General features: G+C 38.8%; 1 protein-coding gene and 1 long non-coding RNA gene across 2 annotated transcripts; one reads left to right on the forward strand and one right to left on the reverse strand.

The window, feature by feature from the left end:
* Positions 1 to 3,157: 3,157 nt before the first annotated feature.
* LOC110964604 (solute carrier family 4 member 11-like) lies at positions 3,158 to 34,805 on the forward strand. Its single transcript, XM_051954889.1, has 20 exons — positions 3,158 to 3,263; positions 16,843 to 16,893; positions 17,709 to 17,792; positions 17,930 to 17,973; positions 18,275 to 18,494; positions 18,613 to 18,694; positions 18,937 to 19,060; positions 20,106 to 20,315; positions 22,170 to 22,254; positions 22,336 to 22,461; positions 24,624 to 24,737; positions 26,072 to 26,204; positions 26,524 to 26,597; positions 27,121 to 27,400; positions 28,886 to 28,992; positions 29,290 to 29,455; positions 29,643 to 29,816; positions 31,930 to 32,125; positions 32,874 to 33,043; positions 34,042 to 34,805. Exons 1-20 carry the CDS (start codon positions 3,203 to 3,205, stop codon positions 34,106 to 34,108), a joined length of 2,568 nt encoding a protein of 855 aa, XP_051810849.1. The 5' UTR covers positions 3,158 to 3,202; the 3' UTR covers positions 34,109 to 34,805.
* On the reverse strand, positions 29,668 to 45,610 carry LOC127535903 (uncharacterized). The gene is made up of 6 exons (XR_007944785.1): positions 45,439 to 45,610; positions 40,394 to 40,479; positions 38,735 to 38,845; positions 36,227 to 36,356; positions 31,960 to 32,130; positions 29,668 to 29,807 (listed from the first exon to the last, which is right to left on the reverse strand). It is a non-coding gene; the product is annotated as an uncharacterized LOC127535903 (long non-coding RNA).
* Between the last annotated feature and the right edge of the window lie 12,142 nt (positions 45,611 to 57,752).

Here is a 57,752-nt window from a genome sequence, read left to right on the forward strand (position 1 = left end):
TAAAGACTTGGTTACATTTGTGACTGTGTGTGTTGTTTGTGCACGTGTATTTGCATGTGCGCATGATGAAAATGTTTTTATTTTTTAGCCAGGCTCTGTGTGCACACAAATAAGAAACCTTGATAAGAATGACAATAAAATACAAAATGTAATTAAAACATAAAAGTACCTGCAAGATAATAAAATCTTTTGAGCATTTATGACAAAGGTTTACACTCAAAGACAACAACAAAGTCATGCAAGAAATTTAAAAAAACAGTAAGGGTTTTATGAATGACTTAAATATGGAGTTCATAGTTTCCTGAGGATTAATTCTACCCACTCTGACGACCCCATGATTAGTTTTTCTTGAAGGACTACTGCTTACAGCCTTACTCGTTTCAACTTCAGTGAGATGCTGAATCAATATTTCAGCCAAAGCCTTCCTCAGGGGTCAAAAGGCTAGAAAACTGCTGTATTTTCATACATCACCAGGCATTCAGCTGTAATTAGGTGATTCAGTTCTCGACTGACCATCTCAACACATCGTCACACTGATGAAGGGGTCAGGGCTTTCCTGTTGGTGTATACACTGCGTCTGGAGTGCAAAACATTGTTACCTATATAGCTATTTCCGGCGTCGGTGGAGCTGAAGGAAGGTAAAGACAGAGAGACAATGCTAGCTAACATTTAAAATTACACAGAAACCGAGATTTAACTCTAAACTGTTAATCTCTGTGTCGAGCTGACTGTTGCTCTTAAATGAAATGACACAAAGTAAACAGTATACTGTGGACAATATGAAGCCATGATGTGATCACAACCACTGTATAAATCAAGTATTGTAAAGGTGACATCTATGGACTCCCTTTGATGCCCCCTTCTGGCTTTACATCTAATTTTAGTCTTATGAGCAACACGTTTAATAAAGGTTTCTATAGCATCTCCTGGCAAGCGTTTGCATATCAGTGCATCTATTACTGATCCACAACTTAAATTAGATGTGCAAATTTGAGGACCAGAACAATTTTATGAAAGACAGAAATCTTGTCTGCCTGACTTTGATGGATTTAGGAGCAAATGCAAGCTACCCTTTTCACTTATATTAGCTACTTAATTATTCTGTAGCTACTTTATTCTTCTTGCTAGGGTTTTTTACTGAAGTCAAATTGGATAATTTGTAATATCAATTGGGCCATGAAAAAAAAGATTTAATAACTTGGTGTGAAAGACTTCTTTGAAATCAATTTAAATAATGTTGCCCTTTTTAACAAAAAGAGTATACTCAAGCATTCAGGTAATCAGTGTTGGTTCACTCTTTTGGCACTCAGTAAAACCTGTGTTTCCACACTTAAGGGTGAGAGGAAGAAAAACAGAGGAGGAAGTAAGAATCCACAAAAACAGAAAAAAACAAGAAACAATTCTAATTAGGAAAAAAATTCCACTATCACAATTTCTTGCAGGAAAGAATTTTAGAAGAGTAGAACAGAGGCGTTGAGCAATGGGAATTCATTCAGTCTCACACAATAAGTGACAGATTACACATAAAGGTAGATGATTGCTCCAAATTTGGGTTCCATCGCTTTGGGGTCGTGGTGCTAAATACCAAGAGATCTTTTCCTCTGGTGCACTGCTTTGTCTTAGTTTTGACTTTTGAAAAAAATAAAATAAAATTTAGCTCTCACACGCCCTCAGGTATTAATTGATGTGCAATCCCTTTTAAGGAGTAATGGAGTGGGTTGTAGGGCTGCCTCATGGCTGGGTTACAGTCTCTCAGGCAAAGTTCCAAAGATGTGCTGTCGACATCGACGGCGATAACAGCGCACATTTTCAGACATCCCTCTAGTGACACTAATCATGCTGCAGCGGGTTATAAAGGTGAAAAATGCTGCAGATAGTTTTTAAAAGGAGAGCTAGATAGAGAAGATAAAAGTCTGTCTCTGCTCTTACAGACACTCGCAGCAAAACTTAAGTGTAAATATCCGATCATTAGCTTTGTTACAGGTAATGAACTGCAGTGGTACTTCCTACCTAACGTGACGAGAGGTGTGTGTGTGTGTGTGTGTGTGTGTGTGTGTGTGGGGGTGTTTCTGAAGCTATCTGCATCTGGCATGCAGTCCACATAGACCATAAATCCCACTCTGAGGTGCCAGTATACTTTATTTGAAGTGCTTTTGGAAACAACCCTCCTCCACAGTTTTATGCCACTAGAGTTTGGAAACTGCACTCAACAAATTCTGTAACTTTAAAAGACTGATAATCCAACATTTACATCCTCTGGCCAGGTGTATGGAGACGAATAAGCTGCCTGGGTTTGTCTCTTAAGACCTCTCTTGTGTACAAATGAATGCACCGTGAAATGCCTTCCTGAAAATGTGCACACTTATTCTCACATTTAGCGAGGAATATGTGCCTCGTTCCTCTCTGTGACTGTCTGCTTTTCTCCTCCCAAAGTGTGCAGAAGTCAAACAACCTGCTGTAAAAGTTCTTGCTGAGTATAACCCAGCCCATTAGGATATGCTGAAGACTGTGACTGCTGACTGCACACACATTCTTTAACTGCTTGAATGAGTTCACTAGAGCAGTTTCTGAAACATGCGATGCAGCACTGTTCTGTATATAAAGTATATGTATACTGCATTTATAATTGTATTGGAAAATTGATTAACCAGAGAAAAGCAGCACTTCAGTGTCCAGACACCTACACAGAAAACAGTCTTTAAGTAGAGTTAATACAAGCCTAGAGATTCTTGAGCAAGGTGGTTTGAAAAGCTGCATTAATACTACAGTGAGTTATAAATCTAAACAATGAGAGATATGAAGGTGGCATTCATGGTTTAACATGACAATAAAATGGTAAACATCTAATGGGTCAGTCGCAATATAATATCAACAGCTCCCAGCATGCGTTAAAAGACGTTTCCTCCCCTGTCGCTTGTCTTCCCCCTTTTCTTTATCCCGACTTTCCCCGAAGCCCTCCTTCACCTTCCACATTACCTTTTGTATCTGAAGTCAGCTCCTCCTGTGATTGGCAGAGAGGACGCTAAGGTGTTATTCATTGGTACTGACCCCGTCCCTTCTACCTGTGGGCCTGCATGCAACAGCACTCCTGCTGCAGCGCTCACACATGAGTCACTCTGTCCACTGTTAGCTCTGCATAGTTTTCATTTCTATGTCCAAAAATATCTCAGATTTTTGTCCGCTTTGAAACAAATCCGGCTCGATGAAGACCAAAAAGGAAGTCCAGGACATGCAGGGAGTCACGGTGAATCGTTTTGCTGAAGGTAAGACTCGTCAGACTGTATTTATAAAGCAGATTATAGTCAAAATATTATCTCTAAATGATTATTCATCGTTTGCTTTGTCCAAGCAACAGATTGCATCAAACCAGGAAGAGTTTGCTTTGTCGTAATAAACTTCTACTAAAACCACTTTATATTGCTTTGACATTGGCACGCTGGTGTGTCAGAATCCTTTAAAATGTATTTATAAATGTTTTTTGACCCAAACATTATTACTGGGAAGTAAAATCTGACAAATGTGTCGTGAAATACTTGATCTGAACTCTACATTGTGTCTTTGTTTGCATGCCTTTTTATTGTGATTGTTTGGAATGTATGAAAGTAATCAGCAGCAGAATAATATTATAGATTTGGTTGTTAAACACAGCATCTGCATTGAAACTTAAGTCTAATTGTTGAAACACGACTAGAATTTCTGAGCATGTTTAAAGTCGCACACATATCAGGCAAACGCATACAGTTGCATAGAATTCAATCGCAATTTTTTTTTGACCAAAAACAATTTTACACCTTCAAAATTCCAGCTAGAATAAAACAGGGACATAAACAGCCACAGGCAGCATCTATTTTTTTTAAGTGTGAAAATGAAATAAAACTCAGTGTGGTACACTGTGTGGTCACATAACAGAATCGGTAAATGTTTCCTTTGTTTTTTTCATCCTGGCTTTTTGATATGTATAATCACACAGCACTGCCTGTCCATGTGTGTCTATATTTAATGTTTGACTGTAACAATGGATCACTGCAAGCTTTCACATGCACTCTGTTACACATTTATAGCTTGAAGCCAGTAAAATATTGTCAACAAATTCATTCAGTAGCTCTCATATGTCACCCAGTACTGAATTATGAAACCACTGAAACTACTGTTGATAATGGGCCTTTCTGCACATGTTAATTGAATATTTATCATGAAGAAGCATTCTGTTCGCTTCTTTTATTACCGACAAACGTAAAAATGATGTGCGCTTTGTGTTTTCCTCTGATTGTGCCCCTCAGGTGTTCGCATGTGAGTGTTTATCCCAGTTATGCCCCGCAGGCGCTTGTGGAGTTTGATTAATGTTTCACGGTAGACTGAGACAGACTCACTGCTTTACTGTGTTCTTGCAGTGAACTCCTTGACCACAGAATGTTAGTTTATTAAAGCAGTATTTCACTGATACATATCTTAATGCACAAGTTGACCATTATGGTCTTTTAACCTTCTAACTGGCAAATAAGCTTAGTTAGCTCAGATCTGAATAGCCAGCAGCTGAGGATACTTACTGATGAGTGTTTTTTTGTTTGTCTGTTTTCCTTCAGGGCCATATGGTTTGATTGGCTTTAATAACTTAATACAGACAAATATAGTAATAAAAATAACAATATAGCAACAATATAATAATAATGATAATAACAACAGCAATAATAATAATAGTGTTTGAATTTATACATTTCTGTTATTTTTTATTATCATCATCATCACTACTATTATTATTATTGTTGTTGTTGTTGTTGTTGCTATTGTCATTAATAGCCCATGGTAGGTTGGTAGGTTGGTGTATTTTCTACTATCAAATAAAATATTTAAAAAGTATACAAAATCCATCCATCCTCTATACACCGCTTTATCCTCACTGGGGTCGCGGGGGTGTATATACTATATATTTTCAATGTTAACAACAGGGCGCAGAATTTGTCATGGTGTTTACTTATTTTAAAAGTCAAATACTGCTGAGTCTCAGGACAGAAGTGGTTAAAACAAACTGCAAAAAACTACCTTCAAATTTTGTCTGCAAGGATATTAATCATATTTTATTTTGAAATTTATTGATTTGAAATGGCCATGCATGCTATATTTGAATAATGAAATACACACACACACACACACACACACACACACACACACACACACACACACACATATAAATTAGAATTTCATTAAACGGTCAGTTGTTTCACGTTGTGGCAGGTGTTGCTTTTGAACATCAGACTCTGCTGCCATCTCGTGGCAAACAAGGGAACTTCTACACACATCTTTACACTTTTTGGATTATTTTTTTCTCTATTATTTTTAAATTAATTTTGCAAAGTTACAATTACATTTTGGCTAAATTCAGGGGTAATTGCTGCCAAAGCTGCCAGCAAACCCAGCGTCCCGGTTCTCTTGCACTTACCGTCAACATGTAATCATTTTTCCTGTCAGGAGATTTTGCTTTATTTTGTTTGCATCCACCCACCCGAGCAAAACTCAAGCTGCCTCGTATGAAATAAAAACTTTACTGAGCGCCCAAGGCGTTCCCCGTAACTACCTTTGATGTCAATTAAAACGAGCCCGTAAAGTTTTATGATGCTTGTAACGTCAAGAAAAATAACAAGCAGTTATAATGAGAGTAATTACATCATGCAATTTGGGATTCACTGGAAGAAATCCACAACAAGAAAGTCACCAGCTTGTACAAGGACTGTTTGTTTTGAATGCAAAATGATTTCCCTGCAGAGCTCCACTTCCTCCTGAACAGGTTATGTCTTTCTTTTTCTTTCTAGTTGGTGCTTTATATTATCATTCCGCCCTGGCAACAAAATGTGCCTCCCCAATTGTCAGATGAAAACAAACAGAAAAGAGACGGGTTTGTTCCTTCAGGCAAAACTGAGCATTCCCCTGGACCTAAATTTAATCAGTAACATAACAGTTTGCAGAAGCGAGTGATAGTCATGTCGCATTACCTCCATCAGTCTGGCTTTATTCAGCTAAATACACACGACAGTCGCTTTAAGTTTGCTTTATTAGTTTTATGGTACCTCACGGTGTACACCAGCCGGTCTGTTCAGTGAATTTCAGTTAAAAATGCCATTATGTGTAAATTAATTATTATTTTTATCACTACTGAATGATAAGATATGTAGAAATAGAAAAATTATGATTTTTGAACCATTCTTATGTGACTATTATTTTATATTTGCTTCAGATCACAAGGATCTAAATTTTTCTGACATTTTAGTGTAAAGGAGAACAAGTATTAGAAAAATCTTTTGATGTAATGAACTGTCCTTTTAAAAATTATATTAGAAACAACCAGAGATTAAAGTAAATGCAATTTCAACAACACTATGACTCAGTTTAACATTTATTTGTGTGCATTGTGCATTACAACTGATCACAGTGATTGTACAATGGCACAACATATTTAGTCACAGGTATGTGTAACTTAAACACATAGTCCTGGAATTAAAAAATAAATCAAACTTATCAAGATATAGAATTTTTTGAAGTCCATTTTCCACATCTGGAAAGTAATTGTAAACACTCTGCACACCTTTAAATCTTAAGCAGCAGCTGTTTTATACAGACAGTTAAGAAAGTAAAGTTGTCACCTGCCTTGTTTATGTATAAATGTATATGTAAAATATACATAAAAAAACTACATACATAACATGGATGCATCCATTAGAAATAATATTCCACTCAACCAAACACTTTTGTAGTGAATCTGATGACCAACACTGAATTTCACAGTATTTACTGCAGCAAGTTTTCATTTAGCAACTGTTTTTTTTTTCCTAGGGCAACAATGTTTAAAGTAGCATTTTACAGATTTATTCTTGCTTCGTATTTGCTCCTGAAACTTGACATCTTTTAGCCTGCACAAGTGCATCAGTATCAGGCATCATGTCCTGAGTAACAGCCAGCTTCAGCATGTCAGTTAAGTGCTTATGTGTGAGCTTTGTGTGCAGTTTTGTTTTATGAATGTTCATTACTGAGAAAACTTGCTCGCAAAGACAGGTCTTCCCAAACGTGCACAACATTTCTGCAGCCAGTGCTGTTAATTTAGGGTAGCCTGGAAGGAGATGCTGATCAAATGTTTCCAAGCAAATCCATTATTTCAAGTTGCATGACAGAGGCAGAAGCTTCGACTGTGAATGGTGAGCGAAAAACTCGAATTCTGTCTCGAGTTCGCTAAAGACCTGCAATCGTTTCTCAAACTCCCACAGCAATCCGTCATCTTGTCTTTGTACTGGCTCATGTCAGCATTGACGCTGGCTGCGAATACATCTCTAAAACAGGGGAATGAGCAGCGTCACCGCTTGCAAGCTGCGTCTCTGACAATGTGAGCTTCAACTTGAATGCACATATGCTGTCATAACACTGGGTCATCTTTTTTTTTGCGCCCTTGGAACATTTTGTTTAGATTATTCAAGTACTCTGTAACATCAACGACGCTGAAGTTAGCTTCCGATTCGGCAGCTTCCGATTCGGCACTTAAGGGAAAAGTTAAGGGGAAATGAAATGAACGTGTGGTGCGACAGTTTATCCACTCATTATCTGTTTTTTTCGACACTTCTTGATGTGTAAACATTTTAGACATTTGGGTAAGACATTAACTATGCCTGACAAGAGCTATTGTATTTGTAAAATTAGTATTTTATTTGTGAAAACGTTTAAGGGGATATTTCACCGTTTTTGCTTTTTAACCAGTCCTTATTAGACCAGGTCCAGATTGAAAACCACTGTACCTACACTCCTCAAATCTGGACTGAATTATTCTACAGAGCCGGCAGATTCATAAAAACACAGTCTCTGATTTGTGAAAACTTTATTCTATTTGTGAAAATGCAATAAAGGCACATTTTACTGTTTTTTCAACATATAGACCACATTAGACCAGGTCTAGGTCGAGAACCTATACTTAACCTTATATTTATTCTTATTATTATCATTATTATTGTTGTTGTTGGTTTTGTTTACAAAGACAAAACTTGACATAAAAAGAGTTAACACTCCCAAAAGTTAGAAGGACAAAATTTGCATCCAAAACCAAGGTACCTGTAATCACATATCAAAGGAAGAAGAATGAGAAAACATAAAAAATGCATTCTTGTATCATTGTTACATTATCTGTAGAGGCCATTGTTCTGACTAATTGTAATAAATAAGTTGCGCAACCCCATCCCAGATGACAAATAGCATTGAAAAGTGCCTTAATTGCATTTTCACAAACAGAATAAAATTTTCACAAATCAGAGACTATGTTTTTATGAATCTACAGGCTCTGTAGAATAATTCAGTCCAGATTTGAAGGTCTAGGTGTAGCGGTTCTCGACCTGGACCTGGTCTAATGTGGTCTGGATGAGAAAAAAACAGTAAAATGTGCCTTTATTGCATTTTCACAAATAGAATAAAGTTTTCACAAATCAGACACTGTGTTTTTATGAATCTAAAGGCTCTGTAGAATAATTCAGTCCAGATTTGAGGAGTGTAGGTACAGTGGTTTTCAATCTGGACCTGGTCTAATAAGGACTGGTTATAAAGCAAAAACGGTGAAATATCCCCTTAAACGTTTTCACAAATAAAATACTAATTTTACAAATACAATAGCTCTTGTCAGGCATAGTTAATGTCTTACCAAAATGTCTAAAATGTTTACACATCAAGAAGTGTCGAAAAAAACAGATAATCAGTGGATAAACTGTCGCACCGCACGTTCATTTCATTTCCCCTTAACTTTTCCCTTAAGTGCCGAATCGGAAGCTGCCGAATCGGAAGCTAACTTCAGCGTCGTGTAACATCAACTATAAAAGCAAGGTCCCGCAGCCATTGTGAGCTTTGTAATTCCACAACTGGTTTACCTTTTTCCTTCGTGAACTCTCTGATGTTCCACGAAGATCGAAGAAGCACTTTAGCACAGCACCTCGCCTTAGCCACCTTACTTCAGTGTGGTACGGCAGGCCATGGGTGATGTTACTGTCACTGAGAAGGCAGTCAAACTGAAGACGGTTCGGACCTCTGGCTCGGACGAAATCAACAGTTCGACACCACCTCCACGACGTGATCCATTTTTAACGACTTACAGCGCAACGCCTCCTGATGCAAAATACAGTGGAATGTCCAAAAACAACTCCCTCCATTTGCGGCTTTGACTTTGTCTTTTAACTTTGCACAAACACCGCCTTTTCCCCGATCACAGATGGTGCACCGTCTGTAGCCTGGCTGACAATGCGGGACCAGTCCATTCCCGACCCTGTCCGGCACCAACGACAGCGCAGAAAATGTCCCGCTGTTACAGTGTCTAACATCGGCGCCGACTCAAGAAACCCTCTGTGACATTCAAAGTCTCGTCAACTCCACGAATGAATATCGCCACTGAGCGACGTCTGTAATATCAGTGCTCTCATCTGTTGCAACAGAAAATGCCAGAAATGACTCCACTGTGCCTTACGATTTCTGCAGCCTTCGTGCAAGTTTTAAACGAACTCCCCTCAGAGTACGCTTTGATGCTAATGCTGTTTTGCTAGCAATCAGGGAGCTGGCATTCACTGCAGCATTGCTGACCTCACGGCTCCGGGTGAAAACAGATTACCGTTTCCTCGAAGCCGTCAACAATTCATTTATGTTCTGTCTTCTCAGTTCTCTTGCAAGCTGTTGTACCTTTTTGCGAGTCTCATAGTGGCGCCGAAGATTAATTCCTTGCTTGCATACACATCAAGCACACAGGTTTGTAATTCACCTTAGTGAACGAATAGGAAGTGTATTGCGGCCATCTGCCTGCGAGTGCCGAGTCACGGTGCTGCGTCATGTTGTCTGCTCCGAATAAGACAGAGCGCCCCCAGCAGACAACGTGGAAACTGCAGTTTGATCAAACAAATGCAGTAGTATTGTCGGTCATAATTGTTTGAATATTTTTGATATTGTGGATGTATTCCACGGGCCGGGTCGGACCCCCTGGCGGTCCGGTACCGGTCCGCGGACCGTATGTGTGACCCCTCCGCACACAGGTTGAGAATATTACTAGTAATATTCTTGAGAATATTACTAAGCAATATTACTAAGTAATACTAAGTGATATTACTAAGTAATAGAACTGAGAAGACAAAAGATAAGGATCTTAAGCGCTTATTCTAAGGTTTTCCACTTATTTCTCTCTGAACTGATCACTAAGTATCATCAAGTCACAACGCAAGACAAAGTTACGACACATTTAAATTAATATTTCCTCCATATCTGAGAATCGTGATCACCTGTGGAGGAACTTTACATCTTTGCCAGCTTTTCTAAGCAGGACAGTCAGTTCACAGTCTAACCGCTGGGGGTTTGAGAGTCTTTAGTTTGAGCCTTCAGCCTCATGTTTACTGCTGTTGCCAGGGCTGTTTGCATTTGTTATTGAATGTGATTTCTTACTGCAGCCTATCCAGTGTTCCACGATCCTCACACATCTGGCTTTGGAGATTGGAAAATTTAAGAGGATTTCACGCAAGTCATTTCAAATCAAAAGGAAATAGATTACTAAAACAGCAAGTGGCCTTTGACTTCTGAGTCTTTACCCTGAGAACAATGGGAGCAGTTATACTGCAGTTAAAGTAATCTGTGGAGTTGTTGACCTCTTGTGCCACCGCAGATCGGTAGTTTTAACAGTGTGTGGCTCTTTCTTAGAGCCTTGACGCTCATGAACGTGCTGTGAAATACACAGTGGAGCAGAGAGGTTTCATGTTATTCTGTGTATTGACAAATGGTGGCAGTAATGTGTCTAGGAATGGAGGAAGGTATGAACTGTAATGGTGTCAATGTAGTGTAGAAAGTGGACTGTAGTTTCATTATTTTAAAGATGTTGTACGTAAATATAACATACCAGATTTCATCAACTGTGAATCGTGTAATTTTGTATGTTTCCAAAAAATCTACACAGTAAATTTCAAGTGTTGTGTTGGTTTGTGTTTGGATTTGAAAACATAGTGCACATTAACAAACTTGCACTGACCTCAATTTTACAGTACAATCTAATAACTATCAAGCCTGGTGTCAGTGAGCAAGCTGAAAGCAACATAACAGAAACAGGAAACTGTCAAAAAGGAAAAAAAACAACATCGAAACATCCACCTCCAGAGGGTTTAAATCCGACAACTTCCTGAAGTTAATTATTTGAACTGATCTGACTGATTTCTGAGCTGAAATTACAAAATTAGAAGATAAAGTACCAAAAGTGTCCCCGCCCAAACCAAACATATCACTTCTTGTATTTATTTCACACAGTATATGCCAATTCATAGGCACAAGGACCCAGCAGAAACAAACACTTCCTTCTCACCCTCATAGTTTCTCTTTCTGCCCTCCCACTTCCTCTACCGAACCCATGCGCTTCTGGAGGAGGTGCAGGGAGGTGATTTTACCTCACTATGAGTGTGTGTGGGTGTGTGTGTGTCTAACACATTGAGAGAGAATCACTAGTGAGTGCAGGGGAGCAGGGCAAAGAAAAAGATGATGGGTTTGACCCTTGGAGAGCATCTTACCTGAATAAAACCTGGAGAGCATGAAGGCAAAAAGGTCCTCCATTTTTGTGCCATCCTGGTAAGTTTTACAGGGTGGAGTGGGGGTGAGAAGGTCTCTTATGTTGCAACCTGAGCCACTGTGTCCAAACACGTGGAGAAATCTTCTTGAAACTATGTGTGTGTGTGGTGGTGTGTGTCGTGTGATGGGAGGATTCATAAAACTGTTTAAAAGTTTGGTTCATTGCATATCCTGTTTAGAGTTAAGATGACTTCTTAACCCTACGATTTTCTTGTATTTGTTTCTTTTTTGTTTACTCTTCACACTGACATGAAGCAGAATATGAGAGAGATGCTTTCATTGGCAGGACAGCTGGAGAGCCTAAAGCAAAGTGCATGGGTCAATATTTACAATATGGCAATAAATAGTACACTGGATTTTCATGAAAGGTTTTAATGACAGACCTGCTAAATATTTCCCGATTTTTGATTTAACCCTGTTATAATGTTACACATAAAGGAAAAGTCCATCCAAGTCCAAGAAAAGTACATTGAATTAATTGAAACATATGCTTATTGGACGAAAGCTTACTCTGCACAAAGTGGGGAAGTCTACAGGGTTATGCTACTGTATTGTACTGTCCATTGTGCAGTAATTCAGCTGTCAGGGTTTGGTGCACTTTACATTTTAACACTGGATGTCTAGCATGTCAGATATGCAGTGTTAAAAAAATGGTAATTAAAATGAATAATTAATACAGTCAGTTGACTAATTCTGTGTTTCATGCTAGGAATTTTTTTACTATTCGATAAAAATGTGTCTATTTACTGCCATTAACGGGTTTAAAAGCCCTACTTGAATTTTCTCAGGTCAAGGCTTAAGGGAGATTATCTGGCAGAAAAATGTCTAATATTCTAATTCTGGCAAATTTCAAAGTTTTCCACTCTCATTTAAGGCATTCTCTGGTTGACGTTGATGATAGTGTCATTTCACTGACAATTCAAATTGTTATTATTAATTAGAATTAGCTTAGAACTGTTTCAAACCTATGATATCTCCACTCTCCACATTTCTGTATCCTGAAGATTAGTGCAATTTGTCACATAAACTATAGCGTAAAAAAACAAACAAAAAAAACAAACTGTGATGTGCACTTTGGCTTGTAAAGTATAACTGGTGTGACTGTGGTTACTGTTGGCCCAGTGGGCCCATATTCCACTGTGCTGGATAAGCAAATATTAGGTTTCCTTGTTATTAGCCTTTAAGGTGTTGAAGCGGAATGAGCTGCAGTTCCTCCTTCCTGCTATTTGCTTGTAACAAAGCATATAAATGTGTACATTGTGACCTACAGTGTACACACCATTCATGGTACAGCTGCCGGCAGCCACCGTGCTCAAATTAAATCTTGATAAGGTTGATTTAGCTTTACCAGAAGTTACAAGCGACAAAGAGATTTTCTTACCCTAGCACATTATAATATGTCACTTTGCAAAGCGCAAAACTAAACAGCTGACCTTCATATTTGAAAGAAAAAAAAACTCTTCACATATATCAGCACTGTGTCCGTCCTGCCGTGAGAGTTTGACCTTGTCCGATTCATAACAGAGTTCTCAGCTTTGCAGCTCTGTGCACTTGCTTCCAGAGACCCAACAAGGATTCTTCTGTTTCCTGTTGCTCAAGGACATCATCTGCCCACAGATAGCAGGGTGACAGGCTTAAATAAAACATGACTTTAAGTTTGCCTTTTGTATCCAATGAGATGGACTAATTACTGACATCAAATCATGGCATTAACAGAGTGGTGCTTTGGTGTCTCAGATTTAAAGAGCTGAACGATACAAAACAATTTTAGATGTAAAAATACTGACAGAAAAGGATTAGTGAACCAGCGGTTGCTACAAGGACATGCAAACAAGAGGCAGCAGCTCTCTACGAGGCTGCACACAGCAACCAGGTGCAAACATTAGCATGCTAATATCATCATGATGACGCTAGCACGCTGATTTGGGTTATCATGTTCACAATGTAGTTTACTGTGTTCACAGTAATTTTTGCATTAGTTATAAACTACTAAATTAAAACTGAGTGAAAACGGTGCAAGAAAATATTTACACTGCGAGTCAAAAGTTTGGACTTACCTTCTCATTCAGTGGTTTTTATTTAATTATTTTATACATTGCAGATTAATACTGAAGACATCAAAACTATAAATAAGTACATGTGGAATTATGTTGTAAACAAAAAAGTTTTCTTCTTCAGTATTAGTCTACAATGTAGGAAATTATACAAATAAATAAAAAGCATTGAATGAGAAGGTGTGTCCAAACTTTTGATTGATAGCTTACATATAATTTATAAGATTTAAAAATATATAAAAGAGATTTTGTGAATGAAATAAAAGTGGATTTACCTTTGATGCACACATTTCCATTTATAAATCAGATCATTTAAATGATGTGTGAATGATATTTGGACTACTTGTGAATTTTACAAACGTATTTCAATCAAACAATGCTCAAAAACGATCAGAGTACAGTATATGAGAGATTTGTTTTTTCCTGAAAATTTGAAGAAATTAAGGTCCACGAGCGTACAAGCAAAAATGTCGACACCAGTTTTGTGCTGAATTTGTGCACATAATTTTACAAATATGTATTAGTTTACTGTGTCAAAATATTTAGATGCAATTTTTTTTTTTTTTTTTTTTAAAAACCTTACAAATCAAGTGTCTATCTACCTAACAACAAGAAATACCAGCCTCATAGTAGCACTACAGAGGAGAGGTTGGTGATGACTAAACCTGCCTGAACACTGTCAGGGGCTCAGAAAACAAAGTATTTTGAGGAGTGTGCCCCTTGAGGAAAACTCAAGGCTTAACTTACACTCCTGCCACTGTAAATGCCACCAGACTGCACCACAAGCTTGAAGCTATACCAGCCGAATTACAGCAAACCGACAACCGACTGGTTTGCTAAAAGACTGTAAAATATTCTGTCTGGTAGATATTTACTGTAGGACTCTGTGGAGAAGACAAATATTTCTGACACTGCTTGTCCTGTCATTTTTTCCTTTTGAAGCGCAAATGTCATTCATATCTTAACACAAACTTAATGCTCGAAGTGATCAGATAGTGTGTTGTCATTACTGCTCATTCCAGTCTGCTCTTGATCACACTGCTGATAATATGTTGTTGAGAGTATTACGATAAACCTGACCTCTGTCTTTAGGAGACAGGACTTAAAAGGTCTCCATCATCCTCGTCACACCCAGCTGAGGTGCAAACAGCTCATTGCCTGAGCTTTGAGGCACCCTGTTGTCTGTGCAGACTCCTGTGAAGCAGAGGAGGCCTGGGAATGTTCTGTTTAATCTGCTTTGAGATATAGCCTTGCTTGGAAGCCCTCGGTACCAAAACGCTGCCTCAGGCAAAGAAAAGCTCGTCTGTACAGCTGCAGCAGCGCTTCACAGATACACGATCGCCTATACAAACATCAGACACAGCTGGCATCAGATTTTTGCTTTAACAGAGAGTGAAAGGATCTGTTTTCAGCTTCTCAGCACATGTCATTTTTATTATCCTCTTCAATATTTACATAACTGACATCCACTCCTTAATCTTTAGTATAGCATAACGCCTTTTTAAAGGTCTTTAAAGTCTGATTGTGTCACAGTGAACATAATGATTCAGTGGGCTCAGATGCTATGGATAATTAGCTGGATTTTTTAAATTTAATAATCAAACCTCTGTCTAGAAACAATCTGTCATTATGTACAGTGGGAGCAGCTGAATGGGTTGCACTCTGGTAAGACACTAGCGCATACCGACTCTTTTATTTTTTTTTGTCACTTATGAAGTGAGAGCTGCTGTTGTGCTGTGCAGAACCGCTGGGGTCAAAGTGTCAGATCACATGGAATCCAGTTTCACACAGCTTTATCACCATGCGTCTGTTAGTTTAACGGTGTCAAACATCTCTGTGGTCACATGGCACAATTCTGTGGCAACAATAAGGCGGAAAAAGTTTTCAAAGTTCATCCGACATTGCTCAAAATGAAAATGATATATATTCTAGACTCAGTACATATGAACTGAAATATTTCAAGCTTTTATTTGTTTCAGCTTTGATGATAATGCTTTGCAGCTCACAAAACGGAAACGTGGTGACTCTGGATGCCCTGGATCCAGACTCAACCTGCTGCTCATGAACCTGTCCTACATTATTGAATCTGAATTTCTTGAGCATCCTCTCAAATCTGCGGTCATCCCTTTTGGTTGTGGACCTTTTCCTATGAAACTTTTTAATTCCAGTCAACTTTCTGTTAATATGCTTTCATACAGCACTGAACAGTCCTTTCAACAGTGTACTTTTGATTGTTATCCTTGTTGTGGAGGGTGTCAGTGATTGTTTTCTGGACAGCTGTCAGGTCAGCAGTCTTCCCAGTGACTGTGGCTGTGTATACTTGTGTATGCTTGTGTGGTTGTCTCTAGAGGTCCTTGATTTACATGTCTGTGGCCACCTGTGAAATATTGTTATATTTTGAGATTGATTTGAGGGAGTTTCATGAGCTGTAAGCTGTTGTCGTCAAATTTAAAACAAAGGCGTGAAATATTTCAGTTTATGTGCACTGAGTATAGAATATATCTAATTTTCACTTCGAGCAATATCTGATGAAAAATCCTTTTCCTTCGTATTCTAATTAAATGAGATCAATTTGACTTTAGGAAAGAGAAGTCCATGCGTGAAAGAACTCTCAGAAGTAAGAACTTTATGTGGATTCGCTTATGTTAGATTTAATCATTGGAACTTATATATAGTCTAGCAATGCTGAAATCAGAGTGTAAAGGATGTTATATTTACAGGCTTTTCCAGCGGGTTAATTTGTCACTAACACTATCTTCAGCATTGTGGGCAGCTCCAAAAAGTCCTAAAAACACATTTCATTAACTGACTGACAGGGTTAGCAGATTGAAGTCATGAAAATAGTGGAATTTAGGAGCCGAGTATTTCAACTGAGATAAAGAAAGTGAACGCTGGACTTGCTGGATTGGCTAAAATCTTAACAAATTTGCTTAATGTCATATATATGAAGCTGTCATAATATGTTTCCCATATCAGTTTTATAATATTTTATGAAATGGATATATTTTAGGCAAAAGTGTGAGTTTTCTTTATTCCATATGACTCCAACCTTTCCATAAAGTAGCTAAAGTGCTGCTTGAAGCCAGGCAGCACAGACAATAATGAAAACCTTCAATAGAAAATACTTTGAGCTTGAAATTGAGCATGAAGTTTTGTAAACACCATCTTTGTGTTTCCTCTCCCACAGAGGCTCCCGGCTCTGGGAGGTCTAAGAATGGATATGTTTTCCAAGAGATGGGTGCGTAACTGCAGCAACACACATTACATTTACTGAGATTGCTTTTCTCAGCAGAGTCCTGCTCTTTTATGAACGTGATATGATCTACACTCTACCAAAGATTCAGGTTCTTTCCTTCTGGATCTAAATATGTTGCCTCAGTTATTTATGCTAATACCAATTCTTCTCGCTACTCACTGATGACCCATTTCACATGCTGGTGAGCACAGTCAGTCCCTTCGCTGTGTGTTGAGAGGTTAATTAATGGGTAAATAACGAGGCAGATGATCTCTGAGTCAATGATGGGAATAGGGACTAATCATAGCTCAAAGCTTTGCTCATGAAGGGTTAAGGTTAATTATCTAATTCTGAGGCAGTTTCTTTCTTCCTCCATAAAACCCTCAATCGAGGAGCCATATTTATCTTCTATACAATGAAGGAATTTACGAGGGGCTGCTGTTGTTATATTGCTGCATGTCTGGTTTAAGGGGGATTTTTTATGGGCTCTCTCTCTTTCTCTACCTCTCGCTGTGTGCTTGTCAACAGATGGCAGAGTGGTAGGAGGGCAAAATAAATTGTCCCTAACGGCAGACATTGTTAATGTGGCTCCCACAGCATCTTAACCTTGATACAAAGAGCAGTTTTATCTCGGTGTGACTTATCATAATAAAGCAGCAAGTGAGGCTGCGTAATGGCCTTTATTATTACTTCTTGTTTGATGTGATTCACTCAACTGTAAAGAGAATTTACTTTTGACTTTGACTTGCACATTTCCTGTGTTGAAATGACTCAACTATATGTCTATGTATGGACTGAGACTTGGTTGATATCCACAGAGCTGCAGAATGGGGAGCAGGAGGATTCGCCTGCCACCAACAAGGAGAACATCTATGACAACGAGAACCCGATCAGCGTTTCAGGTGTGTGTTCAAAGTTAGATTTTATACTTGGACATGTTTAGTCTGTGGTGGGATTTGTTGTGAACATAAACCAGACAAAACAAATGCCTGCATTAGTGAAGTAAAATTAAAGACAAATTGTTTTTTTTACGTTGTAGATGCCGAAGGACCTGGATGTGGGCTTTTAAACACAACGAGAAAAGTAAGACTTACTTCTTCAATGACCATTTAGTATTTTGTTGTAATCATTACCACTGGAAAAAAAAATCACTGAATGCACATCCCTTCCAAACATCTTATTTTAAAAGTTGCACTGCACCACCAGATGAACACCCCTCATTTCTTCAACATAACTGAGATCTGTGCTAAATCTGAGAGCATCAAAAGTCAGCGATGAGGATGAATTTACTCGCTGCTATGTGATGTACAGTAAGAAAAATCAGATGGTGAACTTTTAACCTTTCATCAATCAATCAGCTTTCTTTTGTTCTTGCTCTCACCAGTATGTGAAGCCCATGAACTTCCAGGAGGAGGTGCGCGCCCACAGAGATCTGGATGGCTTCTTGGCTCAGGCGAGCATCCTTTTGGACGAGAAAGCTGCCACTCTGGACGAGGTTCTGAGGCGAATGATAACTCATGTCGTGGAAGATGGCCACGGGAGCTGCAATGTGGAGGAGCTCATGAACTCTCTGTTCACAGATGCAGGAGGGAAAGACATTGATGGTGAATAAAACATGATAAAATAAAGCAGTCTGATACACTTGATGAATAGTTTGCTGAAAAATTTCCATTATGCTGTTTTGCTTTGACCGTTCATTTATATCATTGTATGATTCCACAGTTCACCTTCTGTCAGAAACCATCCAGGGTGTGACAGCTACGTCTACAGGCATTCATTACCAGCAATCCTGGCTTTGTATTCTGTGAGTTCATCTGCAGTTTTGAATTCTTCTCACTAACTAACTGATCTGTGGAAATATCTGCCAAAGGCTTCTTAGTAGTTGCTGAGTTCACTTGACTGAACAGGAACAATACACAACAACATTTTTGCTGACAAAACAATTTTGTGCTTTTGAAAGTGGCACTCCAATTTACATCTGCCAATACAGACTGCTTCACAATCAATCATTTATACATCGCTAATCCAAAATTGCTATTAATACAGCTCCAGTGTGAGGAGCCTGCAGAGGCGTCATGTATGCATCACCCGCCTGGAGAGGCCGCAAAACTGGGGGGTCAACTGCTGCGAGGCTCGCTACGTCATCCTCATCCTCGCTCCGCCCAGAACGGTAAAACCAAATTCTTTGTTCCTATGTTTAAAAACTTGAACAATTAATTATGGCTGACATATTTGCTGAATAATCAATCCCCAGAATCCATTCATATTTTTCTTTTGTTGCTTCCAGCTTCTTTAATGTAAACATTTGGTGAAAACAATTTTTCACAACTTCTGACATCCTATAAACCAAAAAAGTACTTAATAGCTTAATCTGCATCAACAATCACTGTAATCAGATGTACTAAATTGATCCTCTGTCCCCTTGTTTCTCATACTTTGTGTAACACCAAACAAAAATGCTGCCAAATTTTAAGAAATTATTAATCTGTGGGATGTATAAACTAAAAGTGTCATTAGTTATTCAAGATTCTAATATAAAGTACCTCTCCGGTCATTGGTTCAACCCTTAAAACTCATCGCTGTCTGTCAAAGTTACATTTGTCGATACAGCTGATTTTGTTTTTCTTCCATAAAAATAGTCCCTTGCTGCCTTAAAATAGCTTTGATGGAACTCCCTTTCTAAATCTAGACCTCCACACACACACACACACACACACACACACACACACACACACACACACCCACTGCAGCTGGAGTGCGCCAGCAATTCTGTTTTAAATGATATACTTCTTGCTACACAATGGGAATCTGTAATATTGGACGAATTCAGTCATACATGTTTGAACTGGAAACCGATTCTGATAAAGAGTAATGATACAGAAAACCCCACAAGGTGACAGAATTGGTTCCTGAAGTTTGCTACATATGAAACATTGGAAGTCTGAATCTGTGCTGTCAAAACGGCCATCAGTACACTTCAGTTTTAAGGTGGAAATGCTCTACCATGGCTTTCACTGGTTATTTTGCTAAGAATTTCTTATAGTTTATAAAAACACTACATGGACACATTAACAAGGTAAAAATCTTGATTTTCACTGGGGATCATCTTTAAAGAATCCAGTGACCAGCAACTGTGATCTTTCATAGAAAGTTGGTGAAATAATCTTAATTTGCATTTGAAAGCCCCCTTTTCTTTATCTCATCATGTTTTTCAGAAAAGCACCAAGACGCCCATTGAACTGGGTAGAACGTTTGCTACGATGTTCTCCGACATTTCCTTCAGACAGAAGCTTCTGGAGACCAGGACCCAGGAGGAGTTCAAACAGGAGCTGGTCTACCAGCGACAACAACTGTCCATAATCAACGAGAAAGCAGTCGTAGAGGAAGCGGAGGACTCAGATCCACGTAAAGGAAAAACACTCAAGGTGTGAAATAAGAGCAAAAACGATGTAAAACAGACAGTGCTATGTGGGTTATGTGCAGAATTTCCTGAAATGATAAGTGGCCAGATGACTAACATGGCTAATGTGCAGTATAACTGTATAAGAGTGAACAATGGGTGCCAAAAAGCATTAACCTAGAAAAGCTAACATACAGGAACATAAATCTACATAACAAAGCATACTCGCTTATAAAAACAACATTTACATTCTCTACCGACTGTTTGGTGTCTCCAGATGTGGAGACCACCCTCAGGTTTCCCCCCACTATCAGGCATATAAAGATGTGGTGCAGTAAAGTAAAGTAGTTGAGCCAGATTATCTGAGAATCCTGTTTCCACACTCTATTAGCCAGGCCAGAGGAATGAGAAGCAGCTGGGCAACAGACTGAAAAAGCTGCCAAGTCTTCCATGGAGCTGGCAGCAGAATGTGTGCAGCTCCATGTAATGATGAAGTACTTCATTATGTCCACTTTTTAAATTAAGAGGAAATGTGTGTGTTCAGCAGGGGTTTGGAGAAGAGAGAACACCCAAACACTGCTGGGAGAGAAAGCATGTATTTGGGTTGTAAAAGTCTTAACTTAATAACAGGTTGTGGTTACACCTGATGCCTGGACTGAATTCAAAACAGCATTTAAGTGCAGTGCCTGTTGTTGCAAAGGCAGACTTTTAACTTATTCCTGCAATTCCAAAAAAAAAAAAAAAAAAAGTCTGACCATGACAGGTTAAGAATGCTGGATCCACAAACAAAAGTCAAAGCTCCCCCCAATACTATTTTTTCTATTGTTTACAGCTTGATTGCCAACCTGAGGTTTGCTGTAGTGATTACTGTACAGAGTTGTAAAATTCTTTCACGTACTTCTGTAGGCCACTGTGCAGCGTTTTGGCGTTTTTATAAATTGATGGATACACGCCAATCAGTTTTCACATGTCAGGCCACTGACATGAGATTTCTAGGGGGTATCTTGTGGTGTCTGGCACCTGGTCATTGGTTGCAGATTCTTTTGGCCCCAAGAAATCCAAGGGATATGAAAGGTGGGGTCTCTGTGGATCAGGCTTGTTCTGGTGCGTCTCACTGATGCTCGATTAGACTGGGATCTAGGGAGTTTTGGAGGTCTGGTTAACGTCTTGGTATCTTTGTTGTGTACCTCAAATTGTTCTTGAGCAGTTCTTGCAGCATGGCGGGGCACGTTGTCTTGCTGGGAATGTGTAGTCAATGAGGATCAATGCTAGAACAAAGCTTAAATGGGTGTTAAAGTATCAGCCTCATGAATATCATAGCCCAAGGTTTCCCAGCAGATCATTGCATTGCAAGTTGCTGATTTTGATTAGCACAAATTTAATCCACTTTAAAAATATTATGTTTGACATTTGTACTACCACGGCTTTTAGTGATGCATGACCGGAATAGTTTACGGAGCCTTTTAAAAAATGAGCAGTTTTGATTTGAATGGTTTGTTGATACTTTGCAAATTTTTAGTTAGGTTTTTAGTTCACATTACAATTGAACACATCTGATCTGCTATTACCCTGGATAAAGCTTATGCAGTGAGGACCAAGCTGTTGCCTGGCCTTTCACTGGCTCTGTGATTATAGGTGAACCTGTGACTAACCATCCTGCTGTTCTGGGATTGTCCTGTTCCTTTGATGATAATTGGCCCATACCATTTTTAAGAAAATTTCAGTGACTGTCACATAGAAAAGAAAAGAAGTCAAATCTTTAATGTCCAACAAGTCATAGCACAAGAGTTAGAGTATGTGACTACATATCGTTCCCTGAACTTCATATTGGCTGATGTCTCCATGGCTCCCTGACTGTGTTCTGCTTTGTTCTTCACAGTGTACAGACTTCTTCAAAGCTGGTAAAGGTGTTTATGATGACCTCCGTCGCAGACTGCCTCTGTACCCCTCAGATTTCACAGATGGTATTATTAATATCCATTTTGCAGATTTGTTTCCACTATAAGTCATTATGTCCTTAATAACCCTTTGAATAATCCTTCAAGGAATAACTGGGAAGGACCGCTGTCTGCTGAAATACACCACCACTGCTATTTTCCTCTACATTGCCATTCTACTGCCTGCTATTGCCTTCGGCTCACTGAATGATGAAAGCACAAGAGGAGAAATAGGTATTACATGTCTTGATCTCAAACATCCTCTTCCAAGTTGATATACAGCAGCAGTGCCTATAAGAAGTATTCACACCACTTGGAAGTTTTTCCCTTTTATTGCTTTTCAACATTAAATTATAGTGAATTTAATTTAACTTCTTTGGTTTTTCAAAAATAAATTACAAAAAAAGACTCATTCATATCAAAGTGAAAACAGTTTTACACAAGGTAATGTCAGTTCATGAAAAATATAAAATGTAAAATAAGTGATTGTGTAAGTATTTACCCCCTTTAAAGTGTCTCATCTAATTCTACACAGGTCCAGCCAAGTCACACAATTAATAAAATTGAGATCATCTAAGTGCTGTGACTGTAGTTTAAAAACACCTGTAACTGGAGTCACTGGTGAATCCATGCCTGACTTCAACTACACCATGAAGGCAAAAAAAAACAAAAACACTTCAAGCAACTCAGTGAAAAAGTGACTAAAAACTATTAGTCATTGACTGGATATAAGAATTTTTTATAGCCACTGGATAGCCCTAGGAGTACAGTTAAATTAACCATCAAGAAATGGGAGTGTAATGGCACATGTGTCAGTCTTCCTAGAACACGTCATCTTCAAAAACTGAGTAACTCTACAATAAAAAGACTAGTGAGGGAGGCCCGATGACTCCCCAGAAAGTGTTCCAAGCTTCAGGAGCTGAGGTGGACAGACTGTACATACAAATACTGTTGCCTGTTCTTCACAAGTCAAGCTTTATGGTAGAGTGGCTGAGACAAAGCCACTGCTGAAAACACCTCACAATAAATTTAACAAAAGTTTTCAAGAAAGTATCTGGGAGACTCTAAGTTCCTAAAAGGAGATTTTTCAATCTGATGAGACTAGAATTGAGCGTTTAAACCATCAGACTAGACAAGATGTTTGACTGACATCAAAAACCGCACATCATCACAAATACACCATCCCCACAAAGGGGATGTGTCTCAACAGCAGATCCTGGAAAGCTCAAAAGCTAGAGGGTAAAATGAATGCTACAATTCATAAAGAAATCCAGGTGGATGACCTAATGCAGTCTGACTTAGAAGAAAATATATATTTCAGCAAGACAATGACCGGAAGAATGCAGCCAAAACTACACAGGAATGATTTAAAGACAACAAGGTAAATGTTCAGGACCAGCTGATTCAAAGCCTGGACCTCAGTCCAGTTGAGAACTTGTGGCTGGTCCAGTCCTGATTGGATAATGAGTAGCAGCTGCGGGACCTGCATCAGTTGCTCATCACTGTTCATAAAGGCCAGCACTGCCTGCTGTGGAGCGCTGGATCGTTCCGCTCATTGGTGTCCTTGTAGTGCGACACCCTGAAAGACTGAGCCGACGGAGCAGCCTTCTTTTTCCTCGCCAATCACCGGACAATGGACGTGGTCCCCAGCCGTCTCTGGCCACCGCAGCCGTGCTCCCCAGGAGAAGAGCACCAGCGCGAGCCTTTCCCACCCCCGACTGCTCCAATCTGCCGGGCCCGCTCTCTAAAGAAGCGGCGGCGTCGACCTGGCTGCAGTTGCGGCGCTCCCCCAGGTGCAGGGCGCTGGCGTGCACCTTCCCCCCTCGCCTGCCTCCCCCTTTTCTCACCGGTTGTGAGTTCAGCCATAGTTGACTTCTGTTATTTTTTGTGATTTTTTTATTTTTTTTTTTTTTGTAAATAAAACCCTGTTTCTGCCGGCCTGCCTCGTGTCCGCTCTGTGCGCCTCTCATTTGGGGTTGATTTTCTCACTCCCCAAAACAGCTGGACTTGCAAATTTTTGTTCTCAATCCCTCTGCAACCTGACAGAGCTTGACCCGTTTTGCAAAAAAGTATGGCGTAAATTTTCAGTATCTAGATGTGCAAAGCGGACTGAAACCTCTACACACAGGCTTGTTGTAATTGCTGTACTAAATACTGGCTTGAAGGGGTTAGGTAATGATGCAATCATTTAGTTTACATTCAAATTTAATTGATTGACAATACTTTGTAGAAATCCTTTCTTGTAAATTCTTGTTAAAATACCAAATTATAATGCCCATGAGGGAAAAACTTCCAAGTCGTTTAAATACGTTAAATGTGCTAGAGATTTTTTTTTAAACTGTGTCATGCAGACTTGTGTCAACAAACTTTTATCAACAATTTTCGTTTGTCCACAGATGTCCAGAAGACTATTGTTGGCCAGAGCATTGGAGGAGTGATCTACTCAATGTTTGCTGGTTCACCACTTGTCATTCCACTGACCACTGCACCGCTGGCAATCTTCATAAGCGGTGTGTACTATTAATTAAATAAAAAAGAAACAGAAGCCACATTTTTTAAAATTGATTTATACTTTATCAACCAAAATATGTTGTATATAGCGGTTATATTAAAGTATATCAGTTGCCCAATGCACACAGATGAGTAAATATCATGCAGTAAATGCAGCGCTATTTCCTGACAATGATATATTTGATGATATCACAAAATGTGTCACGATTTCATTTAGAAAATCGCTATTGATACTGATATTGATTGCACATGTTTTTTATCAGACAACTTATTGAGTTCTTGATGACCTCTCAGTTGTGAACATAAACCATGCTTCATTATCGTACAATGTTCTATCTGTGTGCTCAGTGATTTAGACATATTGAGCTTTGGAACTGCCATTTCATGAAAGTGTTGTCTTGATGGGGTTGCGTATTTCATCTCCAGATTCGTGGCTAACAAAAATTGTTGGATTCACGTCTTTGCAAATGAAATGTGCAACAAAAAGCCAGTCGAAGCTGAAGAACAGGCCACATTTGACATCTTCAAGTTAGCAAGAGAAGCAATTCTAGATGTATTTTAAAGGACCAGGCTTGTCATGTTTCCTGAGAATTTTTCTTTTCCCATAATCCAAAGCATGTCTATACTACTGATTCCAGAGAGGGAAGTGTATATTACCCTCACAGTCTTTTTTGTTTCCGGTGGTTTCTGATATCTACTGGCACTGTTTGGATGTTTAGGAAGAATGTGTGCAGGAAATTAGGAATTTCAAGATAAAGTTGTACCTTTAAAATGATAACCTAGATCGATGTTTTGACTTTGATCTGTCAATTCAGACCATTCAACCCCTAATTCAAGCACGGTGCATCTAATTAGGTGACATCTAACACCCACACGAGGACAGCCTGACAGGTCTCTTTTTGTCACCTTTGGTTTGAATGTAAGGTCATAGCTGTCACTTGAAAAGGCCAAACCACAGAGACATAATGAACAAACTCTGTAGGTCTGAGAAGCTTCAAATCAGGTTATTCGTTTTACATCATATTTACCATGTAGTTCAGTCTTCCTGCTCTTTTCATCACCATCTCCAGTCACTACAGGCAGCTGTTTACAGCACGAAACTCCTGATGAACCTCAGTGTACACAACATGCTAAACATCAAATGGGCACTGACAATTTACAGCAAAGCGGAATGAGAATTTACACACTAAAAGTAGAATATTTTCCCAAACAGCTCATTAAACAATATGTGTTTCCGAGCAGTTGAGTAGTGAAGCCGCAGTGAAAACAGACAAATATGTATGAGGTTGTACCTGTGTGTGTGCCTTGTATAATGTGTATGTATAATTTATAGTTATCAGGGGTATCTGTGATGACTACGACCTCGACTTTGATGCTTTCTACGCCTGCATTGGTTTATGGAACAGTTTGTTCCTCATCCTCGGAGGCTTATTCAATGTCAGCCTGCTGATGAAACTCTTCAAACGGTGAATGCACGACAAGACTCTTGCACATCATTTGCTGCCTACTACATACATCAGACAGAACACCCATGCTTGTAATATATGTAACGAAACCCTGAATTGTGTTCGTTGTGGATGCATTGAGGTGAAATCACTGATAAGAAAAGCCACATCTGTTATGACTTCCTGTTTTCAGCCTTAATCCTTAATATTGTTTAATGTACCTATCTTGGTCATTATTTAGCCTTGAATGGACTGTTAAGTCTGTGTGCGAACAAAAAACACCGCTTTGATAAAACATGAATGATCACGCCATGCTGCTTTTATTTCCCTTATCTTCCAGTTCAACAGAAGAAGTCATTGCATTGTTCATCTCCATAGCATTTGTCGGGGACGCGGTGAAAGGCACTGTCAAAAGTGAGTCCAGACAAGGTCAGACTGCATTATACATGTAGTGAATGCTTCTGTTATAAGTGATGCAGCCCAGCAAATACACAGAACCATAATGGAGGCCTTAGAGGAAAAGCAAGCATAAAATCAAACAAGCCTGTCTGTGTGCTGTGTGAAACAGACATGGTGTTCACATAATGTAGCCTCCCACAATGATTCTGTTTCATCCTTTCATTAAGAGTTTATCACAAGTCAGGAAATACACAGATGAGCATATGGCCTTATGCCAAATTGCACGAAATTCATCAATGCTTGAATGCACTTGAATGATTGAGAATATACCAAGAATGACAAAGTAAATGGGAATTATGTATACAAGTTGGTGCGTTGGTGAGATACAAAATGGACCTTGGGGTATTTTTTTTCCAAGTCTTGACAAGAAGGTTTCCTTAAATGTGTCGGTGTTTAAAAGACAAAACAGTCATGTTTAGTCTTCAAGTTTATCCTCAGTGTCATGCCCTTCTTCCTTCCTTTGTCCTATCCTTTCTAGTTTTTCAGCACTACTACCAGGGGCCCATACTGGCGACCACAAACAGCACGGTGGTGCTTCAGCAGATTAATGAGATTCTAGAGATGGCAAACAACCAGACACAAAACATGCCCGAGCATCATAATGAGACTGTGTCGCTGTCGGGACAGGCTGAAGGGCATGCGTCAGTCTTCCTGCCTGAGTCTTTGGTGAAATGCACAAGAGAAATGCCCATCCTCTGTCTGCTGCTCATGTTGGGCACTCTGTGGCTGGGCTACACCCTCTACCTCATCAAGAGGAGGTAAAATATGCTCACTCACTGGTTCATGTTTAGGAGGTCTGAACCATTTGATCGGATTTATTTCATTCTAACAAAATATACACAGCAAGAAGAGGCATAGCTCTGTTTCTTTTACGCAAGTTTCCAAACATAGGAAATACATCAGGGTAAATGTGAATAAAATGTTGCATAAAGCATTTAGAATATAGTTGATTTGACATAGTAAGGGAGCCATAAAAATGTCAAGTCTTGACCATTTTAGTCAGTGTAAAAAGCATCACATTAATAAAAAGATGAAACAAGCAGATAGAGAACATTGTGATACTACCACAGCTGCTCTCAGGGAAGTGAAAGGAAAAAAATAGATATCAGAATCCTTATTCAGGTGTCAATTAAACACCTTAAAAAGTATGCACCATTGCTGTATATTTAGAAGTGTTTTTCCATGCAAATAATCCCCTCATGCCTTAATGTAATGTAATGGTACACCATTGCATTCATTATGCTGAATGAAGTTTTGCTTCTTACATATTAACATGTAAAAAGCATTACAGCTGTTTGTAGCAAGTCAAATAAATCATCTTTACTCAACCAAGTCAAACATGGCAGGTGTAATTCATATGCATATTCAATTAAATTCAATAAAATTTTATTTATATTGTGCCAATTCGCAACATATGTCATCTTACAGCATTTTATATAGTGACTCAAAAATCCAAAGGTGCCTTTGGATTCTCTATGAGCAAGCAGATTTAAAGATTTAAAAGTCTAAAACTGAGCTCATATAATAGCACATTCAGTATATTAAACCATCTAACGGTATGTAAAATACCAAAAAGTGGCTTTCACTCATTCAGCTTCATTACAATTCTGCTTATACATTGCAGTATCAATAATACTATCTAATCAGTATTAAACAAGACAAGCCTGACAGAGACCAACTTATCTAACCGATCTAATTATCTACGCCTGCTATTTTACTTGAGGTAAAATCTGCTGATAACTTCTTGTTCTAAGGTTTTGAATGCAGGAGTATTTCTCATTGTGATATTGTTATTTTTAGTTTCTTACAGAACTGATAGACCTCTTCCACTACTGAGTTTACATATGATGTTGTATCTAAGTAGCATTTGATGATTTGGCTTCAGTACAGTATTTCAATAAAGGTAAATAGTTATTTTCCACCTCTGCTTCAGCAGCTGCATATAGGTCTTGTATAAGAGACTGAATGATGTAGGAGGAAAAAAGTCACATCCCAGGAGTCAGGCAGAAGCCTTCAGCTATACTGTAATACATGAGGTAGATAAATGTGACTCTGCCATCATGGATTTCCATATCTGACTCCTGGGACGTCATTGTTCTTTCCCTTCAGTGGCAAACTTTCAGGACTTGGCATGAATTATTTAAAACAGTAACTACAGTAAATACTGCTGTAAAAGTACATGTAGAATTTATTACATCAGAGTTGCAAAGTGTTGAAATATGGATTCCTTCTTTTCTCCACAGCCCGTATCTGAATGACAAAATCAGAGAGGTAGTGTCTGACTGTGCTTTGCCTATCTCTGTGGTGATATTCTCCTTCATTGGCTCCTACCTTTTCCTTGACATACAGCGTGAGTACAGATCTCTCAAATGAAAGAACTGATAGAAGAGCACCCTTGAGACTTTAAGTCACAACCCATAATACCTGTTCAGAAACCCTTCATTTGATGGGAAAAAGGAAAATATTTGCTTGCAGTGAACCTTTAACCCAGTGTGGGTTTTGAGATGTGCCAAAGGCGGTGTAAAACAAAGCTAACTAGAAAGGTTGCCATTTAGACATTTGTGTTTCATTTCTCGTTGTATGTTTTTTTTTTTTGTATTTTGCAAATAGTGTAATGTTTTTCCTATAAATCTTTTGCTCCTATCAGTTCCTGTATTCAGTGTCCATGATGGTCCGATCTTCAGGTACCCTCCTTTTGAAAAGCTGTCAGGAATGAATGCACTGAGTGCAGTTGGGCTCGGTTTTCTCCTTGCCTTGCTCATCTTTATCGACCAGAACATCGTCATCTCACTCACACACGTACCAGAACACAAGTAAGATCCCCATTTTATCCCAAACAAAGCTTATGTTGTAGCAGATTTGGTCACAGTATGTCCTGTTCATTGCACAAACTGTACAAAGTAGTTGTATTGTGTCTTCATGCTCAGCTGTAGTAGCTCATGAATAAGACCACTTCATTGACAAACCACTGAAGGCTGTGTGTGTGTATGTCCGTGCCAGGTTGCTAAAAGGCACAACGTTCCACTGGGACTTAGTGCTGACTGGGTTCATCAACATCCTCATGTCCTGTCTGGGGTTGCCATGGATGCACGCTGCCTTCCCACATTCCTCTCTGCACGCCCGTCAGCTCGCCAAAGTAGAACAGCACGTAGAGAACGGACACCTCTACACAACGTGAGTAAAGTTAAAACAAGGACAAAAAAAAAAAGCCCAGTCAGTGCTCTGAACGATATCCAGCATGTGACTGACTGAAAACAGCAGCTTGTCTAAATCCTTTGAACCCTCTGGATGATTGGAGGCCCTGTAACAGTGGTGCCAGTTCAAATACTGCTCAAACTGCTAAATAGTTATTGAGTGAAGAGACTTTATTAAAGAATGTGAAGCTTGGGATCATTCTGCTGCTGAAATAATTGTAAAAATATTAAGATGAGCTGTCCCTGCTTTATCCTGTAGAGGATTGTGGGAGGCTGGAGCCTGTTTCAGCTGACACTGGGTGAGAGGCGGAGTACAGCCGGTCCGTCACAGGGCTAACACAAGGAGACAGACGACCATTGACACTCACACTCACACATATGGACATATTTAGAAACCATAATTAATCAACCATGCCACGACACTCTGGGAAAACCCACGCAGGCACAGGAAGAACATGCAAATTCCACACAAAAAGGCCTCTGCCGGCAAGTAAGATCAAGTCGGACCTTCTTGCAGTGCGACAACAGTGAATAACTATTTAGATATGCCGGTCATTACTGAACTGACACCACTGTTCAAAGGCCTTCAAACAGAGGGTCAAAGGCACCGACTGCTCAGGATATATATATATTTTTTTTACTACTGTACACATCCTAACCACTTAGCTATTCTTCACCCTGTATTTAAATGTGTTCTAATGAAAATAAAAGAAACATAGTTGAATTTGGGAGTTCATGCTTAACTCCAGCCCAATGTACCTGCTTGTTCTGGGTTTTTTAAACATATCAAACCTTTTTTGGTTTCCTCAGTTGTCCATGAATTATAGATATTCAGTGTATAGTCCTTGTAGTCCTTTATTTTAACACTAATTTTGTATTACAGTAGCCTAGCCGCGCTAGACAACCCACGGCAACGAATTTAATTCTCTGCCAGGGTGGGTCTAGTTACCCTCGGTAAGCCTCAAGGTTGGATGCTCCTAAAACTGGCTGACGAATCACCATGAAGTGTAGAGTCAGAAGGCGGGCGTAACTAAGTGACGACAATTCTGACAAACAACCGGAAACAACTAGCCTCGCCGCGCTAGACAACCCACGGCAACGAATTTAATTCTCTGCCAGGGTCGACAACAAAAACGACAACAGTCGTTGAGCTCCATTAGCACCGACTCTGAATAATCTTTCTGCTAACATGTCTGTAATATACTTGAGCTTCACCCATTGATTGTATAAATAAGGCTTCACCGAACTACCGCATCCTACCCCCAATTGCTGCAGAGTGATTTGATAGACAACCTTTTGGCCCGCCTCCCTCCCTGTCGAGAGTTCCTAGACCCTTGTGTCTTCAGACCTGGGTCTAGCACAGCTAGGCTAGTATTACAGTACTTTGATGTTGCTATGTGTCTAAATTAGTTTGCTGTTAAAGTTAAAAAAGCAAAACCATAAGTCTTAAAAAGTAAATTCAGTGAAGTAGTTCGAATAATAAATAAACTTCTTAAATTAAACTTCGATTACTAAACTCAGTAAATGTCAAAACATAGATCTGACCATTGGATCAAGATTTTCATCAATTCTTTCTCAGTCGTATGTATAAGTGTCTGTGGGTAGATTGAATCTAATATGTAATTTAGTTGTATTACTTTCATTAAGTAAAAACGTTAATAAATCCAATAAATGTCATTAAATCCTGTAAGGCATCTCTACATGATACTATGTACAAGATAAATAAACTATGACACATATTTGGTTTTTCCTTTTTGCTCATTTCTTATGAAAATCCAGAAAAAAATCCAACTGTTTCATTGAATTGCCCAATATTTTCTTACTTTAGTCATTTATGAGCCAAAAGGAAGCTACAGTTCTACAGTCTTATTTAGCAGATGCTTTTATCCAAAGCAACGTACATCTGAGAGTAGATACAACACAAGCAAGGATCTCGTCATGAGAAAACCGCCTGCATAAGAGCTGTAAAACAAGTTCAAGTGTAAAGAAGATTTCTGTTAATTAGGATAAAGAGATGCTCTCTAGTCTTCTCTGAACAGATGCTACATGGTCACTGGGTTTCTTAAAGAACTTTCTCTCGTTTGGCCTAATAGCATCATCAGTGTGAAAGAGACTCGTCTGACCTCATTGGTGGCCAACATCCTGATCGGTCTGTCTGCGTTCATGCTGCCAATTCCTCTGCAGTGGATCCCCAAGCCCGTCCTCTACGGCCTCTTTCTCTACATTGCTGCCACTTCACTTGATGGGAATCAGATGGTGGACCGCATGGCCCTGCTGCTAAAGGAACAGGTGAGCTGAAGGGACATAAGGAGACTGTGGTTTGATTAGTTGGCCTGTTTGCTAATTGTCAGTAAACCTGTTTCAATCTGGCTGTCTCTTTGTTTCCTTCCTGTTTATTGATTACATTTCACATAGCAGCAGTCTAAAATGAATACCAGAGTTTGAAAACAATGTGTGAAATCTATTACTGTCTTTGCTGCTACCATGAACAGTTTCTTGTTAAAACCCCCAAATTGTGTAATTTCTACAAGAAACTAGCAAAACAAACTTTTCTAGTAATAATGACATGTTGTTGTGTTGTAACCAGAAACTTTCACATGATAACATGATTCTCCATCATGACAAAAACAACTTCTTGCTTTAATGAGATATGTTGAGCTTGTGGAAAAACGGCATAGTTTTGTGAAATAATAGTGAAATCTTGTAGTAAAAACAATTTGGTGGAAACAAGATTTTAGGTGTTATCACGGTGGTAGAAATACTCTGCTGGAAAATATAAATCTAAATTTAATCTCAGGAAATAGGAAGCTTACAGGGGAAGTTGGCACACTGATTCTTTAAAAATGGTAATTTATGCTGCAACAACAGATGTGTTTTTACACAGAAATCTTGCCTTCAGGGAAGCACGGGGTATTATAGCCAATCTGTTTTTATTTTGATCAAATTAAAATATGAATATGAGTAACCCCACTTAACCTCACTAACAAATAATCTCACTCAAAACAGCTTTATAACCGTAACATACTTCTCTGTCTAGACCTCCTATCCTCCCACCCATTACATCCGCCGTGTGCCTCAGAGGAAGGTCCACTACTTCACGGCGCTGCAGATGATCCAACTGATCATTTTGTGTGCGTTCGGCATGTATCCGCTGCCCTACATGAAGATGGTCTTCCCTCTTCTCATGATCCTGCTGGTCCCTATCAGGTGAGATAACCCAGGCCAACAGGGGGCAGACTGGGACCACAGAAACCCACAAACCTGACATGAAAACATATTTCAGTGTATGACTGAACCTGTGTTGTTTTTCAAGAGGCATAAAACGGATTTTTACACATGAAAATCAGTTTATAAGTCACAACTGCTGCTACTCTGAGAAGCTGTGATCTGTAGTTCTGTAGGGAGCTTTCTAAATGTCTAAAGTTTGGAGCAAGTTTTAATAGGGAGCCTGCATTGGGTTTGAAAGGCATCGCCGTTTATCTGTCAGGAAGGGTCTACAGAGAGGCGCTATCACTTTGCATTAAACTGAAAATGTAGACCTGCTGTTTTTGCGTACTTTAGCCTGAGGATATGTGTGATTCTATTGCACTGAATTTTACAAATAGAAATCAGCCTCTTGCAGTTTCCCTAATCTGTGGTCGTGAAACATTAAATTGCTGTAGAATTATTGTAATGATTTACATAAATAGATGTTGTAGAGTTTTTTTCACAATAGTATTGCATTGCACTTACATCATAAATAAATGTTTTGAAGCTACGTTTGCACAGTTTTGTTCAGAAGGCTGTAAAAGATGGACGTAGCCATGGAAGTGAAGCCTTAGCAGAAGTACCTTAAACCTGTGTTTATTACTACAGCCAGGAGGGGGTGACTCCTGGCTGTAGAAGTCTATTAGAAAATGATCCAACATCTCACTTGTTTTATTACTTCAGTAAATATTTCCCTAATGTGTTTATGGTCTCAGCAGCTAGTTTCAGGTCTCCTTCAATACAATATTATTCTCATTTTCTATTTGATGGTTCCATTTAAAGTAAAATAGACAATATAAGCCAATACATTACATCTATATGTCACAATACATCTTTTACACGGTTGAAGTTCAAACTTTTCAGAAATGATTTTTAGATCTTTTTGTTTAAAAAAGTCTCTTAAAAATGCTGTTTCCATGTAAATAACACACGTGTCTCTATCATGTGTTCCACCTCAGGACCAGCATGCTTCCTAGAATGATCGACGCAAAATATCTGGACATCATGGACGCCCAGCACATGTAGAACAACAGAGCAACTGTATGAAAAGATTCACTTCCACCTGGTGGACTCAGAACTTAACGATTCTGTAAATAGCTGAAAGAAACGCATTTGGACTGCAAGATTTCAGTTCAAGCACTTGCTGGTGACTGGATCAACATTAACAGCCTCATTTGCTTTGATTTTTCAATACAAATTCACCATAAATGTAGTAGACTTTAATATGTAACATTCCAACATCTTTATTGTATGTAACTTTATTGTAATGTAGGTTTTTGCTTGCAGACAAGTCTGTTTTGAGCTGGACAGGTGCACCAGCTGATATCAGAGACTTCTTTTGTAATATTTTAAAAGCTGTTTATCCTTTCATTTCATTTCAACATTGTGATGTTTTAAAGAGAACTGCTCAAGTTTAAAGCCTGACGTTCATAAGTTAATTCAGGATGTGGCAACTTCAGCGTGAGTAATTTTACAACAGTAGAAAATTCAGTGTGAAAATGTATTTCTCAGTACTGAGGGACATGTCATCTCACATTAGTGACATTTTAGCGAACACGCTGCACAATACATGTTCTAGCTGTTTAGATGTGAAAATCTGCTATTTTCATTATAAGGAGACACATAGCCTGTATGCTATTTACTGTTATTATAAAAGGTAACTTGTGTGTAATGTTGGGGTTAAATCAAACTATTGTGAAGCAAATAAAGCCCTTTGAAGGAACTGATGCTTCATTATACCACACTGCTTTGATATAAAACTCACAAAGCAAAACGCTTAATATGCACACAGGCATCAACGCCGTAGGTAAAAAGGCTTGGGTCCACTCTCTCACACACTGTTTCACATCAGCACAATGCTTGTAAACCTCTGAATGTTAAATTCTTCCAATAGATGGCAGTAGAGCTTTGCCTTCTGGATGGATGAAGATCAGGCTTGGCTGATAACAAATGTGAACCCACCAGTATATAAAGAATGAGCTAGATTTATATCGTTCCGTAAAAGAAACTGGAATAATGAAGTTAAGATTAAACAGATATGAAGCATGAGCAGCTTTTCCAAAAGTCACAACCTTCAGATGCTATTCATGTCATTTTGGTTCATTTTACTTCCAGCAAAGCCCCTTTTGTCAGACAACAAACCACCTGACTAATTTTTAATGCACTTTGCTGTCAAGTGTTACTTCACCATGAATGCATCAATGAACTCATAATGTTTTTTTTTTAAAGATGTATTAATTGTCTGGAATGAATGGCTTTAATAGACATGCAAGTAATTCAGTGTTTGAGCACAATGACCAACAAAAAGAAGCTCAATCTGTGCAACAATAAAACAGTGTAATGTCTATGGATACAGGGTTAAAAAAAAATACAGCAGAACAAGACAGCTTATTGTAATTTATAATTAGTCTTTTAGAATTCAGCTGTGCAAAGAAAATAATTTCATCTTTGCAAAAATGAACCAGAACCTGGAGGCAGTGTGTGAATATTTTCTGATGGCCAGGAACATGCATTATTCTCTTGATTATTGAGGAATAGGAAAAATACATGACTAACTTGAACACACATCTGTCTTCACAGTTTGAGTCTTAATCCTGCTGTTCATTGCTCATTTAAGAACTGAAATATGTGGCACTAAATACTGAAAGAACTAAATTCACACATCCGTATCCTTCCTGTGTACTTGTTCACACATAAAATAGGAACAGATTTGAGGTTTTAGATGTTCAAAATCAAGAAAAGGGCATAAAGGAAGCCAGAGAATATCCAGGATAAAAGCAGATCCTGATGACCTTCCTGTGACCTCCTTTCATCCAGGTCTACCACTGCACAGAGCCAGCTGTACAAAATCGAGCACAAAAATACAGCCAATCGCATTGCTTCTCTGAAACGATTTGACTCCAATGAGTTAAAAAAAAGAGAGAGAGATGATGCGACTGTCACCACAGAGATATATATATTCACCTCTTATTCACCACAGAGACGCTGCAAATTAATTTGCCATTAAAAAAAAAAGTAAATTATATGCTTGCCAGCTATATGAAACAGCTCTTTCTAATCTGAGAACTGTGGTGAATAATCAGTGCTCTTGTCTGAACAGGTAGAACCCAGTTTCTCCATTAATTGTGTGTTTTCTCCCTGTACCTGTGTTGCATTATCCGCCTGTCATTGTTTCTGCGACCCAGAAGTGTCACCAGCAGAGTCTACGTGCTCCTGGACGTCACAGAAGCTCCACTTGTTCCCCAGACTGGGTCCAACACCAGTCAGCTCCTGTCTGAATTTGCAGGGCAGCAAAGAAAGAAGACCTTGCTGGGGTTAATCTGCAGACACTTACACTGAACCATTGGCAGCTGATAATTATTCATCTGGATGAGGGTAAAGCAATGGAGGACTTCTGTTCACACAATGCTGTCGATGTGTGGTGCAGTAGACCGAATTGAAGACGCAGACACACTATCCAGCAGCTGTGCTTTTCTGTTTTCTCATAAACATAATAAAATACTGCCTAGGTTTGACTGTCATATACTGGTTCTCTGATGAATAATTGAAAGGTACTGCCACTGTGTAGAAGTTAGTGTAGAATGTAGAATGAAATAGTGCAAAAAAAAAAAAAAAAAAGAGGCAACACCCTACAGTGTAGCATTTTTTTCTATTGTTATGTTATCTGCTGAATTGAACTGCCTGGCAGTGTTTCATCCCGTGGTAATGTATAAGCATGCCCTACAAGGCTGCTGTATTACAGTGAGAGGTAGACTTTATTTTGGAAATTCTATATGGAATCGAGTGCATCTGCTTCTCCTACAATGACGTACAATTTTTAATAGCATGAGAAATTCAAACAGTGACAGTCTTAATGTTGTGAAATTTCTAGTGTCTAACCAGCAAATAAAACTTCAGTTCAGTTCACAACATATGTCATCTCATAGCACTTAACACTGTCCTTGTGTTAGATGGAGGTAGAGTCAAGAAGAAGCTACTGTAAAAGTAGTGTGTATATGGACAACAGAACACAAAATACTCTCATCTTTGCAGTTATCCAAAGTTATCAGAAGCAGCTGTAGAAAGTAAAAAACTCGATGGACTTCTGATTGTTTCAGCTAGATGACTTCAATAACTCATTTAGAAAGTAGCAGCTGAGTAAGATTTTCACCAACTTGTAAAGCAGGGAGGCTTTCTAGCTGTGGGGAGGTTTGAGATAAAATAGCAGATGTAAATGTCTTCATATCTTAACAGCTTTTTCTTTACATATTCAAGTTTGTAACAACCACAAAACACGAGACGTATTTCAGACAGTTTAACTTCATTTCCAGAAATATTAATGCTATTCAGAAACTCAGGTGCTCATTTAAAATTGTAAAATTTAAATTTGTGGAGTTTCCTTGTTCTGAATCAAGCTTTCGAGCTGGTGGGGTGCCACATGTGTGCCCCCTAATGGCTGCCTGCCACAGCACGAAACACAACCAGCGCGACAAAAACTATCTTCACAACGAAATTAGCACAAACAATCTCACACATACCCACACCTCCATTATTCACACCTCTGCTATTCATGTTCACACTCAGTTCTCACACCTTCACTTAAATCTGGTGAAGGGAGCAAGCATCAAAACAATATGAGCCACATTACAAGATATACAGTGGGTGGGATGAGGAGAACCAGAACGGCTAAAGCGACAGTAGAAACAGAAATCCACTGCTGCAACGAGCTGCTGCAGACAACCCATAGTGTCTTGCATTAATAACTAGGTTGTTCAAGCCTGGTGCAGATGTCAGGGTGCATTAAGGTTCATCATGGAGATAGAGCTGGTGTATCAATACAGACAATAGAGCTGTGTTTGTGTGTGTTTGTGCGTGTGGAGGCAGCAGATAAGCTGAGAGGATTGGGCCTGTTGTTGGGGAGTCCAGCCAGTGGTATTGACAAAACTCTGTGGGCTGCTTGACGTGCAGAGTCAGTGTTGAAACAACGGATACACCGACACACAGCTGCACACAGACTTTAACAGAAACTCGGACAAGCACACAGTCATATAGAAAGCATGCCAAACATACCCCAAAAGGGCACACATTTAAAGGAAAACACACTACAGATTTAGACAAGAAAATCAAAATTACTCTCATGTCTGTAGTGTAAATAAGGAGCCTAAGTCAGGAGACAAACTGAAAGCGCAGTCACTCTACAGGGGATGATGATGATGATGATGATGACAAAGCTCAGTTCAGTTAGAAACCAGGAATCAGCTCAAACGTGTTGTTTAGAGAAATCAGGCTGACTAACAGACTAAACCAAGCATGAATATACTTATCAATAACTTGTTGTATATTAAAACACTCAATAACTTTGTAATTTAATGAAAATGTCATGTTTTTTTTTTTTACTACACCCAATCGAAAAACCATGGATGTGATAAAATACTGACAAAGCAACATAACAACCCTTCATAACCAGGTGAAACATGTCTTTATGACTGGTTATGTTAGGAGTCATGAATGCTTCTCTATTCCTCCTTTAAAAGAAGTGCTACTGGAAGTTGTTTTGTTGGACTGTAATTTTCTCATGGTGCTTTGCTGGAAATCCATGGTACAGAGAGGTAAGAAGAAGCTTTAGGGATCAGTTACCTGAGGTATCTAGTGCTGTTCAAAAGCTTCTCTGACCTGGAATTCAGGATCTTTAGGTAGTGGTCTCTCATGGAGGTAGTCATCATCCATTCAGTAAGCCAAGGATTGTGCTGCTTGTCAGTGAGTTTCAGCAAAAAATGTAGAACTCTGGAATGAAAATAAACATAATATTATAACATATGTCAAAAGTATTACTTTACCAGTTTTGGAATATGAAACGAGAAACCTGAAAAGTATTACAAAATTGGTAAAGATGTTAATGCAATGAAAAATTATTACAAAGTTATGTACACATTTTATTTGATTTTCAGTAAATGATTACTTTACTGCGTGCTACAAGGTCCAGAGTGTAGGATTTAGGGAGATCTACTGGCAGAATTGAAACGTAAGATTCGTAATTATATATCTACTGTTGTGGAATGTTCTTAAAATAAGAATCATTGTGCTTTTGTTGCCATTTGTTACTGCATCCTCTTCCACTGTGCCATGTAGCACCAGCAGTCCTCCACAACGGACAAACCAAACACCTAGTGATGGCCTTTTACTGTTACAGCAGCCACTGTAGGTTCTCCAACACATTTGCAAAGAAAGGCTGAGGTAAGGGGTAATTAGTTGGCTAGATGCCACTAAATCCGACACAGCGGACCTTTGAAGTTCTCACTAGGCTCGGCTGAGGTCTGAAAGGTTGAGACAAACAAGACATTTACCACAGGGAAGGTCAGTAGTGCTTCATCCTGCATCAGTAGATACAACCGTGTGGAATAAACCTGCCATACTCCTCCCACAACAACTGTGGATTTGCTCAGCTGAGCACATAAGATAATGTGGTTTAATCAGGCAGCTCGCAATGTGTTGTGCAATCACTAGGTGTAACAGAAAGCGACATCATATATTCACATCTGTAGTAGAGCTGCAACAGAACATGAGGGAAACAGAAGGGTGTAACTTATACTGGAAGTTATTAGAAACTTTGCTTTATTTTCTACATGAATTGATTTCCCTCTCCCATTTATACTCCTTGTACACCTATCTGTGTTCAGACAAACAGCACAGTTAACCATGTAATTAAATAATAAAGAACGATTTGTGTCTGAACCTCGCCTTAAAAAGGGAGAAAAAATGAGTCAAAATAAAAACTATTAACTGTGAGGTGGAAATCAATTGTGAAAACAGAAGAAATAAAAAAAAGGCACCAGACAACTGTGCTCTATTTTCTTCAGAAACTACCAGGACAGTGTTTCTGAATGTCTGAGGATTGAATTTAAATGTAAGTACACTTCTTTCAGCTATGATCACAATAATAACTTTATTTATACAGCACCTTTAAAAGGAGAGTTTGCAAAGGGCTGGCTTTGACAGACAAAGAAAAGCAATTTGTTCTCTTCCAGCCGTGGTAAGTACAGGTATACAGGTGGCATGCAGACTTGAGTTTGCTTAGATAAATCAAGGCTGAAAAAAAGAAAACGCACAGTAACTGATGGCTTTCGCCTGCAATTCAGGCTTGTTTGTGTGCCAGGAGTCTAAAATGGCACAGCAGGACCCTGGCGTACAGCAGGTCCATATGTCAGTCCTGCAGGGAAATTTAATCTATGTCATTGTGTCCAGGTTGTGTGTGTGTGTGTGTGTGTGTGTGTGTGTGTGTGTGTGTGTGTGTGTGTGTGTGTGTGTGTGTGTGTGTGAGTGTGTGCCTGTTACCTTGGTGTCCAAACATGGCAGGTAGGAACAGATGTACTCAATGCTGGCTCCAAACAGGTGGCCGTGCAGGAATGCTGAAATGATCCCTGAGGATGCACAAATAGGTCGACAAACATGTTAATTAACCTGCCAAAATGCAAAGACATACCTGGTCACAAACCTCCAGCGCTTTGAATTTCTATCACCTCAAGCATGTCATTAAGTCAAAACAGAACATTCAAGAAAATCAGCTTGCATTCTTCCTCTTCGTCTTCCTCTTGCCTGACTGAAAAACAAGCGAGGCCGCACTCAGTGGCTTTTCTCCGACTCCCAAAATTGTTGAGAGCCTCTTGTATATTGTGACTTAAGATTAAAGGCAGAGTTCAATGACAGCTTTGATGCTGCTGTCACTCATTGAAACCGTGTGTAGCTGAAACTTCCTAAAAGCTCAAAGCCAAACCATCTGCTCTCGGCTCTCTGATGGGGCCTGCAGAGAGAAAATCCTCCACCGTTGCTTGTCATTAGAGCACAGACAGAAGAAAACTCGTGAGCGCCCAGCTGGGATATCGGTGGTGAGTCTTGTAATGATCTGACCTGAGAGTGGGCATTCATTAGTAATCTTTAAGCAAAACAATGGAAAGCTTGGCTGAAGGTAAGACTTAGTTCTCTCTATGACAATAAGAACTTGAAGAATAGCTTCTGATTTATCGCAGTTTGCGAGTTATCTTGGCAGTTTGGGGCATAATTTCCAGTTGGTTTGGAAACTTTGTACTCCTCAAAGTAACTGATGAAATCTGGGAGAAACATGAATGTTTTGCTTCAGGTGTGATCTCTGTTTATCTTTCAATTGTTCAAATACATTTTAATATGATTTAGTATATAACAAGGAGGGAGAGAGGCATGGAAAGATGAAAAAAACAAAACCTCCTTTGTGATGCAACAGAGACTGTAAAAAATTTTAAATAATAACTGCCAAACATGTTACAGTAACTTCTAAAGACACGTAATCATTTGTCAGCTTTTTGTACATCAGATTGTTTACTCACTGCCCAGAAAATGGTTAGAGTCCTGGTACTGGTACCTCGATTTGAATTCTTTCATGTGAAGTCTGACCCCAACCCTTAAAGCATAACTGAGTCAACCAAAAACATGTAATAAGTAACAAAATATATAGTCACTGTAGAAGGAGACATTAAAGTAGAAGAAGGAAGTTTTTCTGTAAAATCTGACAGTTAGGGTGATCGTCGTAACATTTTCCTTTGCTTCCAAATAATGTTGGATGATCATGAAGTTTGTTTGATTTCTCTATGACTGTCTGAACACTTATACTGTTAGCGATGATTGTATTTCTGGAAAAACTGAGGGGTTTAACCGCTAACATCTATCAGATTCCGGGTAACATGTTTAGGATGAAAAAAGGTAAATATATAAAAGTTTGTTCCACCAAATAGATGTACACTTAAATCTCCCCTAGAATGTGCAGATCTGTTAAGTCCTCTCCTCTTTCTCCATCCACTTCTTCCAACGCACTGCAGCTTTAAGGACACCTACAACCAAGTCCACAACACACAAAGCCAAGCTGTTGTTACTGAGTAATTCAGCCTTACGCGTTTGAACACTGAACCGATTGTAAAGAAAATTAATGATACGAAAAGCGACACCCTGCAAGTAGACAGGACTGGCTGATTAGGTTTGGTACATATAATGTCCCAAAGGGGTTGCTAAACATCGTTAGATCGAAGAGATTCTCCAATTCATTCATAAACAAAGTATGAATAATTCAGATTTAAACCAGCATGGGAGATAACACTGAGAAAAAAATAAAGCAGCAATTCCCTAACCCTGAAACAGTCATAAACCCCGACTTTGTGTCCATTCCTGGACTATTTATATTCCTTTAGCTCGTAAAGGTCCAGGAATCAAAACAAGCAAAAGGGTTTTTATAATAGGAATTATTTCAAATTGTAAATGCTGTGAAGTCCATTGCTCACTGACTCTAAATACAAACAAAATTTTTCTCCACTTGATAACTATTTCCCCTATACTTTCTGTGTTCTTGGTTTTGTGTATTTTTGCTAGTGTCTCCATCATTTCACATATAGTTTTTATCCCAGGACAACAAGCAGTTGCAGGTTTGAAGGTCAGTGTCATGTGTCTTCAGCTGGGAGGAGAACCAGCTATTAGGTTTCTGCACTTCAGTTTTTCAAGATCGTAGCCAATCACCTTCTATTCTAACAGCTGTATACAAGGGCAGTTTGATTGCATTTGACTGAAGCTATTTCAATGTGTATCGTGCTAAGACCCTCTTTATAATAACAATCGTCAAATGCTTTAGTGTGTTTGTGACAAATGAGTAAAGGCTACTGGCACAATGTGGTAATTTGTGTATTTTTGAAAGAACTGAAGACAACAGTGACACCACGAACATAAAAGTCACATAAGATCAGGCCAAGAGGTCTGTATTTTCATCACGGTGTTGCTGACAAGATTTTAAGGGTACGTGGCGCATACATCCAGTATAAATCTAGTCTTATGTTTTGTTCTAAAGATGTTATTTATTCTAGGTGAGAAGAAAAAATATCTTGTTTGAGCCAAGCTTGAACTGATGTAGTTTATGTTGTGTTTTTGCTCCTTGCCATAGAAACATTTTCAGAAACTAAAAGATGTTGCCTTTCAAATTATGTCTCACACAAGCATTTTTGGTCTTATTGTTCTTCTGTTGGAAACATTTCCATTTGGACTGTCAAATAGGTAAAAAAGACAAATAAGCAGTAGATGTTATGATGTTAACATGAGGTAGAGATAACATTCCACTCAATCGCGCACACATTTAATATGCTGGATCTTTTGAAAGTTGTTTTTATCTAATATTTTATTGCGTTTGGTTGATGCCAGCATATGTCTTGGCTCTTGGCCAAAACTACTAAAGTAAAACTTTTCTTGGACTAGGCTAGTGATTTAACAGTGTATAAAGTATGATTTGAATCGTGTTTTTCAGAAGCTTTAGTCTTATTGGAAAAACATGACCTGCCCTGAGAAGACTTTTGCGGCTCAATAATGCAACAAAATACAACAAAAGTTCTTTCATCTTGGAATACTTTTGCTCTCATTTTTCTTGAAGTGAACAGTTCAGAGATTATGCAACAGCGTTCATCTGCATTCACTGTGTGGAGGGAGAGAAAAGGCTGAAGAGATTCAGTCCTTTGTTTTCTGATGAAACATTTTCCTTCAGGAGCTGAGTGTCCTTTTTTTCCTGCAATGCCCACTTCACCGCTGCATCAAACAAGATGTAAAGAAGAGTGATTCTGACATCAGAGAGTGCCAGGATCTTTAACTGGAGCTCATTCCTGCCTCAGCAAACAGCCAGAGTGGGCACGAACAGAGGACAAGCACCACTGACTACCTAACTACCTGTAAGCCAATCACACAGCCCCTCTGCTATGACACAGGAGATGCAGGTATTTCTGGCACTGGAAGAGCAATAAAACTGGACCCAAAAGGACAGATACTATCATTTACCAAAAATCCAGTACAGTTTGCACTTCTTTTTTCATCCCGAACAAGATGCAGCAAGTCTTATGTTTTATACTTTGAGCCAGCGGATGTCCTTGACAATTAAAATGTGAAAACGCAGTGTGCCGGAAAACAAGCAGCAAAATAGGACAAGGCTTTGTTTACTTCTATAAATAATTTGGTTTATTATTCACATGGGAGATAGATGTTGGTCATGTTTTCCATTATCATAAAGTCACATTATGTTATGTAACATTACGAGTAAATTGGGCTCTTTCTCTCGCACATCTTCCTGTTCTCTTGCTCTAATGGCAACGTAATTATCCATAGCTATTACCTGAAAATGACTGAATCAAATCAGAAAAATCCATCTGCTTTCAAAGAGGTATTGCCGGTATATGCTGTTCTAGAGTAGGTTATACAACAAATGGCCAAGCGGATTATTATATATAACACCACTCAATTCAACAGCTTTGTTGTAAGTATTCCCATTGTCAGTAAGAATGTTGAATTTCTGTTGAAACTATAATTTTGAGGCCATAATTGTTGTGTTTGTGGTATGGATGTCCTTGTACTGGAAAGCGTTCTTGTTGTTTTGAACACATATTAGTTGAGTGTGTAAATATTGCAATGCTTAGAGTTACATGAAAACATCAATATGTGAACTTGCTTACAATTGCAATGCCCGTAAGATGAAAATGAACAAATAATAGAAAGAAAGTTAGCCTGCCAACCTATATTTGTAGTGGTTGGGTCAACAAGAGTCCATTTTTTCTTTCATTTGCCTGAACACCCACCTTCAAAGGATCATAAAACAAAATTCATAAAGCAAAAATCAGTAATTCAAAGTTATAAAGTGCAGATAAGATGCCAGGAACAAATGCTATAAATAGAAAGAATAAGAAATATCACTAAAATACAAAATTACATTTATGAAAATTAGATAAGGATAAAATAGTAAATTGATTGGAACCGGGACTACATCAGTAATAATTTCACTTAAAAAGAAAATAGAATTAAACCAAGTTAACCTGAGGTTCTACACTTGATTCAGATGCATCAATAGCAATTCAAACTACAAAATCAGTGAAAGAAATCAGCTGATTAACTTTAGGACCTGCTGCAATATATTCCTCTGTAACAGTAATTTAGATGATATTTTTCTTTTAGTCACCCAAAGACATGGGTTAGTAGCATGGGCGTAACCACCATCTCAGAAGTGAGGGGGACAAATTTTTCAGAGCGATTTATCATTCTCTTACTTTTAATTGCACCATCCTTAGTGGCTAAAGAAACACATAATCCCTAACAGCCACAGTACAATACCAGGGGACCAACTAGGCTAGTTCTTTAAACTATAAAGTATAAAACTTTAAACTATAAAATCTAAAGTTTTAGTGGCCAAACTCTAGTTGAGTTGACAACAATGTCCCTTGAACATCTACTGGACGAGTAGCCAAAGGTGCCAAACACTAAACATGAAATGATCAGTACTGCCTGGTTTCTCCCTGCAATAGATATCTTATTTTCAGGAAGTTATAATCTCTCCTTACCTGTAAAGACCCTACATCCTTGTCCCTGCTGCTGGCCTCTGATCCATCTCCTCCCTGACTCTGCTCATTCTGTTATGGCAATAAACATAAAAAATGTGGTAAGAAAAATTCTAAAATAGCATTAGGAAGAGTAAAAATTGCAGTAGAATTTAACCTCAAAATCATTTTAACCCATAGATACATATTTTTTTCTCAGCCACGTATATATTTTTTTTCACCTCTGCAGACCCTGCATGGTCAACATTACTGCTGGCCGCCGCCTCTGGTCCATCTCCTTCCTGACTCTGCTCTTTGTTATGGAAATAATCATTAAAAAATCTGAAAATCAAAATTCTGAGATAGAATTTGAAAGAGAAGCAGTAAAAATAGTTGTAAATTTAACCACTTTTATACCATAGATAGCCTATTCTTTTTTCCTCCTCCCTGACTCTCCTCTTTTGGGACCAAAAAACTTAAATACATGGAGAGCAATTGTGAACACATCTTCTGCCCAGAAATGAAAGAGGACTGGGTTTATTCCAAGAATAAACTAATTAGCAAGTAATGTAACAGAGGCAACCACATTTGAATTATTGTTAACTCGCTTAACATATTGATATATTGCCACGTTTTACCTTGTCATCATTTAGCTAACAAGTCTAACATTGTTTGCATCCAACAAGGTCACACAACTTACACGGTTTGCTTGGAAAGAACTGTGTAAAGTTTTTTGCTTCTTGCTTGCTCTGGCTGGTTTGCTAAACATTACTCCAGACGCACGTTCAGCACTGCTCAGCACAGCAGCACGTCTCCTGTGGAACACCTGCGTTAGCATGCGCTCATGGTGTATTCAAAGACGGCTCGGGAAAACACGTTACTGGATGCTAATAACGGGTTTAGCTGTTGTAACGGCTGAAAAAAGTGCGGGGGACAGAGGGGACAGATGTGGAAAGTGCGGGGGACATGTCCCACGCGTACCCCGCGTCCGCCCATGGTTAGTAGGATGAAACTTGTTTAGATGTTTAGCTGTCTCAGGTGTATTTTGGAATAGCTTGATGTAAGACCTGGAATATGCCTTGTAAGTCTGATTTTATCAGTTTCTTGTAGAAAAGTTACTAAATTTAAAATTGCATCATCTGCCTAACTAATATTTAAATTGATTTATAGATAGAACAGCAGTGGTCTGAGAACAGATCCAAGTTGAACCCCTATAGAGATCCTAAAGGAATCAGTATTTAGACCTTCAACAGGTACAACTTTGTATCCGAGTGAGGTTTCCCAAACCTGTAGACACAAGCATAAGGAGTAATAACAAAGATGAATACAATCAACAGTATCAAATGCTTTGCTTAAATTGACAAACAAAGCTGCACAATGCTGTTCTATTGATGAAATTTAAGATTAAATGTTCAAATATAACGATCATCAACTCAGCATTTATGCAAGTATGTACCAAAGAAATGAAATTTTAACCTGTTGATGGTGCTGAAACTGAACTTAAGGATTCATCATGTGTGAAAAATCCATTGGTTGTTGAAATATATCAGTCTAGACCACAGCGGTGGATGACTGACTGACTGACTGACTGACTGACTGACGTTAGAATCAACAGAGCCAAGCCACTAAAGGGTTTGATTGTACATGAAACAAAATAAGGAAAATCAAAGTCAAAAGCAGCTGACAGCCCCTGTTGGAGTCAAAAAGTCTCAAACTGAGAGCATAAATAATGAAAACTGTCTGGATGTTCATAGCTTTACTCTTTTGTCTTGACCGTAGTATGTGTCACTCAACCCCAATTCATCTATGACACGTTTATCAAAGGGTGGACATCCTGCTGATGTAGATACTGAAAGTTGACCTGAATGTCTTGGACAGGCACATGAGGTAAAATGCTGACCCAGATTTGAGTGTCATTAACGTAAATGTGTTTTTGCTTAATTGTGTTACATCATATTGTCAGTGATTATAAATAAGAACTGCATTTGTAGTGTAGGGAATAGTTCCATACAGTTACAGTCCTCTTGGAGTGAAGAAGACTGGGAAAGTTTTTCTCGAGAAGAACTCCCCTTTCTTGCCTGAAGTTCGTGACGGTGACAGTGCTACAGCTTGAAAAAAGACACACAAAAACATTCTTTGTGAAACTTTCAAACTACAGAGGGTACAAGACACTTAAACATTCATGCAACTGGAACATCTAAACACGGCCCTGGGCTGAAAAAGTGTCACATTAAAGGCTTTACATCGATTCACTTGGCAATGCCAATGCACAAAATGGATTAATAAGCCTGCAAAGAGTTTTCACTGCACACAAAGGCAAAACTAGGAAAATAATAACAAAGCAATCTGCATAAAAAGGACACAACAATGAGGCAAAGATGAAGAAGTGGAAGAATTAAGCCAGCAGCCAGAGTCTGACAAAAGGGCAAAACAAAACAACAGAGACAAAGTGCTAACGATGCTAATGATCAAGCTGTTGCTTACTGTGACGCCTGTGAAAGCCTGACACAGAAGTGAGGAGGGAAGAGGAAATCTGGATGTTTGTTAATGTCGCAGAAACAGGCATTGTGGTTTTTGTCCTAGCAAAGTGTCTAAAATGATGTTAGTGCAAGGTCTCGTCTTTCCTCCTCGAACATAATTAGCTGAAAGTTGTCTCATTGTTTTCGTCTGCTCTGAGTTTGTGCATGTATGTATTTGACTACTTCTCATTTACAGTTTATGCATCTTTCAATGCTGGGGCACAGGTTCTCCATTTTCTAACCCAGTTGTGTCTGAGTGATTTATTTAGTACAGTCCCTATGAAGATTGGCCTGTAATGATATGTCATGTCAGTGGAGCAGTAAAAAGTAGGAGGACAGAAGAAAGGGAAGTGGAAAAGAGAGGAGACATAAGTAACAAAAAGAGGAAGGCAAACATTTAACTGAACTCAGGTTTTTTGTTTCCCCCACTCACACTGACTTGATTAGCACTCTGTTCGCTCCCTCTGTCATTTTGTTTCAATGTCTCCAGCGAGAGTCAATTAGAAAAATGAGAGGAAACGTCAATGAGAAACAAGTCACCCACTAATGCAATCAGACACACCAAAACTCACTCTATGTCCCTCTCCGAGTCTCTCACACATACACACATCGACACAATCACAAAATGCATCAGCAGCAGCATGAACGAGGCCTGGTTATAAATGGACTTCTGTTCAAGGCTTGCAGACAGGGCCATCTAAAGAAAAGCCAAATAGTTATGTGAGTAATGTGAATATATGGCTACTCGTCCAAGAATAGCAACCAAAATAATTGGCTATTATATTTGTCTCCGACTCGACAGTGCCGTGTGGAAAGTCACCGATTTTAGTGGTCAAAACATATTCACTCTAAGAATACCTTCTAAATACATTTGAATAGAGATAAGCTGTTCAAGATGACACGTTGACACACTATTTAAAATGATTAAAGCAGATTCCCTTTCATGGCTGAAGGTGGTAATAACATGACAACAAAGCTGACAGTTGCATGATGAAAGATGACGTCTTGCGAGAGGATTTAGATGACTATAGGACTGATATCGTATCGTATTGTTTAACAGATAGACAGTATTGAGAAATAATGCAGTGTTGACAGCTGGGATCCTGGATGAATGAACACAGTGAATGAATGTTTGCTGGGTTTTCTATGTAATCTACCGTCCATTGTAAGCATATAGTCACGCTGTGTGAGAAGAGCTGATGCCCCGTAACATGTGGCGCTATCAGCTTAATGCATATGTATATGTGTTTTTTATGTACCAATTGTGCTAGAAGAAGAAAAAGCCCACTGGTTCCTTTCTGCTTACTGTGTATAATTATTCCCCATTGAACAAAACGGGATCAGTTAGGGGAAAAAAAACTTTCCCATTCCTGTCACACTGGCTATCGTAGTCGTGAGCTCTTCATATGTACTTGCACTACCAATTATTTTATGCATTGTAGATTGATACAGAAGACATCAAATTATAAAAGAATACATATGAAATTATGTTGTAAAGCGAAAAGTGGTCATCTTCAGTACTAATCTACATTATAGAAAATAATACTAATAAATAAAAAGCTTCGAATGAGAAGGTGTGTCCAAACTTTTCAGTCAGCATATGTTAAAACGGGAAGTGATTTTTGCAATGAATTACAAAATGAAACAAATCCAGACACTGTGACCTGAGCTAATGTGGAACCAGCTCTTTTTTGACAGAGATCAGTAACAGTAAAGTGATCTTGTAAGAGCTACTTTTAGGACACAGAGAATAATTATTATTCAGGATGATTAGGATCCCTTAAATTTCAGTTTTGTGAAGTTCAAACAAAAGTTGTGTACTCTCCAACCTATACTGCTACATGTGAAGTAAGACAGCAAAGATCAGGCAGTCATACAAAAAGGCAGGAATATATGGATTTGTGAGAAAAAAATCTTTTGTTTTATTTTCAGTTTTGATGTTGGCAGGTGAGGATGCAAATCAGGTGACAGGTGGAGGCTCACAGATCTCTACACGTATCTGCCTGACATTTGTTCTCTGATGGATAATTAACTTCAGTGTGCAGCAATTTCTAGTCAGTTAGCAAATCAATTATGATTGCAAAAGTGTGCCTCTGGGCATTTGTACATTTTTAATTTAAACACACTCCTGATTGGCACTTAGAGACTTGAGGGAAACATGCTAAGAGGAGACACTTCTTTAAAGCCATCATCCTTGTTGGGGCAGCCTGAACATTTTCAAGGGCTGAGACAGATGTGGAGGACGGAAAAACACTTTAACCTTTTCGGTGGCACTGGTTCACACCCATTTAACGGGACAGTAGACGGAGATGATGAATTGTTTTCTGTGGCCAAAGTTAGGGTTGTGCTGCACGTAGAGGTGGATTTCAGCAGGAGGGCTCTTGTTGTGAGGGTTGTGCAATAGAGGTTCTATTAAGGGTGGTGTTCCCTCTGCAGAGAAGAGGGATGGGGAGGAGTGATGAAGCTGAGGCTTGACGAGATCCAGATGATGCACAACATATCTCATGACACACATGGCGCACACACACACACACACACACACACACACACACACACACACACACACACACACACACACACACACACACAGTGTTGAAAAAAACATCTCCTGTACATAGTGGTCTCTGTGGTTTATGCGTTTGTCTTCAACCCAAAGAAATATGAAGAGCAAATTAATCAAATCTGGCTGAAGTAACATGCCACTGAGGTATTTAAACATTACAACTTGGAGGTCAGTGATGGCAAATTATTTATGGCTTAAATGTAGATGGTGCTAGAACTCACTCGATGCATGAAACTTTTATAACCTGCCATCCTGATTACCTGGTGAACTGACTTTTTGTCCATGTTTCTTTTACAGCGACTGGCAGCGCTCACAAAGGTCAGTCAGGGAAGGACATAGAGTTTGTTAAGCAGGTCTGGAGCAGTGTTTAGCACCAATTGCACCACATTATGAGTTCAGGACATTAAGACACCCCCAAAAACACCACCTACAAAATAATGGCGGTGCAGGGAACCACTGTTTGCAGTAATGTGAAAGCAGAGTCCAGAGGGAGGACTATAGTGTTTTCTCCACTGATATAAACAGCTTGTAGTTTTCCCATGGGAGTCCAGGAATAGCTGACCACAAGGCCTGTCATCTCCTTAATATCACCTGAGGGCAGCATGTATCTGTACAACTCTGCTTATAGAGAGAGATAGTTTTCTTGAGAACAGGAAGAAGTGGAAAGAAATCTTGTCCAGCTGAGTAATGAGCAGAAATTAGACCCAAAATCTATTGTTTATGCTGAGACTCCTGGCTACAGAGCATACATGTATAACACTGAGAATCACACTTACACAGACAACCTGGGCAGGTAGTAAAAATAGCACAAAATGTTAACAAAAAATTAATTGAAACAATGATGTGAAGTGTTAAACAGTACAGGAACTAGCAGAGGTGTGTGTCTGAATGAGTGAGATGTGTGATGTTGCATTGTAAAAACAAAACAAAGATAAAACATAGAGAGGAGCTTTTCTCTGTCAAAGAAGAAGCGGGAATTTATCGAGAATTTCCAGCTACACTGAACAGCAACTATAAATGCAACATGTAATATATTAAGAAAAACTGAATTCATTGTTTATAACTTAGGAGATTAATATGCTTTGTTACAACACATGGCATCTCTACAACAGAATGAACATCATGAAGTAACAAAGTACACGCTATTGGAAATGCTAATGGGCAGATCGAGAGTTGGGTAATCGAGAGGAAGTCGCAAGACAGTTCTGAGTGTGTCCAACATTTGTGTCATGCATTGCCACATATCTGCGATGCACAGAGTTAATCAGGCTGTCAATACAGTGGCTTGTGGAATATTGTCCCAGTTCTACTGAACGTTACTGTTGGAAAAGCCCATCCAGAGCTGTCTGAAACAATTCCTTAGAAGACAAATGGTGGAGTTGTGGCATCGTGCCATTTGAGTAAAGCTGCATTTAAGTTGGTACTCTATCATCACTGGCTAAAGATGATTCGGTGTACTGTTCAAACTTTCTCATCATTGTCTTTTAAAATCAAGACCTAACTGGGGCATGGATTGACTTCCTGGAGAATTTGGCACAAGCTGTATGTTTCAGAAAGTTCATAATTGGTGAAATTTTGCATTTTTCTCAATGATAAAAATTTGATTTTGAACTTTTTCTCTTAGCCTGAAAGAGACAACAAATTGCACGATGGACTAGAAAACACAGCAAAGGGTAAGCTGCCACACTATAACAATATAGTAATAATTATTGGGGAAATTGTTTTTTCTTAAAAGACAAGGTTGTTATTTAACATTGAAAGCCTTATTTCCTATTGATATTCTCTCTCCTTTTACAATGAATGAATTTCTGAAATTTTGCATGTTCTGCTGAAAATGGAAGTGCCTAGTTTTTTTTCCTGGGGATCTCCTAGAAAAAATATAGCACAACTGATACGTACTTGCTTGAGGGAAGAGGTGCTAAAAAAAGAACAGCATGTGTCACCCTCTTTCTACTACACTCGTGTTCAGAGAGGGAGAGCTTGGGGTATGCACAGTAGAAAATCAAGGGTGCCTATGAGGAGCAAGGGAAAAGAAGTTCAAGACAGGAAATGTATTCAAGAAACATCAACGCAGGATAACTGTGGACAGCTCATAAACCAACTGTAACAGCTTTGAGGATCAAAAAGATGCCGTGAGTCCAAAAAGTAAGCTACCAAAGTCATCAGGGAACACTTGACAGTATCATTTTAGTACCAATTACATAGCTGATTGAACCTGAAGTTCATTCAAGTCTCAGTCAGCACCTAGTGGAGCAGTGGACCACACCAGCACTCCAACAAGACCTCTGTTGTATTTCAAAATTACATCTTTGTCGTATCCAGCACAAAAGTCTACTTCTGCCTCTTGGTGAAGGAGAACGGCACTGAAATACAGTATTTTCCCCCTGTAATGAAAAGGACAGTATGGTCTCTTTAGAGCTTTTATCTGCGCTAAAATTCTGAGACATCAATTACCTTCTGGTATTACATTTCGAAAATCCTCCAGCTCCCATAAACCAGGCAGAAAACAGTTTGTTCCATCTCTCATGTCATGATATAACATCAGCACATACTGTAGCATTGCAGACACTAAACTGAAGACACAGCAGCGATGGCAATGGGGTAATTTTCACAGGATATGTAAACATTTCCGCCTCAGAGCTACATATTTTAAACAAACTATCTTTGTGGATAAAAAAAAAAACTAACAAAAAACATTCAGGGATTTTATGTGCCCCAAATGTCTTCTACCACAGGAAAACCATTTCAGGCTGTTTCTTGGTTTGACTCTAACACACACACAATATAAATATCACCACTTGAAATTCCTCTCAAGATAATGAGAGGTAATTTGCTTTCAGCCTTTTTTATTTTAATTTATGCCGTAATGGTTTTAAGATTTTCATGAAAAGAAGCTCTGAAGCTTTTGAAACTTAACAGTGAACTTTTCCCCTGCAGCAGCCATGTAATCTATTCTGTAATTACCTCTGCATATCATAGTTTTGATTGTTTAAGTCCACTGCCCACATGAGAATCACACAAATGGATGCTTCATGTGATTTAGTGTGACTGCTTGCAATTGTATCTCATTCAGTGTGTTTACATTCACTTAACTAACCTGGTTACTATAAATGCATGCAAAAACAGCAGGTCAGTGATCAGGTTTCTGTCACCTAATTGTGTTACCACTAAACATTTCCTGCTGTTGTTAGTTCATATTACAACAGTTACTGCAGTTTGCATTAAGTGCAGTCATTCATCAAAACATCAGGGGCGGAAATAGGATTTTAGTGGCCCTTAAACGCTCGCAGTAAACCCACCAAATTACACACACTGCTTATCACTGAATGTGCACACACAGATAAGAAAATGAATTGACCAGGCATCTTTTTCATTACAGTTTTGAACAATGAGAAGCTCAACTTTGTGACGCATACTTTAACTGTGTATTATCAAGGAAAATGGTATCAGAGTGAGACTCAGTATGGGCAGATACTAAATATTAAATTACTCTGGTTGGATTTGGGGGTGAAATAAATTGAGCATAAATAGTAATAATGATGCATTAATACTCTCTAACTAGCCTTCTGGGCTACAATCAGTAGTGACTAATTGATTTGTTTAAAAAAATGGATTTTTGAAGGATTTTCATTTCATTTTCATTCAGTCAGAATAAGCACACACCTTTGTTCTGTATTATTTTCCATCATCAATTTTTTTCCTCTTCTCTTCTAAATTTTCTTTTAGCAGTCATTTGTGTAAAGTTCCTCGGTTCATCCTGATAAATTGTACATTGAGATTTATTACACTAACCAGCGCACTCAACGAGTCAGGATGAAGCTGCTACATGGCAACAAAACATTATGTGAGCAGCAAGCATCACAGGGGCAATCATTTGCTCCTCCAGCAGTTATGGCCCTAAACAAGAGTGTTTACACCAGCAGCCGGCCCTGCGAAACATGCATCTATAAAATGACACAAAGGTCTTGACATAATGGAAAAAGGCTCTTTGTTTACTGACTCCTCTGCCTGGCTGAACTTTAACCATCCACCACTCACTCTCTTGTTGTTTTTCTGACAAAGTGTCGGCTCAAGAGTTGCTGCCTTGAACCACACGGGCTGTTACCACGGTAACTACAGGTGCCCCCAACCTAACCTGGACTTTAAATCTCATACAGGTCATATTCTCTTTTTATTGTACCTGAATAAAAAAATGCTGTTGAAATTATGGTGATCTGGTCTTTCAGGCACTTCAGACAACTTGCCATTTTAGTTTTCGATATGTAAAGTCACATGTAAACCCAAATATCCTAATGAGTATTCAGTATTAAAGCCTTTAGGGCAACTTTCATCCTTCATTAATTGTGCTGAGTTGATTCAGGGACAAATTAACAGACACTACATTAAATGCAACAAAGTCTTCATAAAAATGTAGGCAGTGGTGTGTTGAATCATTTTCCCAATATACAATATTCGTCATGCACTGAAGCTCATTATGAAGTAATTTCTTTCGAACTACACCACAAATTAGACCATTTTTTCTTCCCCGTTTAAAAACACTCTGACAGAAGCAGAAAGTTTTTCCTTTACTTAGCATGTGTGTGCGTGAGTCCTGTGACTGCCAGTGTGAGTTTGGTCTGCAGATTTCACAGTTTAAATTACGGACTTCTCGTTTCATCTGCTTTTTGTCGTACACATTCTTGCTCCTTCAAGTCATCCCTTATTTTCAGAAACTGCTAAACATAAATCTATATAACATGTTCACGTTAGCTATGCTTCTTAAGTGCTGATTTTTCTTCCAAAAAAGGGAGAATAAGTTAACCTAATTCCGGACTGCAAAAAGAATGCCCCAATTCTAATTCTGGCAAAGGGTGAAAGGTAAAATTCCTGTCAGAAAAAAATCAAAAATAAGGGCTCCCTCATTAGATTCTTTCACCACCATGCTGAACAATTCATCAGTTACAGTGGTGCCGTGCAGTGTGTCAGCTAAGGCGAAAATTGAGCACTGGTCTGTACCCAAGGAGCCAGGAGTGATTCAGCTGGTGAGTAAGGCAGACCTGCACATAATGAGCATCTCTGCATGTCTGAAACCTCATTCATAGCCAGGATTAAGAATATGTTTCCTACAGACGCTATCTAGACAGATGAGTAATGAAATTACACCCTATACATAATGCATCGTTACAGTCAGAGTTGGGCATCATGCACTCGGAACAGGAGCTGTGTAGAAAGGCAGCTAGCAAACACTGTACTGTTTTTGGCCCTATATGGCAGCAGAGAAAGGGGCTATGCCTAAATCACAGTGAAATTACTGTTGCTTAAAACAAATAATTCAGATAAATACCTTAAAATATTGTTGGATTCTTAACACAAAATGAATTCACTAATATCTTAAAGACCTCCTCCAGTTAAAATCAAGTTTTTACCTTTTAAACATATGGTGTTTGTTTAATACCAAAAGGCATGTGTATCATCAGCAAAACAAGAAGTCAGTGCCACAGCAAAGCATTCCCTTCTTGAAGCTGCAGTGTCCTGATGACAACCTCAAAAACATGGATTTAGACATTTGGCATTTTATACGTAACAAAGATAAGAATCTAATTCTGTCATCGTCACATGTTGAGACTTTTTTCTATAACTATTCCTCAGAACTGTCTTCTGCTTTGAAGATATATGTATAAATTATTCCAATATTACAACTTGCACAGAGTTTGAGCAGATGTTGTAGCACTAAAATCTAAGCCATATTAGGGTATGGGGGCTGTTTTCAAGGACAAACTTCTAAATGTGTAATTTCGACAAATAGAAATGAATTTTTACTCAGTTCCACCAATGACTGTAGAGAGACTGTAGATGCTCAACAATCTGTTAAGTCAGGTTTCAAAATGTAGGTTTCTGTATCAAAAGAAATGTGCTGTCAGGCACCTGAGTGAGTTAGTTAGTTTCGTTTACTGTCTTTTCAGAAATTCTGTTTGTTTCGGTGGGAGCTGTCAGAGAAATTCAACCACACAGAAAAGACATGGCAGTCACAGACAGATGCAATACCTAACCACAAAGTGCTCCATGACAACAACACCAAAATTCAAGAGGAGAGTACAGTGAACTGCAAGTGACACATGCCTCACACCACCGGATTAGTTTAACAGAGCGATAATGGAAAGTATGAAGGGTCTCATCACAGAGATGCTTTTACCCTTTACTCCCCACTCAGGGCTCACAAATCCATGGCATACTGTGTTGTTGTTGACCTGCTATCTTACTGTACATATAAAAGCCACTGAGTATGTTGGCATTACAGAAAAATATCAAGCAGTAAAACAGAAAATGATGATTGTGAAAGTTCTGAATTGCAGCTTGACGATTATAGCCCATTTAACTGAAGAGACTTTGAATTTTGTCCTCCAACCAGCCAGCAAACTAAACTCATACATGCATGATGCTGTGTTACAACAAGTGTGTCACAGGCACCAGAATAGCACATGCTGCTGGCAAACAAGCGGGAAACTGTAAACTGACCAAATGCAATCTGTTACGTACTTATGTTTGGTGTTAACATGCTTTTCATTTAGAAATCTTATCAAGCAACAGAATAATTACACTTTGTTGTAAATGGAATTTAATTAGACCCTGTAAACAAACCTTATAATTAGCAAGTAGGTGTTGAAAACAGGAGCTGACAGACGATGCTGTCAAACCTGCCCAGCTGCTTCTCCAGTTTGATGCAGACAGAATGCAGCAAATAAGGAACTACTTCCTGATGTATATATAAGGCCGGTTCAGTGACCTCCTAAACGGAGACTTTATATTTTCAGAAAGGACAATAAGAACCATCAACTGTGTAAACATCAGTTACACCTGACTGCCTCTAATGTATGGAGGATGGAAATGTCCAAATAAAAACCAATAAAACAATGAAACAACGTGGAATGTAATAAAGTAGTTACAAAATCTTTTTAGAGGAGGTTTAACCTATCTGAACTGCATAAACATGTTCTTCTTAAGGCACAAGTTAGTGAGTGTTGATCAGAGTAGATAAAAGAAAAGAGGAATGAAATAAGGAAGTGTGGAGTAAACCTGGTTGACATAACAGTGGGAGTGAAAGATCAATTTGGGTGCTTGAATGAAAACACTGTAATAAGAAGTGTGATTGCGCAACTGGTGCACCATTTGTTATAATTCAGACACCAGGGCCAAACCTCCACATATGCTTCCTGCCCCTCAGAGACTGAACCGCGTCACAGTGATGAACAGAAGACTTTGGTTGCACTTTGCACCCA

Source organism: Acanthochromis polyacanthus, chromosome 10 (genome assembly GCF_021347895.1).
Source record: "Acanthochromis polyacanthus isolate Apoly-LR-REF ecotype Palm Island chromosome 10, KAUST_Apoly_ChrSc, whole genome shotgun sequence".
In the NCBI taxonomy this organism is placed as follows: domain Eukaryota; kingdom Metazoa; phylum Chordata; class Actinopteri; family Pomacentridae; genus Acanthochromis; species Acanthochromis polyacanthus.

Bases quoted from the DNA above. Each gene is read 5' to 3' on its own strand.
- LOC110964604 (XM_051954889.1), top strand. From the start codon at position 3,203: ATGAAGACCAAAAAGGAAGTCCAGGACATGCAGGGAGTCACGGTGAAT. The intron at 17,974-18,274 runs GTAAGACTTACT...TGCTCTCACCAG, and splicing joins TTTTAAACACAACGAGAAAA to TATGTGAAGCCCATGAACTT. The intron at 29,817-31,929 runs GTGAGTAAAGTT...TTGGCCTAATAG, and splicing joins AACGGACACCTCTACACAAC to CATCATCAGTGTGAAAGAGA.